General features: G+C 42.5%; 1 long non-coding RNA gene across 1 annotated transcript; it reads left to right on the top strand.

The window, feature by feature from the left end:
• Positions 1-25233: 25233 nt before the first annotated feature.
• Positions 25234-35655, top strand: LOC123327731. The gene is made up of 2 exons (XR_006542433.2): positions 25234-29517; positions 35496-35655. It is a non-coding gene; the product is annotated as an uncharacterized LOC123327731 (long non-coding RNA).
• Positions 35656-52656: the final 17001 nt, after the last annotated feature.

Here is a 52656-nt window from a genome sequence, read left to right as displayed (position 1 = left end):
CAATACCTTTTTCTCATTATTGTAAGGCCAGCTGCCCTGACTCTTTTTCTTTAGGAAAAAAAATTTAAACCCTACTGAACATGTATTGAAGTCATTTTTCTCGGGATGTTTATACTTCTTTTTCCTATAATAAATTTGTTTAGTAATAATGATTTTGAATACGTTATAGGCTATGTAAATATGTTTCTTGTGTGAGTGTGCAATACTCAAAGACTTCTTGAAACATTTGTAATTTATCTAGCCTGCCTTTAGGCTAGCTGTTTCAATACTGCTTTTTTGATAAAGGCTATTGATGTCTCCCGGAGTAATAAAATTACACCTTTCTGGCCTGGAAACAATATAAAAGACACAAGAGTCATCAAATCACAATCTGTCTTCTGTTGTAACAGCTTCCAGTATTACTTAAAAGTGTCTAGTTCATTCTTACCTATGAAAGCCATGAATGTTACACTTTTAACTTAAAAAAAAATCTGTGTGTGTGTCTTAGTCACTCAGTCATGTCTGACTCTTGCAACCCCGTGGACTGTAGCCTATGAGGCTCCTTTGTCCAGGGGATTCTCTAGGCAAGAATACTGGAGTGGATTGCCATGCTATCCTCCAGGAGATCTTCCAGACTCAGGGATCAAACCTGGGTCTTCTGCATTGCAGGCAGATTCTTTACCATCTGAGCCACCAGGGAAGCTAAAAAAAACAAAATCTATGGCAACTTTTAATCTAGACCAAACCAGATAAAGGAGTACATCTGTCATTAATGGTTAGATGGTTTTCTTTTCTTTTTCTTTTTACATTTATTATATTTCTGTTTATTCAACAAAAATTTTTGATGCCTGAAGTTACTCTGCTGGGTATTGGGGAACAACAGTGAATAGACAGAGCCCTACTTTCTGAGCATAAAGTTGAATTAACAAAGAACAATGAATGTTATGTTAGGGAAGCTCATAGCACGGAGACCAAACCTAGTCTGGGAAGTCAGGAAAGGCCTTTAAAAGGAAATGATATTTACAGTTTGAGGTGGCCTAGGCAGGTGAATGTTGGTGAGAGTGGACAGTCTACCAGGCAAAGGAAATGGGTGCATGCTTGTCTGGAAATGCTTGGTGCAAGACATGAAGGAGTGGAATAAATAGAAATAAATTAGGTTAGCAAGAGCAAACTGTGAGGTATTAGGAACCATATTATGGAGCTTGCATTACATTTTGTGGGCAGTAAAATTGAGGAAGTGACATCAGACACACAGGGAAGCCTGGCGTGCTGCAGTCCGTGGGGTTGCAAAGAGTTGGACTTGACTGAGCGACTGAACTGACTGACATCAGAATAGCATTTTGAAAACATAATTGGCAACTGCAAAGTGATATATGAGTTAGAATTACACTTGGAAGTCAAGAGACCAGTCAGGCAGGTACAGTCAATAACAGGTAATAATTGGGGATGATGGTGACAGAGGAGACAGATAATGTGATAAATTCAGGACATAGGTAGGATGTGGAATACACTGGATTTGGTAATTGGAGAGGAAGGAGTCAAGGATAGTTTCCAGGGTCCTGGCCTACTGATGTAAGGACCATTAAGAGGAAGAGCATAGGGATGATAAGTAATGCAGTTTGGGACATAGGGCAGGGAAAGGATTACTAACATGGTTGGAGAAAAGGATTTATCTTACATTTTAAAAGGAAACCTTGCCTGCAGGAAGGAGAAAAGGATGCATGTAAAAGGATTTGAAGATCTGGTGCCAAAAAATTTCGGTTTCCTTCTAATGGCATCTGTTTTCTCTTCAAAGGAGGTGACAGCACTGCTCAGGTGAGAGGGGAGCAGAAGTGGCAACAGTGTTAAGTAGGGAAGGTTTGAAGTGGTCATTGTGAAAAATGGGAGAGAGAACTTTCCAGGGAAATAGGAAATTGTCATACAACATTTAAAACATGGTTGAGATTGGTGACCGTGGATTTATAGTGGCTCTAGTCTGCAATATGTGATTTTTTTTCCCCCAGCAATTGGAAGACAGTTGTCAGAAAGAGACAGCAAGATTTATTCAGAGTTGGGTTTGACTGTATTGTGAGATGGAAGAGTTATATCTCTAAGGAAGGTTGACCTATCTCCTTTGTATCTTAATGCCATGATTAAACTTCCAGTTGAAGTTCTTCTCTTCCAGAGTACCATAATGCTAGTTCGAGCTCCTTTTCTCTTAAGTGCCCTCCAGTAGGCTCTCCTGGATTGTCAGATCATGCAGATGAATCTTTAAGGCAGTACTAGGCACTACTGAGGCAATACTTGATTTTCTTTCTACCTCAGCTTATTATGCAGTTTCTTCTTTCTATCCTGTTATACCTGCAGAATCTCTGCTCTGTTACCATTTTAACATGCGCAGCTACCCTGTATCTTTCAGATCTAGAAATCTTCTTCTAAGGATTCTGCCAAAGATAATTGTGCCATGAAGGTTTGTAATTCAAAACAAAGCTGAAGCAAGGAGGGAGGCTTTGGGGAATTAGACTTTTTAATCTATCCCTTTCATGTCTCAGTTATCTCTTCTGCCTCATTTACTTTGTTGGCAGGAATCCATTTTCTTTTGAAGACACTCAGTTCAAAAAATAAGTATAATATTATGTGTGATTCTATTAATTTTGTTTTTTGGAGCATATTAAAATGAAGCCATATTTTTAGGTTTGATTGCTGGATTGGTTAATTTTCTGCAACTCTTTGGCAATAAACAGTTTTGTTGTTTTTTTTTTTTTACCCTCAACCAGCCATCTCAGAAATGTCTGGCTTAGGGTCTCAGTAAAAAAAAAAATCTGAATAATTCAATTGAACTACTTAGAGTTGTCAATAAAATAACTCAAGGGCATACTAAGCAAATACTAAACCTTTCATCTTGATGTCAAAGACCAGACCATTCCTTTTGTTTGTTTGTTTGTTTGATCTTTTTTATTGCAAAACATGCATACAGAAAAGTGCATAAAATTTTCAGCTCAGTAATCTTACTACATTGTGAATACCAATGTAACCACCATCCAGGTCAAGAAACAGAATATTGTTGGTACTCCAGAAAGCTTCTCTCATGCCCTTCCTAATTATCACCCCTTCCCTCCACTCCAGTCCTAATTTATGGTAATCATTTCCTTGCTTCTGCATAGACTTATACTACCTAAGCATGTTAATTTTGCCTATATGTTAAACTATATAAATGGAATCTTTAATATGTACTTTTTTACTATGGTTCTCCTACTTAAATTTTTATTTGTGAAATTCAGCTGTTTTACTATATGTAAACTGCTTTGTTTATTTTCATTGCTAGTGGTGATCTATGGTATAAATAGACCACAGTTTATCTACTGGACTGTTGATGGATATTTTAGCTTGCAATTTGAAGCTTTTATGTCTTAGGCTTGCAATGTAGGAGAGCTGCCTTCAATGTAGGAGAGCTGGGTTTGATCCCTGGATCAGGAAGATCCCCTGGAGAAGGGAATGGCAGCCCACTCCAGTGAAGAATACCATGGACAGAGAAGCCTGGTGGGCTATAGTCCATGGGGTCGCAAAGAGTCAGATACCTGAGCGACTTTCACTTTGAAGCTTTTAGAAGTAATACTGTTGTGAACATTTTTACATATGTTTCTTGTTCATGTGCAGGCATTTCTGTTAAGTAAATACCTGGGAGTGGAATTGCTAATTCATAGGATATACATATCTTCAGCTTTAGTAGTAATGCCATGAAAGTGAAAGTCAAAGTCGCTCATTAGTGTCTGACTCTTTGTGACCCCATGGACTATACTGTCCATGGAATTCTCCAAGCCAGAATACTGAAGTGGGTACCCTTTCCCTTCTCCAGGGAATCTTCCCAACCCAGGAATTAAACCCAGGTCTCCTACATTGCAGGTGGATTCTTCACCAACTGAGTCACAAGGGAAGCCTGTGAATACTGGAGTGGGTAGCCTATCCCTTTTCCAGCAGATCTTCCTGACCCAGAAATTGAACCGGGGTCTCCTGCATTGCAAGCAGATTCTTTTTTAACAGCTGAGCTATTAGGGAAGCCCAGTAATGCCATATGATTTCCCAAAGAAGTTGTACCAACTCATACTCCTACCAGCAATCTGAGAATTCCTGTTGCTCTTTATCCTTGCCAGCTTCGGGTATTACTCTGTTTAATTTTAGCTATTCTAGTGGGTTTGTGGCAGTGTCTTGTAATGGTTTAAGTTTTCTTTTTCTTGATTATTAATGAAGTTGAGTATCTTTCCATATTTTTGTTAGGCGTATCTTCTCCTCTGTGGCTTGTCTTCTCAATTTAATGGTGCTCTTTGAAAATAAGTTACTAATTTAATGTAGTTCATTTTATCAATCTCTTTATGGTTAGTGCTTTTTATGCCATGGTTAAGAAATATTTTCCTGTGCCAAGGTTGTATGATTTTCCTATGTTGTTTTCTAGAGGCTTTGTTATTTTACCTTTCATAATTAGATCTATAATACATCTAGAAATTGATCTTTGTGATCCATAGGAGGTTAAGTTTCATTTAGTTTTTATAAAAATATGGAATAAAGTTTTAGCACACCATTTATTGAAAAGACTGTCATCTCCCCATTTCTTTACAGGGCCAATTTATTAAAAATACATAAACACAGACAAAAAATAAATATATACAGGTATTTATATTGATATATGATTATATGATATGACCATATAATGATAACAGATGATGTACAATGATAGATGCAAATACATGAGTCTATTTATAGACTTTATTCTCTTCTACCAGTCTATCCTTATACCAATATCACGGCTTTTTCTAATGGTTATTATAAAAAGTGTTAATATCCAAGAAATCAAGCCCTTCTACCTTATTGTTTTTATTTAAGATAATCTTTACTATTCTTGGCCTTTTGTATTTGTATATAAATTTTAGAATTAGATTGGCTGCTAACACATCAGACATTCAAGAGGCAGAAATGGCTTTATTGGCCTTGGTAAGTGGAAGCCTATTTCATGGGATTCATTTCTGCCACCACGGCCACTCTGTTCACATGCCCTCATGCAAATTTTCTTGACTTTAGTATAGCAGACCTCCATCTGAGCATTTAAATGTCTTTAGAACTCTGTGACTCTAATAAACAGATCTTCAGTCAGCTACTCAGTTGTATCTGCTCTTCCACAGTTAGAAATAAGGGCCTTTTTGTAAACTACCAAACTAATATCTTACCCATAGACTTTAATGGCTTATTAACAACCCTCAGTTTCTCATCCTTCCTGTGTAGAGCATCATAGCAGCTTGACAGTAACCAACCAATCCCACTGTCTTTTTAGATGTTGTTCTCCCCAGTTCATTGAGATGCCTGAATCATCACACAGGCAAGGGCAATCACCTCTCCAGCAAAACCCACCAAATGGTTTTCTCAGGTCACCACTGGTAAAATCTTTAGCAGTTTGGCCACTGCCCTGTGCCAGGGACTATCCATGCCCCATGTACCACTAGAATGACATTCCTCTTTGCCTACCAGGTAATGAATAAGCCAGTCAACAACTCCATCCTGTCACTTGTGTTCTTAGTTCAGTCCCGTCACCTATATTAGTTTAGGGTCCTCTGAGATCTGTATGCCAAGAAAGGAGTAGATGTATTAGATACTTGTTGAGAATGCCTATGAAGGAGAAAGGGGAGAGAGGCCAGAGAAAGGATGTGGAGAGCCTTTGGTTGGTAAAAGGAAAGGAGGGAAAAGGATGATTGGTTGAAAAGTATCTTGAACTGCAGTGCTATTCTAAGCAAGTTTTGGCCAGGCCTATGGGGACTCCTTATACCAAAGTTACCTTGTTAGAGGAATGGGCCAGTATTACTAACCACACTGTGCTGATTCGTTGGCGAAAAGTAAGTGAAAGGTAAGCTTGGACTTTGCAAGAACATGGTAGTAGATCTAGAAGGGTAGCAGCTGGGGCCATAGCCAACTATGCACAGATTGCTTTCTTGCCTTTGTCAAACAAATTGAATGAGTGTATGGTGGGCGGGGGCTCTGTTTCTAGGCTCTGTACTATTTCATTGGTTTAATTGTGTGTCCTCTGCCAGTGCCACACAGCTTTGATTACTGGTACTTTTTGTAATTCTTGGAGTCAGGTACTATAAACCCTCCAACTTGTTCTTTTTCAGGATTGTTTTATATATTCTAGGTCCTTTATATTCCCGTGTGAATTTAAGCATAAACTTGTCAGTTTACATAAAATTTTTTTCCTGAAAATTCTGATTAGAATTGCTTTGAATCTCTAGCTCAGAATTGACAACAGTATTGATTCCTCCTGTGGCTCCATAGTGAACATGGTCTGTATCTCTTAATTCTTGGCATTATTTTGTAGTTTTCAGTGTAGAGGTTTTACATGTTTTCTGTTAAATTTATATTGAAAGTAGCATATTTTTGACAGTATTTAATTTTTTTAAATTTTATAGTTGTTTGATATTAATATATGAAAGTACAGTTATTTTTGTCTGTTTGCTTTGTGGCCTTCAGATTCTCCAAACTCACTTACCAGTTCTATTAGTTTTGTAGAATCCATAGAAATTTCTATGTAAGCAATCATATTATTTGTGAATAGAAATAGTGTACTTCTTTTCTGATATGTAAGCCTCTCATTTCTTTTTTTCATTCTATTACCCTGGCTAGGACTTCCAGTACAGTGTTAGAGAGGATTGCTAAGAGCAGACATCCCAGCTTTGATCCAGTCTTCAGTGGAAAATTATCAATTAAGTTTGATGCTACCATTAAGTATGACAATGACAGGGTTTTTGTAGGTGCCTTTTATCAGACTAACGAAAGTTCTTATCCAGCCCAAATTTGCTGAGAGTTTTTATCTTGATTTGGAGTTGCATTTTTGTCGGATGCTTTTTGTTGAACTGATAATTTTTCTTCTTTCTTTTATTAATCTGATGCATTGCACTGATTCATTTCCAAACATTAAATCAACCTTACTAGAATAAGCCTTTGGTTGATCACTTTCATTTTTAGGTATTGTTAGATTTGATTTATTAGTATTTTATTAAAGGTTGTTGGAAGCCCTCTTCAGGAGGGTTAATAGTTTACTTTTTTTTGGAATGCCTTTGTCAGATTTTCATGTGTGTGTTATGCTAGCCTATTAAAGCCTTTCTTCTGTTTTCTGGAAGAATTTGTTTAAGATTGGTACTTTCTTTTTTTTCATGTTTGATAAATTTCACCAATGAAACCATAAATGTGCTTAGAGTTTTCTTTGTGGGTTGGCTTATTTTAAGAGATGTAACTTCTTTAATAGACACTGAGATTTTCAGTTGTGTCCTTTTCATCTAAATTATTTAATTTATTGGCATAAAGTTGCTCATAATATGTCTTTATTGTCCTCTTAATGTTTTTAGACTCTGTGGAGATATTATGAGTGGGTTTTGTTTTTTTTTTTTTTTTTAATTTATCTTCCTTGGAATCCAGAAGGGCTTCTTGAATCTGTGGCTTGATATCTATCATCAGTTTTGGAACATCCTCAGTCATCATTTCTTTAAAATGTTCTTCTGGCCTATTTTCTTTCTTTTCCTCTTGGAACTCCAATTACCTACATGTTAGATTGTCTCAGTGTCTCCTCTTTGTCTCTTAATCTTTGTTTCCTATTTTTCGTTCCTTGTGTTTAATTTGGATATTTTCTTTGACCTTCTTTGTAATTCACTTAATCTGTGTCTATCTGCTCTTATACCCATTGAATAAATTCCTGATTTCTGTTATGTATTTATCATTACTAGAATTTCCTTTTTTTTTTTTTTAGTGTTTCCAGTTTTCTGTCAGTTTCCAGTTTTCTTTTAATCTTTTCTTCTGTTTCCTTGAAAATAATAAGGAAAGTTTTTTTATAGTCTGTGTCTGATAATTCCAGTATCTAGAGTAAATCAGGATAAGTATTCCCTATATCTAATATATATTTTTTCTATAAGTTCTATTTCTGTTGTCTCATATACCTAGTTATTTGTGATTATAGGAATAATTTGAAGACTTTTAAAAAAAATGATATCTTCTTTCAGAGAGTATTTGGTTTTACTATTTTCTGGTCCAGCAATCAGTATAGGATTTCTTCAGTCCAGTTTTAGGAATGGAGATATTTCAAAGTTGAATTGTAGCCCTTACAGAGCCTGTCTATTGATTTGACCTTATTCCTAGGGCACAGCCCCTAAGGCTCCTAACCTAAAGTGAGGGGGTTTACCTGGCCTTCCTCTGTGGCTGGTTCCAGACTCCAGTTCCTGTCCTCCTAGCACCATGAGGGTATCAGAAGAACTGCTTATTTTTCTCAGTAATTCCGTCAGGAATCATTAAACTCATCCAAGAGAAAGTAACTGGGCCATCAAATTTCCCCAGATCTTGACCTGGTGGTTCTTTTACTATCTTCTTATCTCCCAAGTAGTTTCAAGCGTATATCTTTAATATTAATATTTTGTCCAACTTTCTAATTGCCCTCAACAAGGAGGTAGATCCAAATTACCTAATACCACTTTACCAGAAGAGATGGACCAGTCTAATCTCTCTCTCTCTTTTTGTTCCTTTATCAACAAAAAGGAAATTAGTATAAAGTCCATTTCTGACACTAATAAAAAGTAAAAATTAATAACCAGTGTTTTTCCATCTTGAACATGAGTTACACAAAATGCACCATTTCCAAATTTTAACTTTGGAAGTGAGTTCTTTAAGCTCACAATTAAATTGTTTGCTGTGAAACTGCATGCAGCTGCATTTAAAGACACATCAGAACAAAAAAAGAGAACTGTGAACAATCTGGGTTATTTTTAACTAACAAAGGCAAGTGTTCAAAAGCATAGATACAAAGGCTTACATAAGTGAAGACAGTGCATCCATGGAGTTTTCTGAAGAATGAGAAAAGGCAAATGACAAACCTGTCAAATGGCTCCCAATTTACTGCTTGGGGACTTACAGGATGCTATTTGAAGTTATACAACTTGTAAAAACTACATCATAAATCAAAATTCCCCAATGGCACTTTACTTTGAAGCATTCTTGCTTAAGAGAGGGCAAGTGAGTTTGAAGCATTTATTTATACTTCCACTTCTATTTTAAATTTTTGGTGACTGTAGCATCTTTGTTAAACACAAATGGGGCCCTGACAGGCATCACTGACAAAACCTCTGCTGGAGGATAGACACTGTGTCTTATGCACCTTTCTACTCCCAGTTCTTGGTATAATAAGTCTATTAAGATAAAATATTAGCTATCTAGATTGCTTAAGACAGAGAAGGCAATGGCACCCCACTCCACCTGGAGGGCTGCAGTCCATGGGGTCGCTGAGGGTTGGACACGACTGAATGACTTCACTTTCACTTTTCACTTTCATGCATTGGAGAAGGAAATGGCAACCCACTCCAGTGTTCTTGCCTAGAGAATCCCAGGGACGGGGGAGCCTGGTGGGCTGCTGTCTATGGGGTCGCACAAAGTCAGACACGACTGAAGTAACTTAGCAGCAGATTGCTTAAGAAGTAAATCATTTAGATAAATCCCCTTTACAGATAATTAAGAGTTAAAATTTTATATATTTTAGAGGAAGTATTAGTATTACTATCATTTTTACCCCATCCTCCCACCAGCCATCTGTTGTTTTTGTGCCAGGTAGTTTACATTCTTCATCTCATTTAATCCTCCTAACAATAGGATGAAGCAGGAACTGGCATTATCTCCATTTTGCAGAGGAAGGAGCCAGGGTTCAGAGAAATTATGACTTGCCCATGTCTCATAGCAATAAGGAGTACAACATAGATTTGAATCCAGGTCTGTCTGACTCCAAAGCCCATGTCCTTACCCACTAATATTACTGAAAGCTACTATGCATTTTTCGTCTTTTTAAAAAGAATATTCTGGAAATTCTCTCCATTTAAAAAATGATACTACCATAGCATATGATGATGTGTGCATCTGTGTGTGTGTGTATAAATCCCTAAGAAATATACAGCATTGCTGTGCCTAGCTTTGTACTCATGATATACTATGTGTATTCATCTGCAGCATGCTTTTTTCTTCAACAATATATTTGTGAGTTTTATCTATGACAGCTCTGGCTCGTTCATTCTCACTTCCAGAGTATTATGCCAGAGTATTAATAGATTATGACTAATTTATTTATTTTCCTGTTCATGACATTTACTATTAACAGATTGAGCCATATGAAATTTCTCTTTTTCCAGGAAAAGGTGATTAACTTCCTTTTTTTTTTTTTTTGTATTTCTTTTTCTTTTAATATAAATTTATTTTAATTGGAGGCTAGTTACTTTACAATATTTACAATATTGTATTGGTTTTGCCATACATCAACATGAATCTGCCCCAGGTGTACACGTGTTCCCCATCCTGAACCGCCCCCCCACCTCCCTCCCCGTACCATCCCTCTGGGTCATCCCAGTGCACCAGCCCCGAGCATCCTGTATCATGCATCAAACCTGGACTGGTGATTCGTTTCACATTTGATATTATACATGTTTCAGTGCCATTCTCCCAAATCATCCCACCCTTGCCCTCTCCTACAGAGTCCAAAAGACTGTTCTATACATCTGTGTCTCTTTTGCTGTCTCGCATACAGGGTTATCGTTACCATCTTTCTAAATTCCATATATATGTGTTAGTATACTGTATTGGTGTTTTTCTTTCTGGCTTACTTCACTCTGTATGATAGTCTCCAGTTTTATCCACCTCATTAGAACTAATTCAAATGTATTCTTTTTAATGGCTGAGTTGACTCATTGGAAAAGACTCTGATGCTGGGAGGGATTGGGGGCAGGAGGAGAAGGGGACAACAGAGGATGAGATGGCTGGATCGCATCACTGACTCGATGGACGTGAGTCTCAGTGAACTCTGGGAGTTGGAAATGGACAGGGAGGCCTGGTGTGCTGCGATTCATGGGGTTGCAAAGAGTCGGACGTGACTGAGCGACTGATCTGATCTGATCTGAATACTCCATTGTGTATATGTACCACAGCTTTCTTATCCATTCGTCTGCTGATGGACATCTAGGTTGCTTCCACCTCCTGGCTATTACAAACAGTGCTGTGATGAACATTGGGGTACACGTGTCTCTTTCAGTTCTGGTTTCCTCAGTGTGTAGGCCCAGTAGTGGGATTGCTGGGTCGTATGGCAGTTCTATTTCCAGTTTTTTAAGGAATCTCCACACTGTTCTCCATAGTGGCTGTACTAGTTTGCATTCCCACCAACAGTGTAAGAGGGTTCCTTTTTCTCCACACCCTCTCCAGCATTTATTGCTTGTAGACTTTTGGATAGCAGCCATTCTGACTGGCTTGAAATGGTACCTCATTGTGGGTTTGATGTGCATTTCTCTGATAATAAGTGATGTTGAGCATCTTTTCATGTGTTTGTTAGCCATCTGTATGTCTTCTTTGGAGAAATGTCTGTTTAGTTCTTTGGCCCATTTTTTGATTGGGTCGTTTATTTTTCTGGAATTGAGCTGCAAGAGTTGCTTGTATATTTTTGAGATTAGTTGTCAGTTGCTTCATTTGCTATTATTTTCTCCCATTCTGAAGGCTGTCTTTTCACCTTGCTTATAGTTTCCTTTGTTGTGCAGAAGCTTTTAATTTTAATTAGGTCCCATTTGTTTATTTTTGCTTTTATTTCCAATATTCTGGGATGTGGGTCATAGAGGATCCTGCTGTGATTTATGTCGGAGAGTGTTTTGCCTATGTTCTCCTCTAGGAGTTTTATAGTTTCTGGTCTTAGGTTTAGATCCGTTTAGATCTTTAATCCATTTTGAGTTTATTTTTGTGTATGGTGTTAGAAAGTGTTCTTGTTTCATTCTTTTACAGGTGGTTGATCAGTTTTCCCAGGACCACTTGTTAAAGATTGTCTTTTCTCCATTGTATATTCTTGCCTCCTTTGTCAAAAATAAGGTGTCCATAGGTGCATGGATTTATCTCTGGGCTTTCTATTTTGTTCCATTGATCTATATTTCTGTCTTTGTGCCAGTACCATACTGTCTTGATGACTGTGGCTTTGTAGTAGAGCCTGAAGTCAGGTAGGTTGATTCCTCCAGTTCCATTCTTCTTTCTCAAGGTTGCTTTGGCTAGTCGAGGTTTTTTGTATTTTCATACAAATTGTGAAATCATTTGTTCTACCTCTGTGAAAAATACCCTTGGTAGCTTGATAGGGATTGCATTGAATCTATAGATTGCTTTGGGTAGTATACTCATTTTCACTATATTGATTCTTCTGATCCATGAACACAGTATATTTCTCCATCTATTAGTGTCGTCTTTTATTTCTTTCATCAGTGTTTCATAGTTTTCTATACATAGGTCATTTGTTTCTTTAGGTAGATATATTCCTAAGTATTTTATTCTTTTCGTTTCAATGGTGAATGGAGTTGTTTCCTTAATTTCTCCTTCTGTTTTCTCATTATTAGTGTATAGGAATGCAAAGGATTTCTGTGTGTTGATTTTATATCCTCCAACTTTACTATATTCATTTGATTAACTTTCTAATATGCTAAAATGAGTGCATGAACAGTGTGATTCATGAAAAAATGACCCTTCCTGCTGTGACATAGATATTTCAAGGACAGGGACAAGGTACGCAGCAACAAGGAATGCCCTCCTGGGAACTGGAGTGAGGTGACTGAATAGAGGGAGAAGCTGGGGTCGCTCAGCTCACTACTGTGAGAACCCTGACAGCAAGGGCATGGCAGAATGAACTTGGAGCCTGGAATCGCTGGTGGAGGTGGTCAGCTCTGGTTGGTAGATTGGACCAGGAGCTGGAGGCCCAGAACTGGGAGTGAAAGGCATGTTGATGATATCCTGGTAGAGCCCAGAAGACAATAGACAGATTGGTCTAAGAGGGCTCATAAAGCAATTTTGATGTAAAAGGGATGGGCCCAGACAGGGAAATACTCTTTTTTTCCAGAAACACGAGCAGTCTTTCTGGAAGTCTAGTGTGGGGTAAAAAGCCCTGGGCAAAATGAGTAAAGGGGCTCAACTATGATAAGAGATGGATACTAAATTTTTGGTGGTGAACATGCTATAGTGGATATAGAAGTCTAAATAAAGTGTTGAACACATGAAATTTATATAATGTTACAAGTCAGTGTTCAGTTCAGTCGCTCAGTCGTGTCCGACTCTGTGACCCCATGGACCACAGCATGCCAGGCCTCCTTGTCCATCACCAACTCCTGGAGTTCACTCAAACTTATCTCCATTGAGTCGGTGATGCCATCCAACCATCTTATCCTCTGTCGTCCCCTTCTCCTCCTGCCCTCAATCTTTCCCAGCATCAGGGTCTTTTCAAATGAGTCAGTTCTTCGCATCAGGTAGCCAAAGTATTGGAGTTTCAGCTTCAACATCAGTCCTTCTAATGAACACTCAGGACTGACCTCCTTTAGGATGGACTGGTTGGATCTCCTTGCAGTCCAAGGGACTCTCAAGAGTCTTCTCCAACACCACAACAGTAAAATAAAAAGCCCTTAGGATAAGCAAGCAGCACCCCTATCCCTTCCCCCCTTCTACCCCCAAGGGCTAAAAACTAGGAAAGCTATTTACAGGGTGGGCTAAACAAGACAGTTTAGTCAGTGTCAATTATTTGAGTTACTAAGGTTGGCCTTACACTGAAGATTCCAACAAACAGCAATTATGCTATGTTACACGGAAAGGGGATGAGTTAGGGGTTCAACTATGAAGGAAGAGAGTAAAACATCAGGAACACAAGGGAGCAGCTGTTCAGGTTAAATTACCTCATCCCATTTTTTTATGGGAGGTGAGAGGAGAAGGACTTCTGAATAACAGCTAAAAGTAAAGCAAAGCAAATGGTAAACCATGACCAAAGGGCAAGAATTCAAGAGAAAGAGAGAGGAAGCTATGGGACCTAGCTTTTATCACATGGGAAAAAACAGCATTCAAGATAATCGTAGGGCCTTCCTGGTAGCTCAGTGGTAAAGAATCCACGTTCCAGGAAGGAGACACGGGTTTGATCGCTGGTCCAGAAGATCCCACATGCCACGGAATAACTAAGCCCATGCACCACAGCTACTGAGCCTGTGCGCTGGAGTCTGGGAGACTGAAAGCCGTATGCCCTAGAACGGCTCTGCCATAAGAGAAGCCACTGCAAGAAGTCTATGCACCGCAACTAGAGAGTAGCCCCCTCTCACTGAAATTAGAGAAAAGCTGTTGCATCAACAAAAACCTAGCACAGTCAAAAATAACTAACTATATAAATTTTAAAAGTTAAAAAAAGATAATCATAATTCCCTGTCTTAAGAAGGGAATATTTAATATTTAATGCTTTTTTTTATAGTTGAAACATATATTCAGATTCTTAAAAATCTTATAGGCATAATCCCAATTATGCAAATATAAACAGAGAACATTTGGGTGAAATTTGTTAAAATATCCCTGGATCATAAAATTATTATTTTCTACAGATAATATGCATTTTCTACATAAAAATTTTTTTAAAAATCTACCAAAGACCACACTGGTTGAATAGCTAGGGCCAGCCTAAGGTGGGAGAGAAGGAAAGATGTAGGTATACCTACATGCATACACACACACACACACACATGTATATATATACACACACACAAACACACGTATGTTTGTGTATGTGCAGAGAGTGTTTTACATTCTTCCCTCCCACAGTAAATTTTTCCTGTCTCACAAAGTCCTTTTCATCTCATCCCATCCCACACATTCCTTCCTAATAACTACCTCAGTGCTACCTCTGTCCACTGAGCTGGCAACTATGCAGCTCCCTAATGTCACTGTGTCCCACCCATAATACTTTACCCCCAGTGTCACCAAAAAATTCACCAGTCTTCTTCCGTTCCCCAACAGTCTTATTATATGCTGACAGTAAGCTAACAAGCTAATCACCAAAAAAAGTTTATCACTAATAATTTGTCTTATTACCTATAGATGAGCTTCCCTGATGGCTCAGTTGGTAGAGAGTCTGCCTGCAAAGCAGGAGACCTGGATTCAGTCCCTGGGTTGGGAAGATTCCCTGGAGAAGGAAGTGGCAACCCATTCCGGTATTCTTGCCTGGAAAATCCCATGGATGGAGGAGCCTGGCAGGCTATAGTCCACGGGATCACAAAGAGTCTGACACAACCGAGCGACTGACACACACATAGAATCGTTAAAAGTTTGGATGCCTCTTAATTCATACCCAAGAGCTGATATTGTGGATTGATTTTTATGGTTTGAGATGTTTTCGTTATTTTGTGATTTCAGTTCTGAGAGAGAGCCTGTAAGTGGTATCTCAGCAAACACAGCTGCAGAGTAAGGAACACCATGTTTAGTCTAACTGTGGCCAGCTGAGCTCTTCCAGCCCTCATGTTACATGTAATGTGACCCTGAAGAACCCTATTTTTCTTTGGTAAAACTCACATTATTATATGTGTGGCTTTTTGAGATCTTTGGATAAATTGTGCCAGGTATCCCATTATCCAGTATAAGGTATAGACTTTCTAGAAGTAGAATAAAAGTTTAGGAAACATGAAATAGGATATGAAACAGAGCATTTTGAGGTTGATTTGAAGTTAAAGTACTTCATTCAATTCCTTGGAAAGCTGATTGAAGGGAGAAAATATATATTATGCATGTAAATTTATTTAATATATTCTAGCATGAGCTACCTTTTAGACATATTTTATGTGCTTCTGTGTAATTCATCAACAAGATTTATTAGACCTCTAATATCAGTATTTGATTCAGCCTTATATTTGCAGCAGGAAATGATTTGTCTTCTCAAAGAAAATGTGCAGTCTCTGAGGTTCTTTCAACTATGCTCCATTTTCATACCTAAAAATAATGCTATCAAAGTGAATTTTTTATCAACAGCAGTACAAACTGTCTGAAGGTTATATACAGCTTTAATTTGGTGTTTGTTAGCTAAACTAAAAGGTAAAAGTACTAAACTCACTATATTTCTTTCCTGGAATCCTGCTGACCTCCATAGAGAGAGAAATTGTTTAAAACAATATGGAATAGAAAATTTTCCTGCTATGGTATTGTAGAAAAAGCTACCCTGGTTAATTAAAGGCCAAAATATAGAGTAAGTGATATCTAAATAATAATACTTCTAAGTGAAGTATTTTCAACCACCCAGTTTAAATGTTTTAGATTACCACTATTTTTCAAAACACCAATAAACATTAATTAACACTTATGTGACAGGCATTTCATACTACAGGCAAAGCACTTAGTGTAAATATTCAATAAATATTTGTGTAGCTCCATAGTGTAAGAATAGTAACACCTCATGATGAAAATACCCGTTCATTCAGTATCTTCTAATGTTCTCAGGTCCTTGGTGGTATCAGTTTTTGCCAAGCTCTGAGGTATCACAGATCTGCCTTTCATTGAGATGATATATTCAGATGAACCTTGTATCTCCTTTAGGTGAAGAAACTAATATTGGCATGTCACCTCTTTCAAAAATTACTTTGGCATATACATTAACAAAAAAAGACATGGATATAGAATATATTTCTTTTTTAACTGCTTTGTCTCCATTGTCAGGGATGCTTGCTTGAAGCCAGAAGTGAGAAGTTGTTGGCTGAGTTGAGTTTAAACTGAATTTCCTGCCAGTGGACAGTAGACAGTAAAGGGTATAAAAAGGCTTTGTCTTACACTGATGGGCAATGAGAATTTAAAAATAACTCTGAAGGGTCTCCTGACATCTCTGCCATTTAGTGTGTAGCCTAACTTCTTATAGTCCCTTGCCATATGTGATGCCGTTACTAGCCCCTGGGACATCAGAGAGAAACTTGAAATAGTTAAAAGAAGAAACTGCAGAGATACTGCTTTTTTATTTTGTCTGATTTTAACAAACTAAAGTTAATCGCAAAACTGAATGCTCGCAAAATCTGAATTTGAAATGTTACAATTAGTAAGTAAAACCACTAACTGCTGACACTCATATGGAATTAGCTATCTGCAATGCATTGTCTCAGTGCTGTATGTGTTTTACATCATTTCATCTTCACAATCATTCTGTAGGGTGGGTATTAGTATGGTCACAGCAAGTTAAAGAACTGTCTGAGGTCATCTGCAGTAATTGGCAAAGCTAGTAAATGCTTGAACTTAAATAGCCTGGCTCCAGAGCTCTTTGCTTTTCACCGTTATTCCATTTCACTTTTTATACAGTGTGAATATTTTCAACATCAGATGCCTGGAGGAGGTGAAGCAGTATCTCATTTAGCTGGACCTCTGGTGCTGCTGCTAAGTCGCTTCAGTCGTGTCCGACTCTGTGCAACCCCATAGATGGCAGCCCACCAGGCTCCCCCATCCCTGGGATTCTCCAGGCAAGAATACTGGAGTGGGTTGCCATTTCCTTCTCCAATGCATGAAAATGAAAAGTGAAAGTGAAGTCGCTCAGTTGTGTCCGACTCTTAGTGACTTCATGGACTGCAGCCTACCAGGCTCCTCCGTCCATGGGATTTTCCAGGCAAGAGTACTGGAGTGGGGTGCCATTGCCTTCTCCGATTGGGCTCCTAAGTTATTGCTAAGACCCAGGCATAGCTAATTACTTTTTGTTGGACTGCTTTCAGTCTTGCCTTCACACAGATTAGAAAATGATATCTTTCCCAGATGTGCTCAGGGACCTCTGGTAAACCCAGCTATATTGGAATTGGTGACTGTTGGTTGTATCCATTCATTACTGAGGTCCTGCTCTGGTCTGAGTGGGCTTGCTCACTAAGCTGTTTCAGTTGCATTGAACTTAACTGAGACTGTAGAGAACTCTCTCTTTCGGAATCTGTTCAGGCACAAAAAGCTTTGAAATAAGTAGTCCCAATGGAACATAATTAACCTTGTGATTAACCAGTTCATCTGAAAAAAAATTCACCCTAGGACCCATTAATTTCACTCTTGTAGGTGCTCTCTTTCTTTGTCTTAAGGCTTATTTCTTTGTGAGTCTCCTTTTTAAATGTAGCTACTCCTGAGAGAGGGCACAGCTTTGCCTTTATCAGCCTACACCTGATACTGTTCATTACTTTGGCAGGGTTATATGACAGGCAGCCGCATGGCATCAGGCAGAAGAGTGAAACAGAAAAAGTGCAGAGAAGCGTCAGAGACAAACTATTGCCTCACAGATCTTCCCATGCCTGGTCTGCCTCCGTAATTCGATGAGTATTCAACCTAGAAAAACAAAAAAAAACAAGGCTTTTGAAAACCTTTACAAACAACATCCTGTTTAACAGTGATCCCATCATTCTTCTGATTGCTTGAGCTTATAATCTTCGACTCTAAGGTGTAGAGTTGTTTACTCCTTTCTTTCCACTCCCCAAACCTAGTCAGTTATCAAGTTGCATCACATTTCTCTTTGCATGGTCTCTTTTGCTTACCCCTTCCTTTGAATTCCAACTTTTAGCATTATAGCTCAGACCCTTGTCACTTGCCTGAATTACTAAGTGAAATGTTGCTCAGAGTGACCATGGATCATAAATTCCACTGAGATGTGTAATTCCCAAATGAGGTTAGGCACCCCTGAATGGCCTCTTGTTCACAAGCATTGTTTCATTCACTTCAACTGTAAATTCAGGGCCACTTCCTAGTGAAGGGCACTTTCTGAAGGAAGAACAGGAAAATATGCTGAATGGGGTCAGGGAGCAGCTATAAGATTTGGAGAGCTCCACCCTCAGTACAGGAGAAGGCAATGGCACCCCACTCCAGTACTCTTGCGTGGAAAATCCCATGGATGGAGGAGCCTGGTGGGCTGCAGTCCATGGGGTCGCTAAGAGTCAGGCACGACTGAGCGCCTTCACTTTCACTTTTCACTTTTATGCATTGGAGAAGGAAATAGCAACCCACTCCAGTGTTCTTGCCTGGAGAATCCCAGGGACGGGAGAGCCTGGTGGGCTGCCGTCTATGGGGTCACACAGAGTCTGACACGACTGAAGCGACTTAGCAGCAGCAGCACCCTCAGTACAGAAGAGAAAGGAAGAGAGCAGGAAGCTCTAAGTACTACTGAGCAAGGAACTCAGAAACATGGTTTTGATAGCATTTAAGGCTCTGGATCCTCTGAACCTTGTTGTTGCCCTTTTAATTCCCCCTTAAAAATACCTAGAAGAACCTGCATGCTTCATTTTGAAGATGAAAGAGAAAGGGGGCAAAAGCATGTTACTGGTTAGTATTTAGAAGGTTGCCATTTAGGTAAATCTGTATGCTTAATGTTTATATATGCAGAAACCATTTCTGCAAGGAAACACCAAAAGCTGGAAACTGGGCTCCAGGGAGGAAAACTGAGGCTGAGAGGTAGGAAAGTAGAGAGACTCATTTTTTACTCTGTATTGAATGTTGTAACATGTTAACAAAACATATTTTCAAAATTAATAATAAAGTAGGGAGAAAACAGTATAGAGGTACATGCTCCTCCTAAAGCTCTTCTGTGTGGAATGAGAACTGCAGAATGAAAGATAAACTCCCTGGGGGACCCTGAAAAGAAAGAATGAGGTGTGTTGGAAATCTGTGATTCAAGATTAACCCCAAACTGGGAGGTTAAGCAACAGAAGACCTGGCTCTTTACAAAAAAAAAAAAAAAAGTAAAAATCTCCCTCCAGTTAATTTTGCAAATAGCAACCTGACCACAACTTTCCTGAAGCATACTATTCCTCACATCATGTTCCTGCTCAAAGGCCTTCAGTGGTTTTGAAGCTTCCAAAGGTTTCAATGGTGAGTGGGTCCCAAATACTATTGAGTTTTTTTCTCGTTTCCTTTAGATGATTCTAATGTATAGGCAGAGCTGAGAATCATTGTCCTGATCTAAAAGTAACCTAAAAGTCCAAAGTCAGTAGGTGATGTCAAGGAGAACACCGTTTTAGGGCTTAGCATGTGGGAGGAGATGCAGGCACTTCAAGTTCGGCCTCAGCCTTCCGCAGACCCACCTTGCAGTGGATTTGTGTGGAGAGTTCCTGTGGAGAAGGACTAGACCAGCACATGGACAACTGATAGCATCCTTGTGAGACCCAGATTGGATTCTGAATACAAATTCTAAATAAAGTTAAGAAAAAGAGATATAGCTATGTTCAGATATATATAGGTAAGAGATAGGTTCAGGCTTAAGTCTGGCACAAAAATGTACAAATCTAATGCATGGTAGACGCATACCACTTTCTCGAACTGTTTTTAAAATCTCCCTGGACAAAAGGTGAGTAAACCAGGTTCAGAGTCCAATAAAAAGCTTGTGATGAGAGAGATGTCCATTCTCCAGAATCTACCTGATGAAACAACCATAGGAAATAGCCAAGAAGAGAGTTCGTGTCGGCTCTGCCACTGCCTGGTGATGTGGCGGTGGTCTCTCAGATTCTCTTGGCTCCAGTGTCTCCATCTGTGCTGTGAGAGGAGTTGTTCTGTGCACCTCAGCTCTCCATGATTCTCTGAGGAGCACTGTGCTACCTCATTACTGGTTGTGACTGTAGGGTCTGTACACATCGCCAGGCTTTGCATTCCACCTCTGCCACTCCCCTGCTGAGTGTGTGACCTTGGCCAAGTTTATTGACCTTTCTAAACTTCAGTTTCTTCATCTGTAAAAATGAGATATTAGTATTTATTTCATAGTGATGTTGTGAAGATTTAATGAGGAATGCACATAAAACACTTAACACAGTGCCTGGTAATAAATAATGATGGTCATTATTCTTGATATAGAATCAGAAGGCACCATCGAGTAAGATAGAGATCAGCCAGGCCCATACTTGTGTTAGAGAGGAGGAAGCTAGCTCAGAGAGTCTGAGTCGCTCAAGGTCATAAATTTCACCTTATGTGCTTAGGGATTGGGACATGAGGGTGAGTCCTAGCAATAGTATTTAAGCACCAAGACTCCCATCAGGGGTGCCCACAGTAGTCAGTCTTTGAATGTGGCAGAATTAAGGAACATTGCAGGTACAGTCTGTACCAGGTTTAAAATAAGCAAAATTCAGTAGGAACAACAGAAAAAACGTGTTAAAGGTACTTTTTAAGTTGCCACTACCGAATATCTTGAAGAGAAAGGATTAAAAAGGAAAATACATTTCAAATACAAAAGGCATACTTTGCCACTTAAACTGAATAAAGTTACAGACACTTTAAATCTGACCCTCTTTTATGGGGCGTGTGAGACAATTGGCCTTAAATTAGCAGCTAGTAGTTGAGACTAGTTCCACCATGAAACTTCCTTGCTACCCACTCTGCAGAGGCAGATACATCTCGCTGAAATCTTTCAAGCCAACTGGAGAAAACAGGGAACAAAGACTTGGACCCTCCCCCCTCCCCATTTGTCCATTGCCTGCTGTGTGTGACCTTAGCCAAATCACCCAATTTGAACCAGGTGAGTAGCCTGCTAAGAAGAGAGCCTGCAGGTGATCAAGAGCATGGACGCTGAGGTCAGAACCTCAGGTTGAATCCTGGCTCCATGTCTCACCAGCTTTGTAACCCTGGACATGTCCTTTAGCCTTGCTGTGCTATGGTTTCCTCATTTATGAGATGAGACTACTAACAACACCAAGTCACCAGATTGCTTTGAGGAGTAAACAAGTGAATGCCAAGTGTGTGGCAAATAGCTAATACCCAGTACATTGTGGGTACTACTAAAACTTCTGTAATGACATGGAGGAAATTTTTTAGAAGCTAGAAGAGGGGTTCTTCTGGAACAGGCATCTGTATTGGGAAGATGACTTGGTGAACAAGCTTGGAGCAAGGGAGCTCACAGGACCAGGGTGAGAACTGTTGATATTTGCTCTTAGAGGAGGAGAGTATATATCTCCTTTGGGGAGAGAAGTCCCTTCTAGATCCAGAATCCTATATTCTAATTCTATCCAGGCTCTTCTGTTAACTAGATTTCTGAAATCCATTTTATATCTGAGACATGGGAGAACACTATGTTTTTGACCCCAGATGTGGTTAATTTTCCAACGGAAGGACTTACTTTACCACCTGATTTGTTACAGGAGCCAAATTATTTAGCAACAAAAGCAGTTTAAAAACTGTTGAAGCACTACATGTCATAGCCAGCGTGTTGCACAAAGTATGGTTATTTTCTTTATGCGTGTGTTTATTCACTCATTTACAAATATTTGCTGATCGCCCACCATGTGCTGGGCACTGTTTTGAGTCCTGGGGGAAAAGCAGTGAACAAAAAGTCCCTGTTTTTATAAATCTCACATCTTCCTGAGGAAGACGGATTTCTATGATAATATAGGTAATGATTAGTGTGGCAAAGAAAAGTAAAGCAGGATAAAGGGATAGAATGGATGTGGGGACTAATGTTATTAAGTAAAATAGGCAGGGAAGTTGTCTGTAAGGAGAGAGTGGAAACTTGGAGAGAGGGAATGCGCTATTCCAGTGATCTAGACAGTAGTGGCGGCAAGTGTGAGGCGCTGAGGTAATGAGTGAAGCAGCAAAGAAAACCAGTGTGTCAGAAGCAGAGTGAGCAAAGGGGAAGGTGGTCAAGAGGCAGTTGGAGCAGAGGGATGCACCCAATCACGTGGGCCCAAAAGCCACTGGCAGGAGCTCCAGCTTCTATTCAGTGGCCAGAAGACACTGGAGGGTCTTGAGCAAGTTAGTAATAGGATCTGATCTGTGTTTTTAAAAGATTCTGACTGTCATGTGGAGAAAAGACTAGGAAAGATCAAGGGCAAAAGCAGAGAACTCGGGCCACTGAGGAGGCCACAGTCCTAGCAGGCATGTTGGTGGCTGGCAGGGGGTAGAGGATGGGCTGAGGAGCATTCCTTTTGGGAGGTACTTTGATGGGAGAACCAGCCATCTGCTACAAGAAGATGGTCTGGGGCATGCCATGAGTGTGGTGCCTGTTAGATCGACATCCACATGGTCACAATGAATGGTGGTTGACTATGTCAGTCCTGAGTTGCAGATACAGTGAGAACCCTGACACTAAATAAGATCACATAAAAAATTAAGAGGAGGGGGACCTTCCAAGGCTTAGATCACCTAGAGTTGGGAGAGAGAAGGAAGATCCTGCAGAGAGGAGGGAGTGGGAGCAAGCAACCAGTGAGGTGGCAGGAGAACAGGAGTGAGTTCTCCAGTCAAATGGAGGCCATGGTTCAGGACAGGCAGGGATCACCTGTGCCCAGTGCTGTGGTGAGGAGGGTAAACCAAGCCTGAATCCCTGTAACATTAAGCTCACCAAGCCCATTCCATGTGAGAGAGGCCTCCCTTCTACCCACTTCAGAGACCAGATTACAAAAGGTCACTGGGGCTCCCAGTGGGTAAACCTTTGTCTCACCATGTCCAGGGAGCTTCTTTGGCTCCAGGCTTTTTAATGACAACTGTAATTGATGAGAAGAAATGAGCTCACCCCCCTGTGTGTTCAACTATCTGCAGTTTACTAAAAGTTCAGTTCAGTCGCTCAGTCGTGTCCGACTCTTTGTGACCCCATGAATCACAGCACGCCAGGCCTCCCTGTCCATCACCAACTCCCAGAGTTCACGCAGACTCATGTCCATCGAGCCAGTGATGCCATCCAGCCATCTCATCCTCTGTCGTCCCCTTCTCCTCCTGCCCCCAATCCCTCCCAGCATCAGAGTCTTTTCCAATGAGTCAACTCTTCGCATGAGGTGGCCAAAGTACTGGAGTTTCAGCTTTAGCATCATTCCTTCCAAAGTTAATCCCCCCCAAAAAATTATCGCAACTACAAAAATCTGATATGTGGTGGGGTTCTGGTGTTAACTCTAGTCCTTCCTCTCTGTGGAATTGTGAGATTTTATCCAGGAGACTGACAGAAATACCCTGACCCTGCCTGGATCCAGTTCTTGAGTGTGTGCTGATCTTTTCTGTAATCATGTGCCAGTTTTCATCAGAATAGTCACAGCTGGGTGGATGTATTCATGACAGAGAATTCCCATTCTGTTTGCAAGAGTTCAAAACCCTCTCTTTATGTCCACCTTCCTCAGTTGCACTTATTCTTGTTCCTAATCTGCTGCTTCACAGACCCATGTGGTGCCGGAACTTAAGGAGGTCTGCTTTCTTCTGTGTGCCCTTTGTGGGCTAGCCTGCCACCTCTCCTGAATGGCTGCTCTCTCCCTGCAGTGTGACAGTGGGAGGGCTGACAGGGCCCACCTGATTTCTGGCAGGGGAAGAGCAACTTCTAAAGCAAGTTGCTATAGTTACCAAGTCTTCCCCAGTGCATAGCAGTTGCTGACTCTGTGCTCCTTTTTTTTTTTTTGCATTGCTCTATCAGACACTCTCCGTGGTACAGCAGCTTGGGGTTTTGTTAATAATCATTTCATGCCCACTTAACACGTGGGCCACGCACAGAGTGAGATGCACAGGGACTCTATTATGGGGAGCACACACGTACACCCACATGCCCATACATGCATATTTCAAGTTTGACATGCCTTAAATCACAGATGCTTTCAACCAGGATTTCTTGCACTGAATCCATTTTGGAAGGCTTTCTACGATGATAGCATATTGTATATGAAATCATTTCATACATTCCAGAGAAATGTTTGTTTCTATGTTTCTGAACACAAATTATGTGCGTGGAAAGTTTCCCCAATTCTCTTCTCAGTAATTATCTATTTTCTATCTCTAGGAGAAAAAAATAATGAAAGTTGATTGTAGATTAAATGATTCATTTGTGAGCATTTTTGAAAGTTAATGTTTCAAATCAGACCCATTGTTGAGCATTTTCCATTATTTGTGCACGATGGTAATTACTAGAAATGGTGACATTTGGAGCCTAATTGAGCTCCTGTCTTTTCTGGCACAAATGTTCTAAGTAGAAATTCAGAAAACTTATGTGGTGGGTGATGAAGATTATATGACCATTATAGAGCCTTTCCCTTTACCCAACTCGCAAGGAAAACACAGACCCAGACCCTTAACTGGAAGTGGAGTTAGTTAGCCTCTCAAGACTGCCGTGCTGCCAGGGCTGTGTGTGCTCCTGGACCTCCCCTCCCAGGCTCCCCAGCCCCGTCCTCTCCTGTCCTTCCCAGGCTTCCTTGCCTGGCAGGGCACATGTGCTGCTAAAAGTGCACAGGCAACCGGCCCACCCTCTGAGCTGACAGATTCTTGGCTTTGTATTGTGCTCAGGTTGCACTGTGAAGTGAGGCGTTGGTGGCAGCCCTGGCTCTTTGGCTCATCATTCATGTGTCCCCTCCCCCTGCAGCTTCCCTGATGGCTCAGCTGGTAAAGAATCTGCCTGCAATGTGGGAGACCTGGGTTCAACCCCTGGGTTGGGAAGATCCCCTGGAAAAGGGAATGGCTACCCACTCCAGTATTCTTGCCTGGAGAATTCCATGGACTGTATAGTCCATGGGGTTACAAAGAGTCAGACATGACTGAGCAACTTTCACTTTTCACCTCTCCTCTGGCAGATTGACTTAGGGATCACTTCCTCTATCTGAAGGTGAAGCCTTTACCTGTCCCGATTCTTAGGTATGCCAGCTGGGCCACCCACAAGGAAGGTCAGCCAGGGGACTGCATAAACCCAGACATGCAAAAGTGACTGCAAGGGGGAAAAAAGCAGCTGTGTCTCTCTTCCACAGGGGTGAGTGTCTGTGTCTGGCAGGTGGGCTTCTGAGTCTGGCGGCTGGGTTTCAGTGAGCTATTTCTTACGGGAGGTGAAAAAACAGGTGTGATGTTGAATTTCCAAGATAGGTTTCTCCAAAGACAAGCCTGGGTAAGAGTGACCCTAGCAGGGGAGGGGAGGCACCTGCAGTGGCTAGCACCCTGAAAGTTCCAGGCTCCTCTGTCCATGGAATTCTCCAGGCAAGAATACTGGAGGGGTAGCCATTCCTTTCTCCAGGGGATCTTCCCAACCCAGAGATTGAACCTAGGTCTCCTGCATTACAGGCAAATTCTTTACCATCTGAGCCACTAGGGAAGCCTGAAAGTCGCAAGGGATGGAGTAAATCCATTCAGCCTCTGTCACCCCCTCACCCAGCCCCTAGCCATCAGAAGGCTGACCCTCTTTCCCCCAGACTTGTACTCTGCAAGCAGAATGGGGTCCCTCTGTCACTCCCATCCAGGTTGCATGCCCTCCCTATTTTTACCAGCTCACTAGGCTACTTGAAGCTAGTTCCACACTGTCTGCCGATAGTCCCCCAGCCCCCAGGAAGGCCCCATGTGAGACCCAAATTTCAAAGCACTTCAGGCCCTCGGGAGGAAGAAAAGGAAAAGACTAAATCAGTCTCCTCAAACTCTTATTCCTGTCTCCTGCACCCAGGAAGACCATCAGTGTCTGCTCAGGGTCCCCCTCCCTGCTCTGCAGCCTGGAGCTCTCTTCAGGCAGCTGACTGCATCACATGTTGGACTCAACTCCTTTATTTCTCTTCTCAGGGATGGCTGCCCTGTGTTGCCTGTTTTTCAGTGTCTGAAAACCATTGTTTCATATACCTTGCCTGTTTTAATAGGGCTTTAAAGCAGGGGGACAAATAAGGACCTCACTGTGGTCAGAAGCAAAATCCTCTTCTTCATGAAACACATTCTTTTCCATTGGATTCCGTGACCTGACATTCTCTTGCTTTGACTCCTGCTCTCTAGGAGCTCCTCTTAAGTCTTCCTGGCAGGCTCGTGCTCCCCAGGCTGCCATTAACTGTTGGAGCTCCTCCCTCATCCACCACCCTCTTCTCTCCTCCCACTCTCTAACTGCTCCCTGGACAAGCTTGTCCAGGCCCAGGGATTTGGTAACCACTCATATCACAAATGAGGTTCCTAGTCCAGAGCTCCTGTCACAAAAGCCCAACTGCCTCTGAATACACAACCTGACTGCCCCCTCAAATTACATGTATCTGAAATGTACTAATTACCTTTTCTCAAACTTGATCCTCCTCTTATTGTATAACCAGTTATGAAGGCAAAACCCATATATCTTCCTTGACACTTGCTTCTCTCTCACCCCATATCAAATCCACCAAGTCTTTGTTAATCCTTCTTTAGAAAGATCTCTAATACCTCTTCCCTCTTCCTCATCTGCACACCATGGTCTAAAGTGGTAACTCCTAACTGACCTTCACCATTTCTTCCTATTTTATTATCTGCTACAGGAAATAGTGATTTTTTTTATACTGTAAATCTCCTTTAAATACTTTAAAGACTTCCATTGCTCTCCCCATCTGGCCCCTCTCTAGCTTTGGCTCACAGCACCCCTGTCAGTCTCCCCTTCCCACTCTCACTGGCCTTCTTCCAGTCCTCAGAAGCCACACTGCCTCCTGCCACTGCTGTTGCCTGCCCAGAACAGCCTTCGCTCACTTTGCCTGCTACTCCTCCAGAGTCAGGGCAGCCTGACTAGATCAGGGCCCCTGTTACATACTCTCACGGTTCCACCTACCTCCTTTTCCTGGCACTTGGCACAGTTATAACTTTACTTTTATTGGTTAATTCTGTGATCAGTGTTGATCTTCTGCCTAGACTTGATAAGTTCCATGATGGTTTTTAAATCTCCCCCCGCCCTCCACTACCATTTTCCCAGCGCTAATGCTCAGGGTTTGGACTCCGGGGTATTCTGCAAGGTGCTTGAGTGCAATGGTGAGCGCCCAGAATGCAGGAGGAGCTGCCTAGCTTCCTCGCCTGGGGAGGGCCTCAGCAGGAAAGTCACAGACCAGGGGTAGAGGGACCACAGCTGTCCACAAAGAGGAAGAGCGGACAAGCACCCTGGGGAGTATCATGGTCTGGGCGCGGGTTGGAAAAGAATTTCCAGACATGAGACAGAATGAGAGGGAAATAATATTTATTAGAATGGGAGTCACTGTTAGCGGGCCAGCTCAATGGAGAACCAATATTTAACAGGAGTCCTTAGTCCACTTTTATAGCCAGGGTACAAGGAGTGGGATATGGGGTCTTGTGGGTCATTTGCTGTTTGGATGAGGCATGTATACTTGGTAGGGGTAAGAGTAAGGCAAATACCTTCTCCCTATGGGGTAGGAAGGGAGACAGGGTATACTGCTCAGGAGGACCTGAAATTCATTAATAGTTATAACTTGGGGGAGGGAAGGACGATAAGGGTTTGGTTTCTCTGTTCCTGCATTCCAAGACCCTCCTGGGTTTTATCGGCACTTTCGTCCTTGGATCACCACAGGGAGGCCAGGGCACCACAAAGTACTGTGTTTCAGACGCTGATGGTATGTTTCTGCTGCATGACAGAACTAAGCTTTCAAGGTGATACACTCAACTTTGTCTTCCCAATATTTTAATAAAACCTTTAGACTAAAAAGAAAAAAAGAGAGAAAGAAAAGGCCAGGCTTGACAGCTGGAGCCATCACCTCAAAGACTCGCAGAGGAGGCTGCCACTGTGAGCTGCAGGCACGTGGCTGGCACGGGGCAACACCGACCAGCTGCAAGTGCCCTGGCTGCGATTCCTCCTGAGTGACAGCACCTCTCCGGCCCCGCCCTCTCTCTTCCTCTGCTCTGTCACTGGTCCTCTTGGGAGAGAAGCACCAAGGCAAGCACCTGGTCTGAACCGGCCCAAGCCTGAGACTGAGAAACCACACACAGGCCCTGGGTAACCGGGGGTCCATTGCAAGAAATGAGCCACACGGTTTGTGCAGAGCCGGGGGTTCTTTGCATTTTCTCCTTGATGCCACAGCCCAGCAGGCTTTTGCTAAGGGAGAGCTGCAGGCCCTCTGAGTGAGGTGGGGTTGACCTCACTGCACAGGGTGCTTTCTGACAGCAGGCAGGCTCAGGGTGTTTCTGCAACAACAAAGAACATGACTGCCTCTTTAAAAGGTGCTAGGCAAGGACCTTACACTTCAGAGAATATTTCAGCAAGCAGACACGTTAAATGTGGCTACAAGAGGGGAGGGAGGGGGTGTATGTTATAATGAAGGCCCCAGAGGGAGCATTATTAGCTGTGCTCTTACAGCAGATGGCATTTGTTCTTAAAGAATGCATCAATTCCTGACTCTGCCTTGGAATCTGAAAACCAGCACCACCACCACCTCCCTCCAACCCCCCAGCTGTGAGGTTTTCAGGAATGGAGAAGACTGAGGTGGAAGTCTAGCAAGGAGAAGGAGCCCTCCTGGGACAGCCATTCCCGGAGCCCAGTTGGCTGCCCTTCCTCCTCTGAACCTAGCAGGGGAAGCACAGCCTCAGCCCTGAGGGGAGTGCCAGTCAGCCACAGCCCTCTTTCCCAGCCCTGGAGCCTGGCCTAATGCCACTGAAATTGCAAAGGCATTTGAAGCATACCTCCGTGGCTTGCAGCTCCTCACTTCTCTTTGGGAATTTTCAACGTGGACGAGATGGTAACCCTGGTGCAGAGGTGTGTGTGTGTGTGTATGGTGTAATGTAACTATAGTTTGGGGGCATGGTGCCTGGTAGGGAGGACCTGGGAAGAACAGTTGAATGAATGTCATTACTACACATTCCTGTCCTCACTGGACAAAAAAATTACAAAGGTTTGGGAATCAGATTGTGTAATCAATATCATATTTACTATTCGACCAAGTTACTTAAGCTCCCGGAACCTGTTTCCACATCTACAAAGTATGAATAAATGATATCTATCTCACGGGGCTTGTCTTAGGAGTCGGTCTGTGAGGAAGACATCTGTGTGCAGAAAGTTCCTGGGAGAATGCTTTCGTGGGCCAACACGTGGAGGGGAAGGCAAGGAGCAAGGTAAGTAGGGTGAGAAATTAGGACCCTCAGCCCCAAGATCTCAGCTGGTTTCACAGGGAGCACCAATGGTTGGCCTTTCAGAGCTGTACCACCTTGAGTCAAGAGGGCCAGGCCTTCATACCTCACCCAGATCCTGCATCAACCAGCCGCAGGATGCTACAGTAAGGAAAGTGACCCAAATCTGCCTAGCCCTCGCTACCAGCTGAGGAGGACCTGGGCAGTGAACTGTAGCAACTACTAAAGGTGTAGACATAGCATCTATATAATAAGGTAAGAAACATTAATAAGCAAAACCTAACAGGTTCATCTTTTCCCAGCCTCATCATTGAAAAAAGTAGCCTTGTGTTATTAAAGTTCTGAGCTGGCCTCCTGAAATTCAAAACCCCACAGGGGAGAGAGAAAGCTTTTATGTTTCAAACTCATTGAGTAATAAGATGACAGAGCATCTTTTGACTAATGAAGCAACTTCTGGCAAGCTCCTAGATAGCTTCTGGATGGGGACTGGTAGCCAGAAAGAAAAAAGCCTTGATTAGAAACTTGGAACTTTGAACCTTACTCTCCAACCTCCAAGAGGGAAGAGGAGCTGGAGTCAGTCATGTCCAACTCTTTTTGACAGTATGGACTGTAGCCCGCCAGGCTCCTCTGTCCATGGGATTCTCCAGGCAAGAATACTGGAGTGGATTGCTGTGCCCTCCTCCAGGGGATCTTCCCGACCCAGAGATCAAACCCAATAATCTTTATAATAAACTGTGTTACTAAGTACAGTATTTTCCTGAATTCTGAGTCATTCTAGCAAATTATCAAGCCTGGGATGAGGGTTGTGAAAAACCTCTGACTTTGTAGCCAAGTTGGACAGAAGTCTGAGTATCCTGGGAACCCAAGTCTGTGACTAGCATCTGAAATGAGGGCAGTTTCCAGGCCTAAATCCTTAAACCTGTGGAATTTGACCAACTCCGGGTAGTTAGTGTCAGAATTGAATTGTAGGGCACCTAGAAGGTGTTAGGGAGTTGGAGAAGTAGGGTTGGAAAAGAGTCCACGTATTTGGTGTCAGAAGGAAAAAAACCTCTCTCACATAAAACCCAGAACTAAAATTCTATCAGCATGATAAAGGGGACAGAGTGGAATGGAGGCCAAGAGGACGTGAGATTAAGGTAAAGTAAGGTGGGGATACATAAACAGTGGTTAATTGGGGGAAACTTGGTATATGCAGTAGAATTGAGGAACAGAGAAAAGAAAGTAGAGCAAATAGCAAATAGTCAACAACATGAATAGATCTTAAGGGCATTATGCCAGTTAGTCAGAGAAAGACAAATACTGTATGATCTCATTTGTATGTGGAATCTAAAGAAAAATGAACAGAGAACAGATTGGTGCTTGCCAGAGGCAGGTGAAATGAGTAAAGGTGGTCAAAGGTACAAGTATAAAATAAACCCTGGGGATATAGTGTATACTGTGGTGATTATAGAAAATAAATTAATAAATAGTGGAACTAGAACAGCAAAAAGGTTAAACTCACCAAAGGCAGAGAGTCACAGAGTATATTAAAAAACAAAATATGATACAAAAATATGTAGTCTACAAAATTTATAAAAAAATAAAGTCAATAATTAAAGTATGTTAAAAAATATATACTAGATAATTATAAACGAAAAGAAAACTGGAGTAGCAATATTAATATCTTACAAAATAAGGCAAAAAATACCACAGAGGACAGGTGGTAGACATCATATATGCACAAAAGGAATAATAGAAAACAAAAAAAGATCTGTCCACTACAAGCATATATATGCCTAGTAAGAAAGTTTTAAAGAATGGCAGAAAAAAATAGATGATCCCACGATGGGATTTTTTTCCAGTACAAACTGACAGATCTTTGGCAAGAGTGATCAAGAAAAAAAAAGAAGAAGATGACATAAATTTTAAAATATAGGATTAAAAAGAGAAATAACTATAATGGAGAGGTAGGATAAGCATGTGGACACATATCTACCACTAAATTTGAAGGTCTAGGTGAAAGAAATGAATTCACAGAAAAATATGAACCATTAAAATGGGTACAGGAAAAAACTGCTTGAACTACATCAGTTCAGTTCAGTTCAGTCGCTCAGTCATGTCCGACTCTTTGCAACCCCATGAACCGCAGCACGCCAGGCCTCCCTGTCCATCACCAACTCCCGGAGTCTACCCAAACCCATATCCATTGTGTCCGTGATGCCATCCAACCATCTCATCCTCCGCTGTCCCCTTCTCCTCCTGCCCTCAATCTTTCCCAGCATCAGAGTCTTTTCCAATGAGTCAGCTCTTCGCATCAGGTGACCAGTATTGGAGTTTCAGCTTCAACATCAGTCCCTCCAATGAACACCCAGGACTGATCTCCTTTAGGATGGACTGTTTGGATCTCCTTGCAGTCCAAGGGACTCTCAAGAGTCTTCTCCAACACCACAGTTCAAAAGCATCAATTCTTCAGTGCTCAGCTTTCTTTATAGTCCAACTCTCCCATCCATACATGACCACTGGAAAAACTATAGCCTTGACTAGATGGACCTTTGTTGACAAAGTAATGTCTCAGGTATTAAATTGAGAAGGTGGCTAAAGGTCTATTTTCCAAAAAACTCCAGGCTCATGCACCTTTCACCAAACTTTCAAGAAACAGATATTCCTATCTTATACAAATTGTATCAAAAAATAGGAAAAAATGAAAGCTGCCTCATTTGTTTCATGAATTTAGTCTTGATTGCAAAGACAGAAGACAAAGAAAATTATAGACTCATTTCACTATGAACATAGATACATAAGCAGAGAGTAAAATATTCACCGATACAGCAGTTTATTTAAAAGAATTATACATCAAAATCAAGTGAGGTTTATCCTGGGAATAAAAGGATGGCTCACCATCAGAAAACCAATCAATGTAATTCCCCACAGTCCACATATATAAAGGAAAATTATATAATTATCTCAGTCTCTGCAGGAAAAAGCTTTGGAAAAGAATCAATACTTATTTATGATTAAAAACTCTTAAACTAGAAAATGGAAGGAACATCCTTTAATTGATAAAGCTTACATAGCAAAATCTTAAAGCAAAGGCACACTTATGCATATTATGAAGAAATTCTAGATACAGTTCCTTTCAGATAGGGATCAGAACAATAGCCCAAAGACAAAAGTGAAGACTGCTGCTACTGTTAGTACTAATACCCCTTAATACTACTTTACAGAGGACTAGCAGTCCTGGATCCACTCCAGTGTTCTTGCCTTGAGAATCCCAGGGACGGGGGAGCCTGGTGGGCTGCCGTCTATGGGGTTGCACAGAGTCGGACACAACTGAACCTACTTAGCAGCAGCAGCGGCAGTCCTGGACAATATTGGGGGAAAATACGTATGTGTAATATTGAAAGGGAAGAGTTGAAACTTTCATTATTCTCTGTAGATATAATCATTTTTCTAGAAAAATAAATAGGAATTTACATTGTTAGCAGTACCAAAAATTTAGCACTACTACCGGATAAAGATCAACCTGTAAAAAAAAAATGGTATCTCTAACACCATATAATCAGAATTAAGATACCATTCGTAATAGAAACAAAAAAACCATAAAGTATACAGGAATTCTTTCTTGACCAAAGCTAAATGCTAACTCTATGAAAAAAATGTTGAAACTGTTAAAAACACCATCAGATCAGATCAGATCAGTCGCTAAGAGATTACCCATACTCTTGAATAATGTGATATGGTATTATAAAGATGTCAGTTATTCCTCAGAGTAAGTTATAAATCAAATACAATTTCAATTAACATTCCAGCTGAATTTTTTTTGAGGAATTTACTTAACTTTAACATTTATATGAAGAAAAAATTCATGACTAATCAACCTTAAAAAAGAGAGGAAAGATAGGGAGGGAGGGGCTAATTCTACTAGACACGGTACTACCAAACCAAATTATTATTTTTTTAAGTTTAGATTTGGAATAAAAACAGACAAACAGATCAAAGGAACAGAATGGAGAACTCAGGGACAAATCCAGGTGCATGCGAAAACTACAGGATAGAGGTAACAATCAGCAGGCAAAGGGCAGACTGTTGAGTAAAAATGCATTTGGAGATCTGGTTCATTTCCTAAAGAAAAATAAAACTGGATTCTACCCAATGCCATATCACTCACTGCTGAACTGGAGATAAGCTAAAAATGAAAATATAAAAGATAAAATTATAAAGTGGATCCAAGATAATACAGGAGCTATCTTCATGACCCAGGGAAGCAATCTTCATGACTTCATGAAGCAGGGAAAAACTTTTTAAGCATAACCTTAAAAGCACAGATCATGTTGCAAAAATAACAAACAACAAATAAATGAATTGGATTAACCCCAAATTAAATGTTACTCTTCAGTGAAAAAATTAATGGAGAGGTGGTAGAATGAGAGCAAACAGTTTCGAAGTCTAAACTAAATCTGGGATTGTAATTTAGCCAATACAAGAACCTTTGCAAATAAAAAGACAGAAGCCCCAGTAGAAAAATGGAAAAAAGATAGAAACAGGCATTTATAGCCAGCCCAGAAGATAATCATCTAACACTGGGCAATATATAGGCAGTGAAGCTTCAAATAATCAATAATCAGACAATGCAAATGAAAACAATGAGATATTACTTTAACTGGGGCTTCCCTGGTAGCTCAGCTGGTAAAGAATCTGCCTGCAATGCAGGAGACCCTGGTTTGATTCCTGGGTCAGGAAGATCTGCTGGAGAAGGGATCGGCTACCCACTCCAGTATTCTTGGGTTACCCTGGTTGGCTCAGCTGGTAAAGAATCCTCCCACAATGCAGGAGACCTGGGTTTGATCCCTGGGTTGGGAAGATCCCCTGGAGAAGGGCTTACTTTAACTAGCCTGCAAAAATATGAAGTTGGATAACGCCAGATATTTGTAAGAATGCAGGAAACCTTATGCACTGCTCAACAGAAGGAATGACTGGTTAATTTTTTCTGGAAAGAACAGAAAGAAGGTTTTCGGTCCTACTTATAAAAATGAAGCATATGCATTGCCTATGACCCATCAGCTCTCTCCTGGGTGTTTATCCCAAAGAAACTCTCACCAGATCCATGAGGAGATTGCTCATTACAGTATTGTCTGTGGGGCACTGGAAATGAACTCAGTGTCCCTCACAAGGACAGCAGAGGTAAAATGTGATGGGTACTGCCTGGGTTACTTTGCAGCAGTTATACTCATCCAGGTTACTTCCAGAGAACAAACTGGGTGGATATTCAAATCAGTGCGAACAAAGCAACTGAGCGTGTGCTATGGAACACAATATCACTCACTTAAATAAAAGTCCAAGTATACAAAACAACATAAAATTTATAGAGTGCAAAAATACATACATGGAAAATATTAGAATGTCTGCCTATGTGAATGTGATAGGAGGAAAAGTGGGTGTGGGTTATAAGGAAAGAGGAATAAATGTTTAAAATAAAATTAGCAAATAAGGAAATAGTATGTGGAACTCATAACCACTTGGGTAGATGTTATTTTAATAGACACATTGCTAGAGATGTTTCTGCTTAGTCATTGTCAATTTTGATTAATCTGCTTTGTGCAAAGATAAAAGGAAAAAATCACTATCACTTCCAATTGTTCCCATGATGCCTCAAGATATCTCATATGATGAAGCTTAAAGGGTAATTTTAAAAGCAAAATTATATGTCAACCAGTTTAATTGAGATATAATTCTAAAAAAATATCCAGTATCTAAGAGGGAAAGAAAGAAAAATCACCAAGCCAAATGATGATTAGACAGCCATCCCAGTATGGTGAAACATTTAAAACAGTTACTGTCATCTGTAGTTTTTCCTGTATATCTTTTATACAGTTCATGCTAAAATGCAAACTCATTTGCTCTCCTTTGGTCCTCTGCAGAAGGTGCTCACTGTTTATATGAACACCAACATGTTTGACTTCTGTTTTAATCACCTTCTGTTTTAGTCTTGCTCTCTCAAGACTCCTGTCTGGGACGAAGCCCTGGCCTCCTGGGAAGGCAGATCAGCCTCTACCCCCAACCGCCTGCGCTGACTGCTGATTTCTTGAAGGCTTTTTTTTGTCTCCACAGATCCATTAATAAAATGCAAATTGCTTTTGAAGGGAATTCTTAGTCTAAGCAGACTGGCCAATCATCTCTCATCTCATGTGTGTGCGGATTAGCTGGAAGGCAGCCAGCAGCTGGACAAACAGGGAGAGGAAGGGGGAGGATTAGGATGGAAGAAGAAAAACACATGTTTGCTTCCTTACGACTTTTTCAGAGGCTGGTCATCTCCCACTACGCTTCAGTGGCATTTGAAAGACTTGAGCCAAGTACATCGTCCACTGTGCTGACTTGACGGCTTAGCTGGGTCCGAACGAGGTTGATGTTCCTCTTTTCACAGATTCCTTGGGACCTTGCTTCATATCTTTCTTCCCTGAGGTGGGAGCTTGCTCAAGTCACACTAAGGTTTGATGGTGCTGAGGGGGACTCACGGGAACTATGGATTGGATTGGGATGTTATTCATGCATCTGGCATTCGGCTTGCTTCTCTGCAAGGGCTCAGCCCTGAGGAGAGATTTCAATTTGAGATGGACTGCTACCCAGCTCCTTTTTTCACCTTCTCTGCACATATATTTACTAGCATCTGGTCCTCCTTTCCAGACCTTTCTCTCTCTTTCCTGATTTTGCAATAATAAAATACATGACTCCCCTTTCTCTCACACTGTTGTTTTCTGCATCCACAAGAACTGGGGAGACCCTCCCAAGGCTTTCTCAGGGGTATGTGTGTGAAAAAAACAACTTGTGTTGATGTTTTTGCAGATTATTAACTCAATGTTTTATTTCACAGATAATATTTTTTTACTCTGTATAAACACATGTAGGAAAAATTTGACTTTTAGAATTCATCAGTTTTGAACATGAGTTCACTTTGCAGAGATGTGCTGGGTGGGGGTGGGAGTGGGGCTGGCTCTTGCCAGTTGCACATTTCTCTCCAACTCCATGCTCAGTAACATCACTTGAAACTGGCCACAGCAGAAGTATTTACACCTCATATATTGGCAAACACTACATATCAGGGCTTCTTGGTTTGCAGGGCTCCAAAAGTTACTTAACAGGGACTTGGAGAGAGAAGGTAGAAACCATGAAAAAGAGACTCTCATCTGGGGAGAATATGTCTCAAACTCTCACGTTATCACTGGGTGAGTCTTAATTGAGAAGAGAGATTTTCTGTTGGTAAGTGTGGCTGACAGGTTATTCTAATGATTGGAAACACTGGAGTCTGAAGCATAGACCAACCAAGCCCAATTCAAAGGACATCTGAGGATGAATTAGGTGAAATAAGTAAACACATTTAAAAACTGAAAGATGTGTTTAGTGAGCATAGAAGTATTTTGAAAATTTTATAGGATAGGTTCTTATATATTACAGTAATTTACAATTGATTTTATTATTTTGGCAAATGTGTAACATTTTTATTTGAAGAAGTACAAATTTTTATTTGTACAGGTGACTGTACATGAACCTCTGAACCCACTTAGTTCTTCCATTTCTGAAGCTGACTGTCCAACCTGCAAGGCCCTGTTTTACTAGGTGAGAAAAAAAGTCCCAACTGGTGCCACAAACCCTCAAAGCTCCAGGGCCATGTACCAGGGTGTTCTGGGCGCTATTTCTTCTTCCTGTGGGGAAGCCCCAGTTCCTGAGCTCTTTGGAGGGTCTGGGCTCCTAGTGGCAGCAGTAGCCAAGGGTAGTTTGAGCACACCCTACCTTCTGTTTGAAAGGTCGGGAAGGCACAGTTCAGACACGTGTGGGGAGAATGGGTGTGCAGCCGTTTCCAGTCATTCTCTGGCTTGGATGCAACTCTTTAGCACAGACCCAGTTAATTGTTGCAGAGTGGTAATGACCCACTGGGGAATGCCTCAAAGAGAGCTCTTTCTATTCATTTTTTAAAAACCAAACTGTTCCAATATAATTTTTGATGTTATGCCTGATTCAAAAAATTCACTTACAATGTCTTGTAAGTATGTGTTATTAAGTACCCGAGACCACATAGTATTGGAATTGCAAGTCCCCGCTTGCCCCACCCAGCAGAGTGCCTATGAGGGGAAGGCACTCGCCCAGGCCACAACTAATCAATAGTCAGGTGAAGAAAGAGCCCAGAAGCTCAAGACTCCTTTACTCCTCTCATCCTACATAACTTCCATAAATGTACAGTCATCCCTTGATATCTGCTGCTGGTTGGTCCTAGGACCCCGAGCAGATACTGCAGATGGTCCAGGCTCTCATAGTCTGCCCTCTGTGGGATGCAGAACCTGTAGATATGGAGGGCTGACTGTCTATGAGATGGGCACAATGATTTTGAGAATAAGGAACTAGTACTGAAAGGTATTTTTAACCCTATTTACTAGTTATTTGTGTAAAATGGACACATTGGGCAGAAACATAAGACACTGAATTTTCTAAGTATCTAGCACAATTAAAAGGCCGGAGTAATATTTACAAAACCTTTGATAAAGGAAATGCTTGCACTCAAACAGGGATTCTGGTTGATCAACAGGTGGCAGTGTTTCCCTGCCTAATACTGTTCGTGCACCTCTGGGTTAAATGCTGATAAAGAGCTTTAGAAATGCTAGCAGGCTGAAAGGATGAGCTAATACCTGACTGTGCCCTGGAGGTGCCCCTGCACCTACCTGGCTGCATTGTAATAGAAGGGTCACCTGGCAAAGTACCCTCTGCCAAAACATTAGCCCTCATGTCTCTGAGGTGAAAGAATTGAGGAGGAAAGAGAAGAGTGCCGAAGTGTAATTTATAAAAGACTTTGAAATATATCTTTTCCATTTGCTTTTAACTTAAAAATGCAGTGGGGCATACTTGAGACAGGAGGTGAGATTTGGGCAGGTGTTCCCAGGGGCAGATGGTCCAGTGTGGGGGGCCACTGTCTTGTGACCAGGATGGAGCCAGCAGAGTCATTGCCCAGAGGGACAGGTTAAGCAGAGAACGAAGGACAAATCACACTATAGCATACATATCATTGCGTCCTGCTGTGTGCCCCAGCGAGCCAAAAAGCTAAAAATAACAAGAATAATAGTAAACACCTACTGTGGCCTTTCTATGTGCCTGGCATTGTTATAAACTTTTCACATAAGCTGTTTTATTTCTTACAACCACCTGTGAGGTAGATACTGTTATTAAATCCATTTGACAGATGAGGAATTCAAGTTTCAGAGACAGACAGTTGACTGTGTAACTAGTAATGGGGCCAGATTGTGAATGGCAAACTCAGGAAGTCTGATTCTGAGCCCTGCCTCTGGTTGGTTGATTCCAGCTCTCTGATCCGAGGAGACCTTCAGGCCTTACGGAGCCCAGGTCAGCTGCATCATTCAGGTCAGTCCTTGTTTCTTTAGAAAGAGTGGTGCTGTCTGTTGGAGGAGGAACTCTGTGGAGTTAGCTTCCAGTGCCCAAGCAGGGTTGCCAATCCAGGAGTGTCATCACTGGTGAGAATTACACTCACCTTTTTGAATAACAAGCACAGATTCTTATGTTTGCACTAAATAGCAGGGGTCAATACCCAGAGTAAAAATGTTCTGTGTTTTGTGGGCAATCCCCCAGGGCTGTATGGGATCCCCACTATCAAGGAGGTACCAGAGAAGCCATTGTCTAAGCTTTGATTTAGTGTAAACAACACTGAAACCATTTCAAGCTTGAGGAGCTCTTGTGAGGAGCAGCAGACTGAGGAGCAGCATTCTCTGACAGACACCGATGAGCAGTGATCAATCTGGGATAAAACACCTCACCTTGGTATTTGGTTTTTTGTGCCTTATCTACTCCACTGAATGTGGTTTGGATTTTCATTCATTCATCCTTTTGAAAGCATTTATATCTTATGTACCAAGCTCTGTGCTCAGCATGAGAAGAATAATAACAATAATAAGCAGGGGCAGCAACTAATATTTATTAAATGCTTATCATATACCAGGTCCTGGACCAGGTATCTTTAAGTATTAGGAAGCTGTGTCTGCTCTGCTTCCATAGTGGGTGGCTGTGGTCTCTCTGAATTCTTAGCAAACCCTGTGAGGAAGGCACTATTAGTATCCTTATTTGCATATGGAGAAATTGAGGCCCAGAAAGATTAAGTAACATGCCCAAGGTAATATAGTTAGAACATGTGGATCTAGGACTTGAGCTCAATAGTCTGAGTCCTCGGGTTCAACCACTGAGCTCTTACTATGTTGAATATGTATGGCATGTGAATGTCCCTTAGGAAGATCTACAAGATGGTTATCAAAGAAAATGAATAGCAATCATCAGTAAAAAGCTAGAGCCATCTTTGTGATGGAGCCGGGATTTGAACTCAGATCTGTCTAACTCCAGAGGCTGGCTCTAACCAGTTGTGCTACACTGCCTGGTGGAATGTGTACTAGGATGCAAGTTTGGGAACTGCAACAAAAGCTGGAATGAGAGTGGACAAGATAAGCTAGCGGTTTATTTCTCTTACATCACAATCCAGGGTTGTGTGGTGGTTCTGTGGTGTTGGTAGACACCAGGCTCCTTTCATCTCAGCTTACTGCCACCCTCAAAACTCAGCTTCTGTCTTATGTGTAAGCTGCTCTAATACCAATGACCAGGTCTGTGTCCCAGCTTTGGGAAAGGAGGAAGGGGAAGGGGAAAGCAGTCTCCTTCCCTTTGAGGCCACCATCTGGAAGTCATTCACATCATTTCCTTTTATGTGACCATCATCAGCGCTTAGTCACATGGCCGTGCCAAACTGCAAGGGAGGTGGGGGCATACAGTGGGAATAAGAACAGCTGAGGGTCTGTCAGAAGACTACAGCTTAGAGAATTTGAGGCAGCCCATAATATATCCCTAATAGATTATTATTATGTGCTGGAGACACAACACAGCTTTGGAGTTAGGCAACGTGCCTTTTTTTTTTTTTCCCCACACCTTGCAGGATTGAACCCGGACCCTTGGCAGTGAAAGCACTGAGTCCAACAACTGGACCACCAGGGAATTCCCAATAATCTGCCATTTTCTATCTATGGGAGCTTGGTCTTTTTTAAAAAAGAAAATTTATTTATTTGGCTGCTTGGAGTCTTCGTTGCGGCATGTGAACTCTTAGTTGTGGCATGTGGGATTTAGTTCCGTGACCAAGGGTCAAACCCATGCCTGCTGCATTGGGAGTGCAGAGTCTAAACCACTGGACCACCAGGGAAGTCCCAGGAACTTGGTCTTAAGATGCCCTTTCTGAGACCTGGTTTTCTCATTTGGTGAAGTAGGAAGGTGGGTCTTCAATTTCAGGGTCTCAAATCCCTTCAGAAACCCCGATTCAGAAATTCCAGGGTGGACCTCAGGAGTCTGCACTTTAAGAAGCCTCTAGGTGATTTTGGGGGAGGTGATCTGATGGCCTCACGCTTGCTGGCCCTGCTCAGAGAAGCCAGTGGATTTATAAAAAGATAAGTATTCATTTTATTTTATTTTATAATAATTTTAAAAACTAGTAACTAATAGAGGACAGAGCAAGCCACTGGTCACATTGAGCCATCCCTGGGACCCAATGAAAGTCCCAGTCTTCAACACCAACGTGGGCACCAACCCCCTTCCCAGCGTGCAGAAGTGTGGTGTTGTTGATTTGATTTTTTGTTGATCTTTCATGTCCCTGGGCGAGGAAGATCCCCTGGAGGAGGGCATGGCAACCCACTCCAGTATTCTTGCCTGGAAAAATTCCATGGACAGAGGAGCCTGGTGGGCTACAGTCCATGAGGTTGCAGAGTTGGATAGGACTGAAGCAACTTAGCACACATGCAGGCATGTTCCCAAATATAAAATAACTTGAAAAGAAAGGATGACTTATCTCTGACTTCACACATTTCAGACCTTGATTCTCCTTCACTACCCTACTCTTCACATTGCTACATAGCTCCTGACCTTGCACTTCTGTGTCAGGAGGGCAGGGGAGAATGCCAAGTGAGCAGTGGCAGATTTCCTGCAAGCCCTTCCTCAGGGTAGCTAGCAAGAATCTAACAAGACATGGAAGCAACTGTGGAGCACATAAAATGTCCCCTGAAGCCCAATTAAATGTTTAGCCTGGGGCCCAGGACAGAGGCCCACCTCTTTTGCTAAGAGGTAGGAAACACAGGGGGCTTCCCAGATGGTGCTAGTGGTAAAGAACCCTCTTGCCAATGCAGGAGATGTAAGAGACGCAGGTTCAATCCCTGGGTTGGGAAGATCCCCTGGAGGAGGAAATGGCAAGCCACTCCAGTGTTCTTGCCTGGAGAATCCCATGGACAGAGGAGCCTGACTGGCTATGGTCCATTAGGGTTGCAAACAGTCAGACACGACTGAAGGGACTCAGTAGGCATGCACAGGAAACACAGGCTTTCAAATAAAAACAGCTTGGGAAAGAGCTGCTCCCCCTTATGGCAATTTCTGCCCCCAGGAGAAGGAAGGCAAACTCTCTCACGGTCCAAAAGAAAAGTGTGTGAGAGGAGGGGAGTTGGGGCCTAAGGTCTTATGTGGGCTGGTATCACCGTGGTCCAGCCTGACGGCTCTAGTCTTGGGACTGGTTTCTCAGCAGAGCTGTTTCTGTGTTAGGAAATTACTTCTTGACAAATTAGAGGTGATAATGGGAGAATACCCGGCTGTGTTTTGAGAGCACTGAGAAGGCAGTGGGACGGAAGAGAGAATTTCTTCGCTTGCCTCTGCCAAGCCAAGAATGTAGGTCAGATTGGCTTACACAGAAATTGGGGTTTAGGGAGTCACAAGGAGACATCCTGCTCAGGGGCTCAGTATTATATTTTATGTTTTTGGGGGGCTGCAAATCGGCTGTTGGGAGATGAAGGGTTGGGCTGGCTGGTTTGTAAGGTCCCTCCCAGTGATAACTTTCTGTAATGATTGTGGCTTAAAGCACAGACCCTGCAGCAGGGCAAGGAGCCTTGGGAGGGGTAACACACCATCCTGCCCTGTTTACTATTCCATGGTGAGAATTCGCTCACCAGCTCATTCCATAGACCAGATGTCTGGAACTGTGGGAGGGAGACCAGCGCTGGCAAGTGTGAGGGGGTATAGGATGGCAGAGTTCAGAGCTCTGTCCTTGCCCTCTCCCCTCTTCCCTCAAGGTGAGGGGCCCTAGCAGCCTGTGAGCATCAGGAATGAGAGGCACCAAAAAGCGGGGTGAAGCTTGTCAAAGAGAAATTTTGTTACAGACCCACCCGTGTCAGTCCCCAACAAGGATTCTCCTGCCCAGCAGTGCCTTCTATTTGTGCCAATAGAATGTAACCAGGCTTGAGTCAGAAGCAAAGGAAAGCTTTATCGTCCAATCAGAGAATGAATGCAGAGATGTGACCCTGTACCGCAGCACAAACTCTCCCCATGGGTCACGGGTTCTTGGAACCATCAGTGGGGAGCGGGGCGGGGTAGAGTTCTCGCGCCGCTGCGCTGCATCGCGATATCAGGCGCAGTGTCTCTGCCCGCCACCACCGCCACGTTGAATTGCAGTGCTATGCCCAGCACTGGCGCACACTACCTGCCTAGCTGAGGTGCTGGGCGCAGCTGGTTCATATCAGGAACTCTGGTCGGAAGCGCGGAGTGCACTTCAAGTGAAACTACACAAGCGCAAAGGAAAAGAAAACAAGGTTAGATTTTATTACCCAGATCCTATTTTTATAATATTTCCCAGGGATTGTTAATGTGCTTCACTGGTGACAAATTCAGTTGCTTCATGAACTGGTCTACAGCTGACCTGGAGTCCCCTAGAGTCATGTATAGCTTCTGTTGCCAGAAGCCTTACTGAGGTGGGAGGAAAGTGATGCGGTTCCACCATCTGGTGCTAACGTGACCGCCCTCAGGACTCCCCAGGATCTGGGCCATCTCAAGAGGGAGCAGCACTGGCAGTGACCGTTCAGTGCGCCAAGGTTGGCTCTTTCTTCTCCCCACGCCCCATCCTTCAAGTTTCTTTCCTTCCTCAAATATCCCTCGAACACCTGTCACTCTCCAGGTGCTGTGGGACAGACATGAACACACACACACCAAATCCCTGTCCTCAAGAGCTTACATTCACAGGAGATGAGATGCACAGACAGACACTTTACTAGGTATTTGTCTCGAATCCTCCTAACTCTGCAAACTGGGATTACTATTTCCATTTTACCAACAAGGAAATATAACCTAGGACAGGGTCTAAAGCCCAATCTTATTCTGCAGGATGGATGAGTGAATAAACTAGTGAACAAACATGAATGAACAGAGACAGCAAAGATGTAAATGGCTGACACGAGACCACACAGCCGCTACGTGACATAGCCTTGGTCTGGCTCCCTGGTTGGCCTTCCAGACCAAGTAGGGGTAGAGTCGCTGATTCCGGAAATGAAGGCAGGTAGACATCTCCCTGCTGAGCTCATTAATGGTTTCACCCTAGTCCTTCTCCTTTCTTTTTGTCAATCTCTCCCTTCTTCTCTCCCATTCCCCGTTCATTTCTCCCTCTTCCTGTCTGCTTCTTGGCCAACAGCAAGGCTGTCCTTCCCAGGAGCCTTCAGGCCTATAGAAACAGCTGCCTCCTAGACAGTGGTGTGAGGGGATGAGGGAGCCAAGGAGAAGGAAAGAGAATCCAGTCATTCTCCCCTTGGTCCCACACACCCAAGGAAAGGGCATCAGACAGGGCTGGTGAAAACTGATACAACAGTTGGACTGGAATATATCCCCCCAAATTTACACATTGAAGTCTTAACCTCTAGTACCTGAAAATGTGAATGTGTCTGGAGATTGTGTTTAAAGAGGTGATCAAATTAAAATGAGGTTGTTAGCGTGGGCCCTAACCCAATATGAAGAGAATTATAAGAAGAGGCCCTGAGAACACACAAGAGAGACGCCGAGGCATACGTGTATGTAGTGGTGACCATTCTGCACAGGCAGCAAGAAGGTGGCCACTTGCAAGTCAAGGAGAGATGTTTTAGGAGAAACCAAATCTGCCAATACCCTGATTTTGGACTTCCAACCTCTAGAACTGACAGAAAAAGTCTGTAAGGCATGCAGTCTGTGGTGCCATTTTGTAATGGCAGCCCTAGCAGACTAACATAACTCTCATTCTCACATCCTCAAATAACTTAGCTCATCTGTAGAATTAAGTGTCTGAAGAAATGACCACACACACACACTCTTTGAGGCAGACATTCAAACTGAGCGGTTTCTATAAGTTTCATGTACTAGGAACAACTCATTTCTCATCTCAGCTTCAGATAATTGCATTAGTGCTGCTCACACTTCAGCAGGCACACTCCAGATCCCCCTGGAGGGCTTGATGAGACTGAGATTCAGGGCCCAGCTTCTGATGCAGTGGGTATGGGGCACAGCCTGAGAATCTGCATTCATCCCCAGTTTCCAGGGTGCTGCGGGTGCTGGTGCTGCAGGCTAGGTACTGTACTTTGAGAAGCAAAGAATTATATTTTAATTCTACCATTCAGTTTTTAAGTGGCTTCTGCTTGTTTAAAAGGTCTCAGAGGACATTTAGAAAGCCTTCTTCCCCATGTCCTCTAGTGGGGAGTGGGCACTGTGGGTAAGCATGTATAGCTGGGTGGTGTGGGGCCCCATTTATCAGACCCCCTGGCCCTGCCCACCAGAGAGCGTTGATAAATGGTGTGGTCATCTGAAAAGGCAGAATAACAGGGCGTGGGGGGGCCCAGGAACAGGGTAAATAGCTGTCATGCATCCATGGCTATTCTGAGGCTGAGAATTTATGTAACTGGAACACAGAGTCTTAACTCCCAGGGCCAGGGAGGGATTTGGGTCAACAGGAAGTTGAAAATGGAACTAAAATGAGCCCGAGGAGCTCCACTCACGTGAAGCAGAACTTGCTTGGCCTCCAAGTGGACAGTATGAACTAGAAAATAATTAAATGTTGTCTGGTACTCATGCAACCTGCAGGTTGGGACATTCACTCAGGAGTGGATTCAACTCAGCTGTGAGCAGCTGCCACAGCGGTCATGTCCTTTTCATGAAATTTCTGACTAATTGAAATAGCAGCTTGTTCCAAGGTCAAAAACTTTCTTTCCATTTTGTTGCATATGAAAAGGAAACTCACAGAGGTGTCATTTTTCAAAAACCAGAGGGACACTTGGTGCTGTGGTTGAATCTTTCACTGGTAAAGAATTCAGTAATACCCCCATCTTGCTCCCCTCCCCAGAGGAAGCCACTTCTGGAGTGTTTCTTTTCCGAACCTTTTCTATGCATTTGGTGTAACTAGTACCTTTAGAACATTTTTTGCCAGGCTGTGAATTTCTTGAGAGCATTAGCATGTCTTATTCATTTTACTGGACCTAGCATGAATTAGATATTTGACAGCATGCATCGAATGAGTTGAGTAAAGAAATATATGAAATGAGCTGACTCATTTTTAGTGAAGTGGGTAGGAGTGAGGCCAATAGCACTAGCTACCAAGAGGCTGGGAAGCATCGATACTCTTTCCTACTGAAGTAATGTTGATGTTAATTTCCTGCAAAACAAAACCCTGACGTTTGTAGAGCTTCACAGTGCACATTTTCTTGTTGAAGAGTCCTGCCACTACTTCCACATCTCACAGAGCACTTTGTCACAACGTTACCTCACATGTAGGTCTGAGAGATAACCACAGACGTGTGTCCCAGCTTTGAGTGTGGCTCTGTCTGAAGCAGATGTGAGCTGCCCCCCTCCCTCAAGCACTTGCCTTTTGGGGAGTGACTTTGAAAATGAGAGGTAGATTTCCACTGCTAACACCCCACAGCAGCTCCCATTCAACCTGTGACACTTTCACCTGCTGTGGTGGAGCCAGAGCTGTCTGACCCAAGCTCTGGTGGCCTGCATCTCTGACATGCTTTGCTTCAGACCCTGGACACTCTTGAAAGTTCCCTCTCTGTTCGGTGTGTGTATGTGTGCATTTGTGTGTGTGTGTGTGTGTGGTTTATTATTTTTCTGAGCAGTTTTCCTATTGTGACAGCCTGCAAAGACCTGTGGGTTCAAGATGCCTACTCTTTTGCGTTCTTTCAAAACACACACAATATCAGGGTGGAACACATATCCCCCCTTCTCTGCTTGTTCCAGGTTTGCTGCTCCTTTAATACAGAAAGGTTTCCTTTTATACACTCCAGGCAGAGGGATTAGTCTTAAACCCTTGTGCTGATTTTACTTGAAGGCAAGCATTCAGTGAAGGTAGGTGAGACTGCTTTGCATTTTAAAATCATTTTAAGAGCCATAAATCACAGGTGTGTGCTGGCCCAGTTTGCTTTCCTATTTTTACATCAAAGTGAGTCGAGGAGCCCATTTTACCTCACTGGTCTCCATAAGGAAGGGGGACAACTAGCAAAGGGTGCAAGGGAGCGAGGTCCTTGGTGTCTCCTCTCTGAGGTTTGAGTCTCTCTAACCCCACTGAATGGGCTTCACAGGTGACACAGTAAAGAAACCGCCTGCAATGCAGCAGACACAAGAGACATGGATTCGATCCCTGGGTTGGGAAGATCCTTTGGAGTAGGAAATGGCAACCTGCTCCAATATTCTTGCCTGGAAAATTCCATGGACAGAGGAGCCTGGTGGGCTACAGTCCACGGGGTTGCAAAGAGTCAGACGCTACTGAGCAACTTGAGCACAGCAGAGCTCAGCAACCCCACTGAATAAATTTCCTAAAGGCAAAAGAAACTGTAGCATTTCCAGGCTACCCTTGGCAAGCAAGCAAGGCATAGGTAATAACCAAACTCCTGGAATACCTTCTTATTTAACCTCTTAACCAGTGCTTGCTGAATTCAGTTGAGCACTGAGGAAGACAACTCACAGGTGCAGGGTGAGCACTGCCTCTTCCTCGCAGCCCTCCCTGACTGCCTGTTTTCCCCAGTGTTATTTCTCCTTCTCCTCTCTGCTCCCAGAATGCTCTGCCTGCTCCCCAACTAGAGCTTTTACCATGTGTTATCCTGAGTCGTAGGTATTTGTTACATATCCTATCCTGTCCTTGTAAATCTCTTAAGAGAGAAGACTGTGTCACAGAGGACATACATTTGCAGCGTAGCAACTGCCTGAGGTTTACTGAATTGAAATGAATTTTAAATTTTTACTATTTCAAATGCTCTTCAAAGCCAGTTCCTGGTGTTCCTGGTTAGGGAGTGGAGGTGAGCTTCCAATACCTGGGAGCAGCTCTGTGTGTGTGTGTGTGTGTACGTGTACGTTTAGCTGGTCTGGCTTTACCAAAGGGTCTTCAGCCCCAGGTGGAAGTCCACACTTCTCTTCTTCCTTAGGGATCTGGACTGACCCATGGGTTGCCTGCCCTGCAGATTTTTTCTCTTTCCCTGCTCTTCCTGGGAGTGAGGCTCCATCCTTGCCCTTTCCAGCTTCTGCCACGTGCTGCATGAGGCTTCAGACAGCACAGGTCTGTTTTTAGATTTCTGCCTCACATGTGTTCAGTTAACTTAATGAGCTCTCTATAGGGGTAGCTTTCTTGAGAGACCGTTGCTAAGGGCCAGTCACATGTTTCTCACTGTGTTGTGATGGAAACGTGATGAGATGCTGATCCTAGCTTGGCAGAATCTGCTGGAGTGTCTGGTTAGAGTGGCCTCTTCTGCAGGAGCCTGTGGGATTTCACAGGCCAACAGATGCAAACTTGTGATTTCAGTGAAGGGACAAAGGGTGGTAAAATGCCAGGAGGGGGTGGCACAGGAAGCCTTCAGAGCCAAGCAGTGTGAGGGCACGTGTCCACTTCATCTGCTTTGCCTGAGTGCCACCTGTGGTGAGCACCCAGAAGCAGGAGCCTGTGGCCCCTGCCCTCCCAGAGTGTGCGAGCTGGGTGGGGAAGTGAGAGTAGTCAGAAATAGTTAATTGGCAATCTGCAGATGCGCATTCTAAGGGCAGAAAGTTGTTGGGGGGTTGGAACCCAGAGCAGAGAGAGTATGGAGGGCTGGAGTGGTCAGGAAAGGTAGCCCTTGAACTCGAAGGAAAGGAGCTCCCAGAAGGGCACGATGGATCAGAATAAATAGTAACAGGAGGCGGTAGTGAGTCCCTTGGCAAAATGATGGTGATGGTCATCAGTCATTGACCTCTGTCTCTGGGCCAGGCCCCCTTCTAGGTATTACCTCTTTCTGTCCTCACAATTGCCAGAGAAGTTTGTGCTATTGTCCTGATTTTATAGGTAAGAACTGAGGCCCAGAAGATTACATTCACTGTCCATGGTCACACAGCTGGTAAGCAGCCATCTGTAGTTAACCTCAGGTGTTCTGACTCCAAAGCATGTATTGGGATCAAAGGGAGTAGCAGGGAGATCTGTCTGAGTGAGGATGAGACCTGGGAAAGCATGGAGAAGGTGACAAGTCCGTCTGTGGAGAGCCAGGACGGCTCCCGAGGGGCTTGGCCTGGATCCTGTGGTTAAGAGGTCTCCAGAGGAGGGGTGTACCTTCACGTGAACCACAAAAAAATCCCTGGCATAGAATATATTAGTGTGTAAATATAGATTATACACACAAAATATAAAAACTGTTAAAGAGTGAGGTAAAACTCTCTCTTTCTCTTTCTCTCTCTCTCTCACACACACACACACACAATGTATCCTTAAGGTGGAATTCTTAATGTAGAACACATAACAACATATATTATATAATATGTGAAATAAAGTGAAGTGAAAGTTTCTCAGTCGTGTCTGACTCTGCAACCCCATGGACTGCAGCCGGCCAGGTTCCTCTGGCCTTAGCATTCTCCAGGCAAGAAAACTAGAGTGGGTTGCCATTCCATTCTCCAGGGGATCCTTCCCAACCAGGGATCAAATCTGGGTCTCCTGCATTGCAGGCGGATTCTTTACCATCTGAGCCACCAGGGAAACCCTATATAATATGTACTAAATATTAAACATATATTACAGAGTCCTACAATTTATAATTTAACACTTTCCATATTTTGTGCTTTATGAAGTATACAATATACTGCTATAGTACTGTGACTTACATATAGTTAAATGTGTATATATTGGGGGGCACAAGTGCACAAATGTTTTACTGATGGGGTATGAAAATGGTTGGGTGTCTGCTGCTGCTGCTGATGTTTAAGGTGTGAAGTCAAGACGTGTCCCCATAAGTCTCAGAAATTTACACCTCACAGAACCCCAGAGGGAGGTGGAAGCTGCGGGGGTGGGCAGTGTGACTCCTTCAGGCCTGGAGTGTGGTGAGTCACATAAGTATGAGGCTGTGGGCAAGAGGGCAGGACTTGAAATAGGACTCAGGCCCTAGTCGGGGAGGACAAGGCCAGGAGGCAAAACCTGAAATCCCACTGGGTACTGTGACGTGTTCACAGCCGCTGCTGTGGCTCGGAGATGTCCAGGTGCAGGGCAGTGTCACACAGTGAGGTGTGCAGTGGGATTGGGATGGATGTCAGGATAGAGCAGGTTCCAGTCATGGGTGTGTGTCCGGGCTGGGAGAATCAGTAGGAGCAAAGCAGGGCTCCATGCTCGGTGTGCTGAGACACTTGGCAGCATCAGGATTGAAAGTAAGACGTGGATTTGAGGACCACAACTGGTATAGCAAGTGGGTGAAGAGAGGTCATGTGGTCTAATGGTTAGAAGCATGGGCTTTAGAGTCAGAGCTGTCTGGGTTTTAAACCCACCTCTGTGTCTTGCAGCTGCATGAACTTGGGAGAATTCCTCAGCCTCACTGAACTTCACTTTCCTCACATGTAAAAGGATTAATGATGCCTACTTCATAAGGCAGTTGTGAAGATTGAGTGGAATCTACTGTGTATGTGGTACCATGCAGTAGATGATAATTGCTATGATTATTTTAGAATTATTGTTATTTTAGTGAGTTTTTGGGATAAGACAGCAGCCTGGAAATCATAACTGAGGCAAAAGCCAAAGGCAGGCCTGCCACTTGGGTAACTGGACACCAGTGCCTTCAGTTCCATTGGCCTCTGGTCAGGGAAAAAAGGAGGATCACAGATATAAAGCACCAGTTCTGGTGTGACAGCAGCTTGCTAAAACCTGAGTGAGCATGAATTGTGAGGAAGTTATATATGTTTATATAACTCCCTGATAGCAGTTATCACAGGGCCCACCTCCCCTCTCAGGGTCTTTGCACTAGTTCCTCCCTCTGTCCAGTCTGCCCTTACCCTGGTCTTTACCAAATTGGTTCCTTTTTGTCATCTTTGCATTTTAACTATGAAAAGTCAAAGTGAAAGAATTAGTTGTCAAAGTGAAAGAATTAGTCGCTTAGTTGTGTCTGACTCTGACACAATGGTAACTGTGTGCTACCATGGACTGTAACCTGCCAGGCTCCTCTGTCCGTGGAATTCTCCAGGCCAGAATACTGGAGTGGGTAGCCATTCCCTTCTCCAGGGGATCCTCCCAATCCAAGGATCAAACCCGGGTCTCCTGCATTGCAGGCAGGTTCTTTACCATCTGAGCCACCAGGAAAGCCCCAATTTTAACTATGACTGTCCTGGAAAAGCCCTTCCTGACCATTCACTCTAAAGCTGCTACCATTTATAGAGCAGTCTACCCAGTTCCAGCAGAATACTCCTTTTCAAATACATGTGGATTATTCACCAAGTTTGGCTGTATGCTGGCCATTAACCAATAAATTCAAAGGAAGAGAAAGAAGGTATTGTTAGGGGCTGGGTGAAAACACTGAGTCGCATCGACCACTAAAGTCCTGTACCCTAGCAGGAGCGGACTGCAAATTGACTGAGCTTCCTAGCAACTAAAGAAAAAAGGGAGCATAATCACAGTGGCTATGAGAAAAAATTAGCCTATTGCTAAAAATGGTGTGTTTATCACATCATCTCTCTGGGAAGAGTTGTCAGGCAGAAAAGAGACTTTTTGATGTTAACTTATGGAGGGTCTGTCAAGGGAATCTGAATGCTTATTATTATCATCATAATTGCTTTAGACTTTGTAAAAATTCTGTCTTAGTCTATGTGTGAGTTGGATACCATGACTACTGAATACTTAGTTTTTTTCAGCTCCTGATCAAACTGAAAATAATGAACTTGGCAAAAGGTTTTGAACCCAGATTTCACTGTCCCTTGGTCTCAGAAGTATCCTTTTCTCCCCCAGCTTTAATAAGATACAATTGACATAGACCATTGTGAATGTTTAAGGTATATAATATGGTGATTTTATATATGTATATGTTGCAAAATGGTTGCCACAATAAGGTTAGTTAACACATCCGTGACTTCACATGATTATAGTTTTGTGTGTGTGTCTATGTGGTGAGTACTTTTAACATCTCTCTTTGCAATTTTAAAATATACAATATGGTATTACTAACTATAGTCATTGTGCTATATACATCACATCCCAGAACTTACTCACCTTATAACTGGAAATTCGTACCCCTTGACCACCTTCACTAATTTCCCCACCCCTTGCCCCTGGCGATCAACAGTCTGTTCTTTGTTTCTATAATTTGGTTCTTTTTAGATTCCAAATGTAAGTGAGGTCATTCAATATTTGTCTTTGTCAGATTAATTTCTCTTAGCATAATGTGTTCATTTCACGTCACAAATGGCTGGATATGTAATATTCCATTTTGTCTGTGTATGTGTACCACAGTTCTTTATCCATTCATTTATTAGTGGACACTTAGATTACTGGGACTTCCCTTTTGGCTCACAATCCTCCTGCAATGCACGAGACCCAGGTTTGATCCCTGGGTCGGGAAGATACCCTGGAGAAGGAAATGGCAACGCACTCCAGTATTCTTGCCTAGAGAATTCCATGGACAGAGGAGCCTGGTGGGCTACATGGGGGTCATAAAGAGTCGCTTCCATATCTTGGCTTTTGTAAATAATGTCACAATGAACACAGGGGTGCAGATATGCCTTCAAGATTGTGACTTCATTGCCTTTGGGGATGTACCCAGAAGTAGGATTGCTAGATCATATGATAACTCTATTTTGAGAAACCTCCATACTGTTTTACATAGAGACTACACTAATTTACATTCCTACCAGCAATGTACAAATGTTCTCCTTTGTCCACACCTTTGCTCGCATTTGTTAACTCTTGTCTTTTTGATATAGCCATCCTAACAGTTTTGAGGTGATATCTCATTATGGTTTTCATTTGTGTTTCCCTGATGAGTAGTGATCTTGAGTACTTTTTCAGGTACCATGGCCATTTGACCATCTTTGGAT

Source organism: Bubalus bubalis, chromosome 10 (assembly GCF_019923935.1).
Source record: "Bubalus bubalis isolate 160015118507 breed Murrah chromosome 10, NDDB_SH_1, whole genome shotgun sequence".
NCBI classification, from domain to species: domain Eukaryota; kingdom Metazoa; phylum Chordata; class Mammalia; order Artiodactyla; family Bovidae; genus Bubalus; species Bubalus bubalis.
Note: the sequence above shows the minus strand (reverse complement) of the source record. Positions and strands in the feature narration are given on the sequence as shown.